The 72,089-nt window shown below is 37.5% G+C and overlaps 2 protein-coding genes across 2 annotated transcripts; both read right to left on the bottom strand.

Annotated features, from left to right (window-relative positions):
- Window positions 1-38,624: 38,624 nt before the first annotated feature.
- LOC125179502 lies at window positions 38,625-45,142 on the bottom strand. The gene is made up of 5 exons (XM_047885522.1): window positions 44,940-45,142; window positions 44,191-44,286; window positions 43,028-43,181; window positions 42,530-42,679; window positions 38,625-39,462 (listed from the first exon to the last, which is right to left on the bottom strand). The coding sequence occupies exons 1-5, from the start codon at window positions 45,016-45,018 to the stop codon at window positions 39,453-39,455; spliced, it is 489 nt and encodes a 162-aa protein (XP_047741478.1). The 5' UTR covers window positions 45,019-45,142; the 3' UTR covers window positions 38,625-39,452.
- Window positions 45,143-49,087: 3,945 nt separating this feature from the next.
- Window positions 49,088-61,391, bottom strand: LOC108665145 (astacin-like metalloendopeptidase). The gene is made up of 5 exons (XM_018151870.2): window positions 61,229-61,391; window positions 52,976-53,150; window positions 50,967-51,163; window positions 50,060-50,127; window positions 49,088-49,232 (listed from the first exon to the last, which is right to left on the bottom strand). Exons 1-5 carry the CDS (start codon window positions 61,295-61,297, stop codon window positions 49,088-49,090), a joined length of 654 nt encoding a protein of 217 aa, XP_018007359.2. The 5' UTR covers window positions 61,298-61,391.
- Window positions 61,392-72,089: the final 10,698 nt, after the last annotated feature.

The raw sequence follows: 72,089 nt of genomic DNA, 5'->3' as shown, positions 1-72,089 counted from the left end.
CTACCATCAGACAGTTGTCTCTACATCGAAGGGGCTTTAACGAAAGAGGATGGTAGTGATTATAATTTCAAAGATGATAAAATAACAATTATCAATAATGGTTTGATGTATTTATTCGATCGAGTACCTTATAGAATAGGAAATGAGGAAATTGAGGGGTATAGCTATCCTGGAATTGCTGCAACTCTAAAAGGATTGACTACTTATCAACGAAACCCCAAAGAGGATATAATGTTCTTCTGCAGTATTGACACTAAGAAAAATGAAAAATCGAATGATGGACTCAATGAACGCAGTGATTATTTAGGAGCTGCTGACGGTCAATTTAATGCTACAATTCCCCTAAAACATATTTGCGGATTCTGTGAAAATATGACAAAGTGATTTATCGAGTCAAGCATGACTAAACTCTGAGAAGAGGTGATGATGCAAATGCTCTGTTCAAGACTAGCGATAAAGATCCAAATCAGCAATATAAAGTTGGTGATGGGAAAATTACTATCAAAAGAATAATTTGGAAAATGCCGGCTTATAACTTCTCGGATGAGTATAAGATTAAATAATATCGTCAAATAAAAGATAAAATTCGAATATCAATTGCATACATGAATCGACAATTGAAACAAACAGATCGGGATAACATGGCACAGGATCAAGGATAAAGTTCACACATGACTCTAGTTGGTTACTTTTAGCACGCGAAGATCGGTACATTGCTTGAGCCTGCAGGCCTAGTCTGAAAATGTTCAACATTACCAAAAGAAGGAATAATGGCATTCCCATAACTAAATGCAGATCCCTTCATACAGGGATCAATTTGCAAACCATTCATGCACTGAATAATATCTATGCCTAGTATACCATCTAAGTCAACGGAATCAGAGGGTGCATCATAAGCAGTGTCTGCCAATTGAAAGCTTTGTTTAAGGTTTGCGATAGCAACAGACAAGGAATGGACATGGTATGACATGCGAAAATCTTTGTCAACTAGAATAGGAACTTGAATATCGGGCTTTCCATCAAGCAGGTTAATTGCTAAGCTAACTTCACCCAAATTACGAATTCCCTTCTCTAGGAAGGTATTTATGGTGTACCTGCACAATCTGAGATCTTGAGGAAAGTCAATTCTCTGCAACACATTACTAGAGACGTAGGACCTCTGAGATCCAGTATCAATCAAAAATCGAGCATGAGTTACGTGACTGCTTTTTCGAATAGGTAACGTAATAGTGGGAAGAATGTAGCCTGACTGCTGGTCAGTGGCAGAATTCAAACATACATTTGCAGAACTAAAATTTTGGCTGGATTGTGGACATAAGGCTGAAATATGAGTTTTCTCATGACAACGTTTGCATTCATAATTCAGGATGGCGTTACAAGTTTGCTTAGGATGTTTGGCACTGGAGCATTTCTGGCAGAGTTTTAGTTCTGCACAGCGAGCCTGACTAATCTGAAATGAAGGATAAGCACTACAATTCACCATGCTGTGGCTCAAGCTGAAACAAAATTTGCAAGCTTTACGCAGGTTATTGGCAGTGGCAGAATTGGAAAACACCTGCTTACTAGGCGGCGGCGGTGGTTTTGAAGAAACAGCACTGTCGCTTACAACTTTTGTACCTTCAACAGGAGCTTCCGATTTAGGCGCACGCAAACTCAAAGTAGCGATAACTTCGATATAATTGTCAAAGATTTCTGACAGCGAGGGATAATCGTTGCTCACGCGTCTAGCCAGTTCTTGCTTGAAAGGGATTGGTAGCTTTGAGAAAACCAGACTGCTTACAATGACGTTAGCAGATTTGTCCTCTAAAGCATTACAATCGTAAATCTTTAGATCAGAGAGAATGCTACGAACTTCACAGACAAAAAGCTTTGTTTCACCGTAAGTAGCATCAAATCTACACTTCAGAGCAAATAGCTTCTGGCACAAGTCATTAACTAAAGCATTGCGATTCAGAAACTCGCGGTCCAGAAGTGCTAAGGCTTCACGGTAATTGCTGTCACTGATCGATAAATGCTCAATGAGCTTGGCGACGTAGCCAGACAGGTAACCTCTCAAATAAGTTAGCTTTGATGAATCTGACAAATTAGATCTATGGCGAGGAAGATAGAATACACATCCCAAAAAATCTTCGTGTTTTTGTTAGACAAGTTTTCAATGTAATGAAGAGAAGCAGATTTCAAACACCGATGGAGCTGAATAATTGGTTAAAGAAGCATGTATTTGACAATCAACATTACAGAAGTATTGAACCTCCTGCTTATACTTGTGATAATTAATGACGAAATTTTCGGTTATTTGATGAGATCTAAAAATGCAATAAAATCACAGCAGAAAGCTCTCCTCGCAGATCAAATGCTCTTCGGATATTTCTTACACCTCCTGTGTGAGAAACATTTTAATCAATTTAATCAAACAATTTTAATCAATCAAAAAAGTCTACCTGGCAAACATTGTTAGCTGACCAATGTATGTCACGCGAAAAAACACACCTTAGGTACCAAAACCCTTTGGAGAAATTTTTTAAGTAAAATGGGAGTTGATAGATCATCGAATGTAAATCATGTGAAAAAACACACATTGAATACGAAATCTCTTTGGATAAATTTATTAAGTAAAATGGAAGCAAATATTGTCAGCATGAATCACTGCAAAGTTTGTAACACATTGGGTAAAAACCTAAAGAAACATATAGAAACGCAAAAGCATCGTAAAGCAATTAACAATTCAATCATATCAAATGCATACTTCAATGCAAAAACCAAGTGCGTAATATGTGATCGCCATTATCAAAACTTGAAAAGACATGAAGAAACAAATGCTCATAGACAACGTTTAAATAATAGCATAATAGCCAGTTCCTTCTTTTATTGTAATCTTTGTAATTTGGAAGTGGATGATATTGGAGTACATGAAAATTCAAATTTACATTTTAAAAATAAATTGGAATGCATGCGAGGGAAAATTAAGAAGGCTGTTAATGAAACATGCGCAGAACATATTTATCATGACATAAGAACGATCGATCCAATGTTGTTTCTAAAGAATATAACATCTGAAGTTATTCAAGTAATTAGACAGTCAAAATTCGATAACATTAAATTACAGTTGATTTTACAAGTTGAGTTTTATAAATTCATTTAGGCAGTGAGAAAATCTATAATACCGGTTGGTTCAATGCAAACATGTTTATAGAACTTTCAAGGATTCACATAAATTTAAATACAATTAAGAGACTATATGATGACCTGATACACAGAATCGAAGAATTTACGAATAACTCTTCTGGATGGATATTAAACAAGTTGCTAAACTTCACAATTAAAATTGTTGAATACAAACCTTTAAGAGTTTCTAGCTATATTGAATTGCCTGAATGCGCATCTGAAGTGCAATTTTAAAATTAGAAATCCTAATTTTATCCCAGTGTTTATGCATAACTTATCCAATTATGATTCACATCTGTTTATTAAGGGGACCGGCTACCTGAAATTTTCATTTATGGCGTTTTTCGATTTTTGTGCTCATCTGAAAGCTGGAATTCTGCTCTTTCCAATGGTACCACTGCCATCGCTGTACGCCAATATTTACGTTCATGACGTCTCTTTAAAGAGAAGCGGGTGGGAGAGTTCTTCAAGTAATTAGATATAAAGTAATTAGCTGCTGAAATCTTTGAATATAGTTTCTACTTGAGTTGTGCTGCAGTTACATGCTTAGTCTCATCTTAAAGCTGACATTCTGAGCTTTCCAACGATACTACTTCGATCCATGTACGGCAATATTGACGCAGATGGCCGGGCTTTGATGGGGGGCGGGGGATGGAGTTCTTTCACTAAATAGACCTAAGAAAATTAAAGCGGCAAGACTACAGATCTTGGTGTATCTGGCATCTGAGCTCAGTTACCCTCCTAACATTGTACGTAGAGGTTCGCTACAAGTTGCTGCTAGCATCCTTGAGTGGATTAAGCTACAGAAGCCTGTAGTTTGGTATCCATGCTACATTGAGTGCCTATTTCGAGGCGCACGGGACTTTGTCGCGCCGTCCTGAAAAGTTTGGAACGTTCAACTTATTGTCACGGAAAACCTATCTCCTCCTACAGTTTTCAAGCTACAGCAATGAGAGTTATATCATTCGATTCGTAAAGACCATATCTGTCGACCTAGCCATCGCCTTTTTTTAATTTGTGCATGGTTCAAATAAAAAAAAAGGTTTGTGAACATGCCCACGCTTTTAATTCAACTTGAATTCCTTCTAATGTGGATACTTTTTCATTCAAGGACACCAAATTATCCATTTGTTTTTTTTCAATTTTTCCCCGAATTGTTTTTGTTTCATCATCGAGAGTCACCAACTTTGAATTCACTTCTTCCAGTTCTAATGATTTGTCTTGGCAGGTTGTGGTAGTCCTGACCGACCATAGTTTATTAAATTCCTAGTAGCATCATTTGACCTTAATATACTTTACATATGCTACTTCTTTTAGAGATCCTTTTCAACAGCTACCCATCACAATAAATATCTTACAACAAAACAATTACGCTATTCACAAGTTCAACCCATTGAGCGGCACATCATACGTTGCTCACGCAAGTTGGTAATTACTGATCAGAGAGCTTTTCAGTAACAGTAGGACCTTACGTGCTTTGCTGTCATTAATTCAGAATCATACTGTCTAATATGGTCACACCTCGGCGAAGCGCTCTATGCATGCTTGAAGCTCACAGTTTTCAGAATAGAAGATTACGCATTATCTGTTGTATCACCATCAAAATCGGTCGTGTAGTGTCGTAGTGCTGCATATTTTCAGGTGTGGGGTCATGAATTCAGTTTATTTGTTTGTGCATATCGCTCCTCTCATAAAAAGTGATGGCGGGCATAATTTCTGTGGAAGAAAATATGCTGAGAAATGCATGGTCTGAACTGATTCAAGTTGTAGGAATGATCGATGAGGCGTTAAGAGAACCTCAATCATATCAAACACTGAAAAATAAGATCGAGGAAGATAGAATACACATCCCAAAAAATCTTAGTGTTTTTGTTAGACAAGTTTTCAATGTAATGAAGAGAAGCAGATTTCAAACACCGATGGAGCTGAATAATTGGTTAAAGAAACATGTATTTGACAATCAACATTATAGAAGTATTGAACCTCCTGCTTATACATGTGATAATTATGACGAAATTTTCGGTTATTTGATGAGATCTAAAAATGCAATAAAATCACAGCAGAAAGCTCTCCTCGCAGATCAAATGCTCTTCGGATATTTCTTACACCTCCTGGATATTTCTTACACCTCCTGTGTGAAACAGGATATAAGAACTATCGATCCAATGTTGTTTCTAAAGAATATAACATCTGAAGTTATTAAAATAATTAGACAGTCAAAATTCGATAACATGAAATTACAGTTGAATTTACAAGTTGAGTTTTATAAATTCATTTAGGCAGTGAGAAAATCTATAATATCGGTTGGTTCAATTCAAACAGGTTTATAGAACTTTCAAGGAATCCCATAAATTTAAATACAATTAAAAGACTATATGATGACCTGATACACAGAATCGAAGAATTTACGAATAACTCTTCTGGATGGATATTAAACAAGTTGCTAAACTTCACAATTAAAATTGTTGAATACAAACCTTTAAGAGTTGAGGTCTTTAAGTCCATTTATTAATAAGGCGAGTCATAAAACAAAATATGTCTGTCCATACTGCCTGCATGCAATTACACGTGAAGACCTACTTGAAAAACACAAAGATAATTGCTCTGTTCACACACCCATCAAATATGCTTTTAGTGATGAGAAGCTAAAATTCAAGGCCTTTCAAAAGACTATCAGGCATCCCTTTGTAATTTATGCTGATTTTGAATCAACTTTGGTAGGTATTGATTTATGTCAGCCAGATCCTAAGTCGAATTACACTCGGAATATTCAAAAGCATGAGCCAAATAGTTTCTATTGTTATACCGAATGCGAGGATGATAGGTACTCAAAGTTAGAGTTATATAATGGTGAAGATGCATCGGAAAAATTTGTAGAATATCTAGAAGCAGAAACAAAACGTGTATATGAATTATTAAATCAATATCCAAAAAAGATGTTCTTATCAACTGAAAAATATCAAGAACACAGAAATGCCACAGTTTGTTATGTCTGTTATGAATAGTTTACTAAAGAAAACTATAAGGTTAGAGACCACAACCACCTAACGGGAGACTATAGAGGTCCAGCACATCTGAAGTGCAATCTTAAAATTAGAAATCCTAATTTTATACCAGTGTTTATGCATAACTTATTCAATTATGATTCACATCTGTTTATTAAAGAACTAGGTAAAGTGTCTGGTAAAATAAATGCTATGCCAGAGACGTATCAAAAATACATAAGTTTCACACAGACCATCTGCTAATATATCTTCTTTGTCATCATCACCATTCAGAGCAATTTTATTAATTTCTTTCGTATACAATTCATGATTTTTTATATTCATCCATGGTTGTATTCCTTTCAATAACATTTCTTTTTATACTTTTAGCTCTTTTAGCTGCAGAACACTTTGTTCGATAACAATACAGCTTTGCTCGAAACCTACAAATTCTTCTATAGGGATGCTGCTAGTTTCATCTTTCATTTTACCGATTATTTTTTTGTTTTGATTTGAATGTAGGAAATAAAATAGTTACCAATCAAAATTGTAAAACTATATAAAGTGAAGTTTCGCTGATGATGCCGATAAAAATCACAATGCGAAGCAATGCCGACAGCAAACTTACAATTGTTCCAAGAAATTTATTTTAAAATGTTTTAATCATTGGCTTATATGTCTCACCGTAACAATGTAATAGTATTTCCATACCTAAAGTTCATATTTAATCCCGGTAACGGAAGATTTCAATTGCGTTTGTGGTGGCGTGTGATAATATAATAAATTTTTTAAATTTTGGAGGCGTAAAGCCCGCAGGAGTCTGGATCTAACACTAATTGCCACGGTTTGTCGTGTCACGCTACAACCTCGGAAGCAAGCGAAATCTGCCCTTAATTCTGTTAAGGATTTTTTAGTTTTCTTCTATTTTGCATACGCTGCGATTTTTTACCAGACATTAATATAGATTGTTTCCAATCGAATGTAGTTTTCAAACGCACAATAGTGAATTCGAATCCATTTCTAAAAATTATGAGAATGAAAGGAACAAATTTCTGGCCTCAAGCAGAGCAATTTCCGTGTACGACAACTCCGACCTCTCGAACTTGTATCTATGTTACCCATGTGGATGAGACTGTAAGTCATTCACTTGTGCGTGTGCCTGAGAGCATGTGCATGTTTATCGCTGGTGCATGTGCTGCTTCATCACTAGTGCACCTGCATCTATACGCCAGTTTCTTTCTCAAAATTTCTTCGTTCCAATAGTTTTTTGATCTCATTGTCTGTGAGTACGTTGCCCGCCATTGAAAGAACTGCATGAAATGAAGCGCATTAGCGCAACCGGAAGCTCGAGTACCCCCCTCCTCCGTTGCTCGCTAAACACTGATGTCAGAAGTCTGACAACTGACAAGGGAGTAACTCACTGCCGACGAGCGGATCGGCTCACTCAGTAGTAAAAGTTTATACGTATTTTGCTAAATGATCTACCTATATCATTATAGATCAAAATAGCTATAATATTATTTACCCAACACCAAGAATAGAGCTCAGTTGAGGAGTATCTGCTGTGAGGTTCGTGGTTTTTTTCTACGGAGATTATTAGAAACTAAGGGCGTTTTCTCACTAACCCTGCGCAATTAGGGTAAGGCCGTATTTAGTGTGTACTCTAAATAGTTTTCTACAAAGAAAAATAACAGTCTTAAAAAATGTTTGCACCGTAAACTAAACAAAATTGACTCGCAGTCACGCCTCGTTCAAGGTTCAACATTTTAGATTTATTCTTTGGCCACCGAGTTGCGACGGGTGAACGGTCTGTAATTTCAAATTTTTTATAGCTTCGCATTTTAATAAACATTCAAGATTTGCTTCCACTTATTCTCTTCACATCACATGCAGTCACCGACTTGTAGTCGAGAAACAAGTTCAGTTATGAAAAAGTTTTATTAACTATGCATTATGGATGGATAATTTGTTCACATGATGTTTCGAGGGCTTACCCTTCAGTATTTATCGCGTCCGTAAAATATGTGTGAAGCTGTCATGATCAAGAAGTGATTTAAGTAGGAAAATATTTCAAATTCCTTAATTGTGTTGCCCCGACGGGTCCCAGATACTGAAATGAAAATTAAACTACTTACTAAACAATTAATAGATCAGAAACTAGCTATGTACCAAACAATTCCAAATTATGTATCAATAATCAACAAATAACTAAATTGACAAACCTAAGATTTTGGTGCATCTCAGTGCTTAATGCATTCAGTAAGAGGCAAATTAGAAATACAGACGAAATCAGTTAAAGGAAGGTACTCTAGACGGAAAAATAGAAAAGGGCAGTTTGAGATTTTGACTTTGGAAATTTGAAGATAAAGTTATTAAATCGTGGGTCACAGCAAAGGAAGCTAGTTCCTCTGCCAATATCAGAGACCACGTAGCTAATTAGAAACTTGAGATTTTAATAATTGAATTGAATATTGATTTGTCTAGAGTACCATAGAAAAAAGTTTTACATAGAGCGTAAATAATTGATATGAAAAAAGCAACATTCACACCAACAAAAAGATAGTGAAACAGTAACCAGGAAGATATTCAGAATCTGAAGGTCCTATTGCTGTGCTGGCAGAAGTGAATATTGACCAGAATTGAATAATTAAGAACTTGCTGCGTTTGAGATAATTAAGGCACGTTCCGAGATCGGACATCTGAACGGTATGAATGCTTATAAAGGAGTCCTTAACCTAGCGGATACTGCTACCTACTTAAACTACGTAACTAAACTGAATACAACAAAACTGCGAATTCAACATGAACAGAAAACGACATATAGACAACAAATTTAGAAAAGACTACAAAAATTATTAATGGTGGGAAAAATTTCCCACACACTCCCGGGCGACAGAAATTACAAACAACTCCGCATCTTGGAAATACAATCTTCGGCGGCTCTCCTCCTAGGACGCATTGGACCCTGGAAGGAAGGTTTCTGCAGGTAGGGTATTCTGGTCTTTATCATCAGATAGTTCATCGGGTTGTTGATGAGCTGATATTTGGTGTGCGTTAATTTCCAATGGATATAATAAAGAAACGGCGTACTCTCCGTTTGAATGATCAGGTCTCAGAACCTTAACTGATCGCGTCCTCCCATCTTGACCCCTGAATAGTTGAACGACTCTCCCCATAGACCAGAGGGGTCGAGGCTTTACTTGCGAAGAAATCAAGACGAGATCGTCTTTCTTAATCCTGTCGCTCCAAGAAGGTTGTGAGCAGGCTCGGTCAGTCTCCCGCAGAGAGACCAGGTATTCTTCGTACCATAGATCCACAAAACGAGCCAGTGTGTTCTCACGGATTTCCAAGGTTTCCAAAACTGCTTTATGAGTCGGTTTAATTAGCTCCCCGCCTGCAAGGGAACCAAATTGGAGGTTTGAAGTTGAACACACTTTCAAGAATGAATTGGGAGAAATGATTTGATTAGATGCACCAGACGTGTCTCTGAAGGTTAACGGGCGAGAATTAACTGCCTCCTGCACGTCTGACAAAATAGTGAGAAATGAAAAATACTCAATTTTACTCCTAACCACTGCCTTAAATAAGCAATTTTTAACTACTCTAATCAAACGTTCCCATGCGCTGCCATACCAAGCGCTGTATAGGGGGATTTTCACATGTTTAATGTGATTACGGGCAAGCATTTCAGAGACATGATCGTCGGAAAAGGATTTATCGAGGATTCTGCAGCTTGTGCAAATGAAGGAGCATTGTCACTATATAAAGTGCGTGGAAAACCGTACCTGTTGGTGAATCTAACGAAAGCAGACAAGAAGGATGAAACTGACATATCTTTAACTAACTCTAAATGAATCGCTCTGATATTGAGGCAAGTGAATAAAATTAAATACATCTTGATGAAAACTTCTCCGTATTGGACGTAGAAGTGGTCAGTGAAATCTACACCCACGTTCTCGAATGGCCTGATTAAATTTACTTTGTCGGCGTAATAATCAGTGGGGGGAGGATGACGATAAGCTAATGAATAAAATTTAGTACATAGAATACATTGTTTATTGATACGCTTGATGAGTGGCCTGGCTTTAGGAAGCCAGAACCCTTGATTGCGAAGCGTATTTAATGTTGAAGCAGCATCCATATGCTTGCATTTATCATGACAAGATTTGACAATTAATTCCGTCATGTAGCTTGACTTTGAAAGAAGCACAGGATTAGTTACATCAAAGGTCCAATGCTTGCATTTGTTCAATCTGGTTCTAACTCTAATTAAACCATCTTTGTCGAGGAACAAATTTAGATCATTGACTAGAGGAGGAGCCTTCCCTTCAGCTTTCTGTTTCTGCAAGAAAGCATATTCGTCAGCGTAATGTAACTGTTGTTGACATTTTAACCAGTATATCTTCGCTATGGTAATACATTCAAATCTAGAATAGTTCGTACTTCTGGATGATTTACCAAACTGGAACAGGCGGGCTGTGACCCCAAGCAAGCTGTTAAGAGAAGAATAGTTAGTCAATTCGATAAGTGGATCTTCCACTTTAGTTACTGTGGATTGACAAGACACAAGCTCTCGGTTGACAGGCGACAGACAGTTCAGGTCGCTTTCAGGCCATTCTTCAGGAGAACTCTTCAAGAACTGAGGACCACTTTGCCAGAAGTCAAACTTCCTCTCGAGCTCTCGAACCGTAATGCCTCGCGTCAATAGGTCAGCTGGATTATTGTCCGTATGAACGTAAAGAAAAGAGCAAGTTAAGCTATGTTGTTCAAGTAGCGTTCTTTGGAACTCTACGATATCTTTGATTCTATTGGCGGCAAAAATATTCTTAGTTTTCACACCTTCATTAAGGATCCAGGAAAGTACAATTTGCGAGTCTATTGCAATCGTGAGTTTGTTAACTGATGAATTTTTGAGATTACAAAGCAAATTTAACAAACATTTAAGCGCAAGATAAACTGCTAGAAGTTCAAGAGTAGGTAATGATTTACCTTTCATTGGTGCAACTTTGGTTTTGCTGAAAAGAAGGTTTGAAGTTTTAGCAACACTTCCATTGTGCAAAGCATAAATGTTAAACCCATAGTTGATTTTAGACGCATCAGTGAAAATTACCAACTCTGCCGGACAATCAGAGTCTAGCGCCTTCCGGTCAAACATGAATTTATTTAAAAGTGTTAGTTCTTCGTTTAACTATGTCCAAGTTCTTTTTAGTCCATCTGGCAATTCGTCGTCCCACTTCACACCCGACTTCCAAATTTCCCTCATCAAATTCTTCCCTCTTACCGTAACAGGGTTCACCAGTCCCAAAGGTTCGAAGATCTTCGCTAGGCACGACAGCACAGAGCGTTTAGTGGCAGGTCCACCAAACTGTTCATCAGGAACAGCCACTGATAACTGATCCATCTTCGGATTACCATCCGAAGATAAAAGGTGTAGCCCAACACCTTTTTGGTAGGTTGCTCGTGAGTGACGCTTACGCCATCGGCATCAAAGCTCTCTTGCAACAGCGCGCAATTTGTCGACCATGATCTCAAGTCGAACCCACCTTCCATAAGTCTGTCATGGGCAGTTCGGTAAAGCTGCTTCATTGTTGCTTGAGTGATCACTCTTTGTTTTTCGTTTTGTTTATTTACGTTGATAATGCATGTTCGCGCTTTCTGTGATTAGGAAAGGGCGGACTCCAGTGCTAACTTTGGGCTTGGCCTATTTATGTGGCTCGACCACCTTAACTTTGAGCTTCGGCTTTTTACTGTAATAACTTTGAAATTTGTTCCTAACCTATTGGGAAAGCTTGGTGCTTTCCTAAGCTTAAATTACTTGTTTATTTTGGAGTCTGCCCTCTCTTTCTTCTACTTTCATTATTTCCCTTTACATGGCCTCACAAGCCTCTTAAAGTTACAGCTTAACCGCTTGGTGGCTAAAGATTTTAAGGTGGGTCCGAGGCTGTTATAGTGACATATTGCGTCTTATTTATGCTCATAAAACTTATGATTTGATTACCTATTATCTAACAGCTATTTATTCCTTTCCTTTGATAGAATAACTGCGTATCCGGTGGAAAACAACCTTCGTTCTATCTTTTTGAGGACTTTCAGCGAGACTGTTTGCTATAGAAAGAACCTTCAGTATGTCATGGTGTGTAAAACGTGTAAAGCTTTTCTTCTGTGAATGTATTTGATTGAAACTTATTGCCATATTGGAATACTACTACTGGAATGCAGAGTTGAAAAATTTATGAGACATTGCTTGCTTCTACAGTTATGTTGGGCTGGGTTTATTCATCGGCATAACGGCGATAAACTGTATTGGAACCGCTGCCAAGCGTCATTCTTCGTGACTTGGTTCAATCCTAGATTTTTGTGAATACGTCTGCTTTCTCAAGATTTGGACCAGTCATCTCTGAAATAAAAGTTCCATTTTGTTTACTGTTTTTTGTATCAAGCCTAACATAACTGGTCCATCTTCGGATGGTAGGTGTAGCCCAACACATTTTCGGTAGGTTGCTCGTGAGTGACGCTTACGCCATCGGCATCAAAGCTCTCTTTCAACGGCGCGCAATTTGTCGACCATGATCTAAAGTCGAACCCACCTTCCATAAGTCTGTCATGGGCAGTTCGGTAAAGCTGCTTCATTGTTGCTGTGTCGTTACCAGTCATGAAGAGGTTGTCTATATACAGACCATTCTCCAGAAAGAAATAGCATAAATCAGAAGGATACATTTAAACATGGTGACGTAATTGAGAATAAAAGGACTTGCAATAAATCCAAAGACTATTGTGGTGTATCTAAAAGCTTGGAGTTTGCCATTTTCCTCCCACAGAATACAAAATTTATTTCGATCTTCCTCACTCGACAACTTTATTTGCAGGAAAGCCTTTCTAATATCAGCTAGCATCAAATATCGTGGCGCAATCCAATCATCAGCTGGAACAAATTCCCCAATAGGTCAATGCCTGGAAATGAAGCTTCGTTTAGCGAGGGAGCATTACCAACCTTTGCACTGCAGTTTAGCACTAGTCGGACTTTAGTGGTACACTGAGGGTCTGGTTTAACTACCTCTCTATGAGGAATAAATTCCTGTGTTGATGTAGATGAAGTGTCGATGAGTACAGGCTCGATAATACTATCAGCAAGTTGTTGTTGCAGCACGTCACTGTACTGCTCAAGGAGGCCTTTCTTCGTCAAACGTTCCTTTACTCTATGCAGCACGGCAAGAGCAACCGAAAAGTTACTTTTCACCTGATTGATGCTATCAGTCCAAGGGAGCTTTACGTGGTACTTGCCATCACGAAGCTCGATGTTCGCAGCAAAATCTTCTACCTTCTTCCTGCCAGAATCGCTACAACAATCATTGTCAGAAATGCCAAGCGATTCCACCCGAAAAATCTCCAGATTCCCATCCAGTTGGCTCTCAGTCAAAACACTGGCAATAGGATCGGGATAACATGGCACAGGATCAAGAATAATGTTCACACATGACTCTAGTTGGTTACTTTTAGCACGCAAAGATCGGTATATTGCTTGAGCCTGCGGCCTAGTCTGAAAATGTTCAACATTACCAAAATGAATAATGGCATTCCCATAACTAAATGCAGATCCTTTCATAAGGGATCAATTTGCATTTGTACCTTCAACAGGAGCTTCCGATTTGGGCGCACGCAAATTCAAAGTAGCGATAACTTCGATATAATTGTCAAAGATTTCTGCCAGCGAGGGATAATTGTTGCTCACGCGTCTAGCCAGTTCTTGCTTGAAAGGGATTGGTAGCTTTGAGAAAACCAGGCTGCTTACAATGACGTTAGCAGATTTGTCCTCTAAAGCATTACAATCGTAAATCTTTAGATCAAAGAGAATGCTACGAACTTCACAGACAAAAAGCTTTGTTTCACCGTAAGTAGCATCATATCTACACTTCAGAGCAAATAGCTTCTGGCACAAGTCATTAACTAAAGCATTGCGATTCAGAAACTCGCGGTCCAGAAGTGCCAAGGCTTCACGGTAATTGCTGTCACTGATCGATAAATGCTCAATGAGCTCGGCGGCGTAGACAGACAGGTAACCTCTCAAATAAGTTAGCTTTGATGAATCTGACAAATTAGATCTAGGGCCAATTGCATTGTTAAATTAATTCAAAAAATTATGATACTTTAGAGAGTCCACTTTCTCACCAGTGAAAGGTTCAATCTTCAATTGTGGCAACTTTATGTCTCTACACACCGCATTAGTATTCTTTACACCGTGATCACTTCTCTTCGTTAACTGAATTAATCTCAAATCAATCTCACTGCCGCAAGTCACTTGCTCGTCAATCTCATGGTTCAAATCATCTTCTGACGTCTTACCTTCAATCAGGGCATTGGTGATACGCTCATCTCATGCTCTAACTTGTTCAAGGTTGCGTCTGATACCTTAGCAGAGGCTTCCAAGTTCATCCGAATCACCTTCTCTGGCCGCATCTTCGGCTTTCTTCAAGCCCAAAGTTATCTTCCTCTTGAAGACTCCTCGCTTCTAAGATAGTGACGTATCCATGACGTCGACGAAGCTGCACCTTAGAAGTTATGGTTAAACGACCAATACACGTCGGGATATTAAAAACATATTTCATGAGTTTTCTAGAGATATTATATCAAATCAGAATGAAATTAATCNNAAACCCAAAGGTGCCCCACCAAAACCCAAAGGTGCCCCACCAAAACCCAAAGGTGCCCCACCAAAACCCAAAGGTGCCCCACCAAAACCCATATGTGCCCCACCAAATCAATTACCCCCAAATAAAACCTCCTTCAATATTATTACGAACAATTACCCCCGAATTTGTATAAACAGCTCAACAGTGTACCGATCATTTACCCTGAATCTTACCCAACAATTTAAGCAATTACTCCCGAATCATGAATTAACGATCATTTACCCAGCTTGAGCACTCTTTAACCGAAAATTCAGGACTTAACCTAGAGCGACTGCCTGAAAAATATTTCTGTGGAATATATAATTGATTTAAATTTTTGAAATACTTTCCAGAACCGGGGTGCTTATCTTTATTAATCAACACCAAACTATAGGGTACTTTATACGTTTCATTACAAAGTTCTTGAAACTCTGCAAACGGCATATCACAAGCAATGTAATCACTATGAATATTCTTCATATCGATGAAAGGTAACTCGAATAGAATTAATAAATTTGAATTCGTTCTAATGATTTGTCTTGGTAGGTTGTGGTAGTCCTGACCGATCATAGTTTATTAAATTCCTAGTAGCATCATTTGACCTGAATAAACTTTACATATGCTACTTCTTTTAGAGATCCTTTTCAACAGCTACCCATCACAATAAATATCTTACAACCAAACAATTACGCTATTCACAAGTTCAACCCATTGAGCGGCACATCATACGTTGCTCACGCAAGTTGGTAATTACTGATCAGCGAGCGTTTCAGTAACAGTAGAACCTTACGTGCTTTGCTGTCATTAATTCAGAATCATACTGTCTAATATGGTCACACCTCGGCAAAGCGCTCTATGCATGCTTGAAGCTCACAATTTTCAGAATCGAAGATTACGCATTCTCTGTTGTATCACCATCAAAATCAGTCGTGCAGTGTCGTAGTGCTGCATATTTTCAGGTGTGGGTTCATGAATTCAGTTTATTTGTTTGTGCATATCGCTCCTCTCATAAAAAGTGATGGCGGGCATAATTTCTGTGGAAGAAAATATGCTGAGAAATGCACGGTCTGAACTGATTCAAGTTGTAGGAATGATCGATGAGGCGTTAAGAAAACCTCAATCATATCAAACACTGAAAAATATGATCGAGGAAGATAGAATACACATCCCAAAAAATCTTCGTGTTTTTGTTAGACAAGTTTTCAATGTAATGAAGAGAAGCATATTTCAAACACCGATGGAGCTGAATAATTGGTTAAAGAAGCATGTATTTGACAATCAACATTACAGAAGTATTGAACCTCCTGCTTATACTTGTGATAATTATGACGAAATTTTCGGTTATTTGATGAGATCTAAAAATGCACTAAAATCACAGCAGAAAGCTCTCCTCGTAGATCAAATGCTCTTCGGATATTTCTTACACCTCCTGTGTGAGAAACATATTAATCAATTTAATCAAACAATTTTAATCAATCAAAAAGGTCTACCTTGCAAACATTGTTAGCTGACCAATGTATGTCACGCGAAAAAACACAACTTAGGTACCAAAACCCTTTGGACAAATTTTTTATGTAAAATGGGAGTCGATAAATCATCGAATGTAAATCATGCGAAAAAACATACATTGAATACGAAATCTCTTTGGATAAATTTCTTAAGTAAAATGGAAGCAAATATTGTCAGCATGAATCACTGCAAAGTTTGTAACACATTGGTTAAAAACCTAAAGAAACATATAGAAATGCAAAAGCATCGTAAAGCAATTAACAATTCAATCATATCATACTTCAATGCAAAAACAAAGTGCGTAATATGTGATCGCCATTATCAAAACTTGAAAAGACATGAAGAAACAAATGCTCCTAGACAACGTTTAAATAATAGCATAATAGCCAGTTCTTTCTTTTACTGTAATCTTTGTAATTTGGAAGTGGATGATATTGGAGTACATGAAAATTCAAATTTACATTTTAAAAATAAATTTGAATGCATGCGAGGGGAAATTAAGAAGGCTGTTAATGAAACATGCGCAGAACATATTTATCATGATATAAGAACGATCGATCCAATGTTGTTTCTAAAGAATATAACATCTGAAGTTATTCAAGTAATTAGACAGTCAAAATTCGATAACATTAAATTACAGTTAAATTTACAAGTTGAGTTTTATAAATTCATTTAGGCAGTGAGAAAATCTATAATAACGGTTGGTTCAATGCAAACAGGTTTATAGAACTTTCAAGGAATCACATAAATTTAAATACAATTAAAAGACTACATGATGACCTGATACACAGAATCGAAGAATTTACGAATAACTCTTCTGGATGGATATTAAACAAACTGCTAAACTTCACAATTAAAATTGTTGAATACAAACCTTTAAGAGGTTCTAGCTATATTGAATTGCCTGAAAATTTGAGACATCCAAAATATAAGTTAATAAATACTAAACACCAAGATAACATGTGCTTTAAGCGGACGGTTGCGCACCACTTCTGCAGGGATGAAAAAAATGTTAACAGAATAACGAAAATATTAAAGAAGAAAGCTGAAGAGTTGGAATTCGCGGATATCAAATTCCCTATGAAAATTAAAGACATCGATAAATTTGTAAAGATTAATAATATTTCTCTAAATGTATATAGCTTGAATTACCATCTACCATCTACCAACATACATTACCATCAGCAATCAAGTTAAGTCATGCTTGATTTTCACTTCAGCGTGAAAAATATGTAATCCATAACAGTAATTTGAGGCTGTATGAGAAACTTGGATTGAAACTAGAGAAAATCCATAGAATATTAGAATTCGATGAAAGTCCATGGATGAAGCTGTACATAGATCTGAACACAAGAAAGCGGCAACAAGCGACATCTGATTTTGATAAAGATTTCTTCAAGGTAATGAATAATTCAGTATTCGGTAAAACGATGGAAAATATTAGAAACCGAGTCGAAGTTAATTTGGTTAAGACTAAACAAGAATTGAGAAGATTAGTTAATAAACCTAATTTCAAAGGATTAAAAAAAAATCTCGGAAAACCTGATAACTTCTCATATGCAGAAACAAAAGCTAAAGTTTGGTAAACCTATTTATGTAGGAATAAGCATACTAGATATAAGCAAGACATTGATGTATGACTTTCATTACAACTTCATCAGAGAAAAATATGGTGATAGAGCAAAACTATTGTTCAGTGATACTGATTCGCTTTGCTATCAAATTCGAACCGATAACTCATATGAAGATATGAGGGATAATCACACTTTATTTTATACATCGAATTATCATAAAGATCATTTCCTACTTTCAAATCAAAACAAAAAAGTAATCGGTAAAATGAAAGACGAGACTAGCAGCATTCCCATAGAAGAATTTGTAGGTCTTCGAGCAAAGCTGTATTGTTATCGAACAAAGTGTTCTGTAGCTAAGAAAGCTAAAGGTATAAAGAGAAATGTTATTGAAAGGAATACAACCATGGATGAATATAAAAGAGCATTGAATAATGATACTATATATAAAACAATGTATAATATCCAAAGTGACAATCATGAATTGTATACGAAAGAAATTGATAAAATTGCTCTGAATGGTGATGATGACAAAAGAGATATATTAGCAGATGGTCTGTGTGAAACTTATGAATTTTTGATCCGTCTCTGGCATAGTATTTATTTTACCAGACACTTTACCTAGTTCTTTAATAAACAGATGTGAATCATAATTGAATAAGTTATGCATAAACACTGGGATAAAATTAGGATTTCTAATTTTAAAATTGCACTTCAGATGCGCTGGACCTCTATAGTCTCCCGTTAGGTGTTTGTGGTCTCTAACCTTATAGTTTTCTTTAGTAAACTCTTCATGACAGACATACAAACTGTGGCATTTTTGTGTTCATGATATTTTTCAGTTGATAAGAACATCTTTTTTGGATATTGATTTAATAATTCATATACACGTTTTGTTTCTGCTTCTAGATATTCTACAGATTACCCTTATACCTATGATAAAATCAACCTTATAGACAACCTTATAAAGTACCCCGCCGCCTTGCTTGCATTTGATCTGCGAGGAGAGCTTTCTGTTGTGATTTCATTGCATTTTTAGATCTCATCAAATAACCGAGAATTTACTGTTTACTCAAGTTACTGTTATGGATTACATATTTTTCACGCTTACCAAGATGAGGTACTAACTTATGAACATCCCCTATTTTAATATTTTCAGGAGCTAGTGGTAAATCCTTATGATTGTCATGTAAGTCTTTTGGATAACTGAGGGCAACTTCGAGGATGTAGCCTTTATTATCTTTGAATTGTTCATTTTCTTTCAACCATCTAAAGTTTCCTGTTGGTAGGCTCTGAGACATAGCCCAACCATATAAATTATTTGCGTCCATGTATGATATATAATTACTCGGTTTTTGAGGATCATAACTACCGGGAATATATTTATTATTTGCTTTAGCATATATTTTACTTTTAGAAATCATTGAAACACCACCTCTGATGCCTTTCTTAATGAATAGTATCATATCAGAATCGTTCAGCAAGTCTAATTCTATCTCAGTAATCTTTAATAGAGCATCAAATGATAGACCTGGATGTTGCCGGCCTGCTTGCGGTTGGAGTACGTCCCATCATGGGACCAAATCGGCAATCACCATATCCCTGCCACCCGAAAGGGAGGCCCGAAGCCTGTTTTTTGGCCGGGTCGGCGCACGGACCCCCGTGTGTGTCTGGCGGTGTTGCTGCTGAGGTCGGGGGATGTTGAAGCTAACCCGGGACCGGTGTGGGTGTGTTAGATCTGTGGCCGCCGAATCACTAAGACACAGACGTCCTTCTGATGTAATTCACGATCACTACACTGGGTTCTCGAAAAAGGCACCACAATCAAAACAGCAGACTACAACAACAACAACTGGACCTGCAGTCTTCACACAGCACCCCCAATTACCATAAACCCACATATTCAACAAAACCCCAGCAACACAACCCAGCACTACCACCCCAAAGACCCACTCAACAACTACAGTCACTAGTTCCACCAAACCCTTCAAACCAAAACCAAAACAAACCACAACTCCAACCAAAAAACAGAGGAAACAGCCGAAACACCCTTAAAGTTCTCCAAATAAAGATAAACACACTATCAAACAAAAAAGATGAACTAGCCCTACTTGCCAAACAACAACAAATAGATATTATCACTTTACAAGAAACAAAACTCAAGCCCACAACAAAAACACCAACAATTGCAGGTTTCACATGAATAAGACAAGACAGAACGCACAAATATGGTGGCGGTCTACTAACTTACATCAAAAATAACATCACCTTTTCTACCATTCAAATACCACCTAACATAAACCAAGCTGCTACAGAACTCCAAATTTCTCAAGTCCACTTATCCAATAACAAGTCAATTTACATAGCCAACCAATACATCCCTCCCAGAGACACCAATGACTCACTACACAACCAAATAGATCAACTCATCACCGAATGCTTAATCCACATCACCAATAAACCAAACACAATCATCACAGGAGACATTAACGCCCACCACAACTCCTGGCACTCACCTTACAACGACCACAGAGGCATACTAATAGAAGACATCATACAGAACTCAAACCACATTATCCTCAACCAAAACTCACCTACTCGTCTACCCACCACAAACAATCAACAACCTACCTCTCCTGACATCTCCACAGCCTCTGACACTATAGCAAACAACATTACCTGGACTACTCTGACAGAACTTTCATCTGACCACCTGCCTATACTACTAGACTATAGAACAAAAACAAACTTCCGACTACAACACCAAACAAAAACATACACTAACTACCACAAAGCTGACTGGGCCTCCTTCTCAACTGAAATAGAATCGGCACTAGAAAACGTAGCAGACCCAACTGACATACACGTCGCAAATAAAACCCTCACAAATATCATAATCCAAGCGGACAAACACAACATTCCCAAAGGCAAAATAAAAACAAATCAACCACCTCTTCCAGACGACATTAGAGCTCTCATAACTCAAAGAAATCAAATCAGAACTGCAAATCACACAGACCCGCAGCTACAGCAGTTAAACAGAGAAATTGATAGAGCCATACAAGACCATAAAACAAACATCTGGAGAGAACACTTGGAGCAACATTGGGACAACAAACACAATAGCCATATACTCTGGAAAACAATACATCAACTATCAAACAAAACCATTCCCACTCAACCAAACAAATCCATTAGTTTCCCAAACAAAACAGCACACACTTCCAAAGACAAAGCAAAATCTTTCAACAACCAATTTATAAACATAACAAAACACCAAACCTCCCCTCACTACAGAAAAATAGACAGAAGAATCAAAAACTTGCGAAAAGATCAGATGACCATCACAATAGATATGACCATATCTGCAATTAAAAATAGTAAGACCAACAAATCCACGGGCCCTGATAACATTAACATTCAGCACCTAAAACACCTTGGACCCAATGCAATATCATACCTCACCAAAATATACAACATAGCAATAAACAAAAACATCATCCCACACCCATGGAAACTAGCCAAAATCATACCCATACCCAAACCCAACAAAGACACATCCATAGGCTCTTCCTACAGACCAATATCACTCCTCAGTCCAATATCCAAAACATTAGAAAAAATCATACTCAACATCATTCAACCTCTCATTCCACAAATAGCTCACCAACACGGTTTCAAGGGAAATCACTCCACAGTTACAGCCCTACACTCACTTACCCAACATATTACCTGCGGATTCAATCAGAAACAACCACCTTCACGAACCATTACAATAGCACTAGACATGTCCAAAGCTTTCGACACAGTAAACCTACACAAGTTAATAGACAAACTCTCAAATATTCAAATCGCACCAACATTAACGAAATACATATCCAATTACATAAAAGGAAGAAATGGCTACACACTTTTCAATAATACCACTTCCATACAGCAGAATTTCAAAACAGGCGTCCCACAAGGGGGCGTCCTTTCACCCACTCTATTCGACATATACACCTCAGACACATGACTGATGTACACATCAGACTGATGTACACATGATCACCTCCTATGCAGACGACATTACCATCTTCTCATCACACCACAATTACAAAATTGCAGAGCACCGCATACAACCATTCCCACAACAGATACACGACTGGACTATTAGAAACATCCTCCAAAACCTTTGGGCTTTGGTGGGGCACATTTAGGTTTTGGTGGGGCACCTTTGGGTTTTGGTAGGGCACCTGTGGGTTTTGGTGGGGCACCTTTGGGTTTTGGTGGGGCACCTTTGGGTTTTGGTGGGTCATCTTTTGATTTCTGTTGGGCACCTGTGGGTTATGGTGGGGCACCTTTGGGTTTTGGTGGGGCACCTTTGGGTTTTGGTGGGGCACTATAAGAGATATTTGCAAGTCTCCGATTATTCAGATCAAGATATTGAAAGCCAATACCTGGAGGACCTCTTAGATGTGATATGGGTGTACTATTAATTCCCGTACCAAATATATTAACACCAGTCATTTTAATAAAGTAAAACTTATAAAGCCTACAGACCATCCCGAACTCGTGAGGCTACAAGATTATTTATACGATCAGTTAATATTTTGTTCAGTTCAATGTTTTATCAGTATCATTTTGTAGCATCAATTTAAGCTGATTAATTTCATTCTGATTTGATATAATATCTCTAGAAAACTCATGAAATATGTTTTTAATATCCTTCATATCATTAATAATAATAATATCTTCCATTTTTCTCTGCGAAACTGTCCCCGCTCGTAACTCCATGACTTGTTCTGTTATATTGTTAAATTTTACATCATTAATTGAAGTTAAATTGGACTCCAAGCTTTTGAATTTCTGATCAATACCATCAATTTTTAACTCGAGGTTTTGAATCCGCAATTCTGAAGTTTTAAGCTTTTTATCTTTTAAATCTTCAAATGCTAACTGTACTTTATGGATCTCCTCATCAGCTGTAATAATCAGTTTCAAATTTTCTTCAATATGCAATTCCGAATTCTTGACTTTATCATCAAGCGCTACCTGCAAACTATTTATTTTCTCCACAAATTGTTTCATTAGTTTATCCGCAATACCAATTTCTATATTTTTTACTTTATCATCGAGCGCTAACTGCAAATTGATAATTTTCTTATCAATTTGTTTGATTTGCTTCTCTTCAACATACAATTCCAAATTCTTGACTTTACCTGCAAAAGCTGACTGCAAACTGTCAATTTTCTCATCAAATTGTTCAATCAGTTTTTCTTCAGAAGAATCAATCTTAGACTCTAAAATTTCAAATTTATCTGCATTTCGAAGAGTTTCGATTGAAGTTTTCAAAGACTCAAAGGGAAATGCTTCAATTGGTTTTTCCTCACCATCTTTGCAAGTTGATGAAAGATTCAAGTTATTTGCATAGATATTAATACTTGCCATTTTATAAAGAATATTAAATTATTGAAATGTTAATACCCGTTCTTATAAAGATCTAAGGCAGTGGTTCCTAAAGTGGGCGATATCGCCCCCCTAGGGGCGATGGAAAGATTTTGGGGGGCGGTAAAGAAGAAGAGGGCGTTTGGGGGGCGATAGGGGGGCGGCAATCCGAAGTCGAAGTCAGAAGTTCGAACGTTTGTTTGACGATTTGTACACAACACGTGCAGCACATGACTCCCAGCGATGGTTTTTTCACCCAGATCTGTTTTTAGCGCATTTACTCATTTATGGAAAAATGCACTATTGTGCTCGCCATGTCCGTCAGTCTTTCTGTCCGCCTGTCCGCCTGTCTGTCAGTCCGTGACTTCACGTTTCCTTCGACGAGAAAATGTGCTCTCTGTCACTCACTGTAGTGAGTACTGAGCTATATTTTTTTAACCTCTCCTGGGTTTACGTCTCCGACAAATTAACGGCTTGACTCGCGGCCGGTCTCACGGCCAATTTCCAAATTCAATGATCAAGGAATACCTCTCAAACTAATGAACTTAACGCGATGAAACTTGGTACATGTATTCATTAGGACTTAACGGTAATGTAAAGCTCGTGAAAATTTTTTCTAATTTTGCCTTCAATTGTTTTTGCCATACTTATATGGCAATACGGGCCGAATTCACAGTGACCAAGGAATTTCTTTCAAATTACTGAACAGATTCGGACGAAATTTTGAATTTACAGTCCTAACTACCGAACGATGATGTTTAGCTCGTGAAAATTTTTTCGATTGTGCCTTCGTTCGCGAGTTTCATTCGTGATTTAAACAGCAATACGTGCTTAAATTCGCAGTAATCAATAAATTTTTTGCAAACTACTGAACAGATTTGAACGAAATTTAATATTTTAATACCCAACCTCAGCATCGGTGATGTTTAGCTCGTTACAATTTTTTCGTTTTGCCTTCGTTTGTGAGTTATACGGCTATACGTAAACGGCTCTTAGTTAAACCAGCCGGTAGAACAGCCGATCGATTCTCCGATATCTATATAACTTGCGAACGAAAACGAATAAGAAAGTGTGAAACCAAGAATGACGGTAAAATGAAAAAAAATCTCGCAAACGACGGTAAAATAAAAAATTTTTCAATCTAAAATACATCGTTTGGTAATTAGGAATGTACGTATATTCAAAATTTCGTTCAAATCTGTTCGGTAGTTTGGAAGAAATTCTTTGATCACTGCGAATTTCGGCCTGTATCGCAATGTAACTCACGAATGAAGGTGATATTTAAAAAATTTTCGCAAGCTAAACGTCACCGTAAGTTCTGATGAATACATGATCCAAGTTTTATTGAGCTGCGTTCATTAGTTTGGGTAATATTCCTTGATAACTGAATTTGGAGATTGGTCGTGAGACCGGCCACGAGTCCGGCCGTAAATTTGCCCGAGAAGTCCTAGGTTTCTAGTGCTGAAACAGTTAAAACAGCTGAAAAACACATTGGTTCACTAAAAGGGGTCCTATTTGTGAAATACACATTTGTGTTTAACAATTATCTTTAAAATTGCAGCGAACTAAATTTTTTAGTAAGAGGCGCATGATTTTGTATGTGTCTGTGGGGGCGCTAGAAATTCACTAGGGAGCCAAAGGGGGCGCTAGCCTGAAAAAGTTTGGGAACCACTGATCTAAGGGATCCCCATCAGATCCCCATCAGGGGATCCCCATCAGATCCCCATCAGGGGATCCCCATCAGATCCCCATCAGGGGATCCCATCAGGGGATCCGATGGGGATCTGATGGGGATCAGATCAAATCCCCATCAGGGGATCCCCAGATCCCCATCAGATCCCCATCAGGGGATCCCATCAGGGGATCCGATGGGGATCTGATGGGGATCAGATCAAATCCCCATCAGGGGATCCCCATCATATCCCCATCAGGGGATCCCCATCAGATCCCCATCAGGGGATCCCCATCAGATCCCCATCAGATCCNAACTTGGACATAGTTAAAGGAAGAACTAACACTTTTAAATAAATTCATGTTTGACCGGAAGGCGCTAGACTCTGATTGTCCGGCAGAGTTGGTAATTTTCACTGATGCGTCTAAAATCAACTATGGTTTTAACATTTATGCTTTGCACAATGGAAGTGTTGCTAAAACTTCAAACCTTCTTTTCAGCAAAACCAAAGTTGCACAAATGAAAGGCAAATCATTACCTACTCTTGAACTTCTAGCAGTTTATCTTGCGCTTAAATGTTTGTTAAATTTGCTTAGTAATCTCAAAAATTCCTCAGTTAACAAACTCACGATTGCAATAGACTCGCAAATTGTACTTTCCTGGATCCTTAATGAAAATGTGAAAACTAAGAATATTTTTTGCCGCCAATAGAATCAAAGATATCGTAGAGTTCCAAAGAACGCTACTTGAACAACATAGCTTAACTTGCTATTTTCGTTACGTTCATACGGACAGAGAAATGCAACCGAGGTGGTGTTTCAATGATTTCTAAAAGATATGCTAAAGCAAATAATAAATATATTCCCGAAAGATATGATCCTCAAAAACCGAGTAATTATATATCATACATGGATGCAAATAATTTATATGGTTTGGCTATGTCGCAGAGCCTACCAATCCTGATAAAGTTCTTTTTAACTATAGTTCATACGGCCTGGAACCTCGAACCAAGTTCTTGCTCGCCTTTGGACTTGATTTTTGTCTGCCTGTTTTTAAATTGGATTTCTATAAGTTCTGTTTAGCTTTTGAAAGACTTGCTCTTAGCATAAAAAATGTTTCCATTACCAACCGTCAGGAATTTCTTGGTAACTTACAAAGTTTAGCTTACCGGCATTTTTATGGTTTTAAATCTTACAAAATTTTCTCGTCTGTTTTTCAGCCGCTTGATTTCCTTTTATTGAAAGACTTTGCCTAAAATAAGGATGTTATCATTTGTAAGCCAGATAAGGGTAAGGGTGTAGTACTAGTAGATCGCAATCGTTATAACAGTAGCCTTACTAATCTGATCACCGACCCTTCTAAATTCAAAGAAATTACTGAGCCAATCGCTAAAATAGTTTTGAAGATAGAGGGCAAAATTAATAATTTTCTACGAAAACTTAAAGATTCCGCTGTACTATCATCTGAAACATATTTTCAACTTCATGTTTCTGGCTCTGGCCCGGGTATCTTGTATGGTCTGCCCAAAATTCATAAACCAAATTTCAATGTGAAATTTCAATTCCGCCCAATTGTTGCTGCTTATAATACCCCTAGTTTCAAATTTGCAAAATTTTTGGTTCCGCTTTTGAACTGTCTTACGACAAACCAATATACTGTGGATAACACTTATATGTTCGTAGATCGCCTGAAGAGTTTTACCAATGTTCACGAATTGACTATGGCCTCATTCAGAGCTGACTCATTTATTCATCCTCATCAACCAAAACCCAAAGGTGCCCCACCAAAACCCAAAGGTGCCCCATCCACCCACCAAATTAAAAAGTTTATGTCCAAGCAATATACTGCGGTCGTTCCCAAGTGTGACAATAGGAAAGTTGTTTACTGTTCTTTTCCCTACCTTGGACCCGCATCTGAGACTATGTCAAAGGAATTAAAAGTTTTATTTGCCAAATATCTTCCGGATGTAAATCTTCATGTGTTGCTGGTTAACAATTTTAGAATCGGCTCGTTTTTTCAGGTATAAGGATACCCTACCTGTTCTTATGCGATCGTCACTAGTTTACAGATATAGTTGTGCGCAGTGCGCATCAGCGTACGTCGGTATGTCGGCACGCAATTTCTATACTAGGCTGGGGGAAAATCGACATTTACTTACTAGGAAAACCGACATTTACCGGCTTAAGCACCAGCTTTTTTAGCTTTTGCTCCTTTCGTTTCAAGTTAAATGGGGTCCAAACATTGATAAACCGCGGCTTTCGCATTTGTTCTACTTTCCTAGCCATGCACTCTGAATTTGAATTGTTGCGCAATATCTTTTCACAAAATGGCTTTCCATCACACCTGGTGCTCACCCAAATTAAAAAGTTTATGTCCAAGCAATATACTGCAGTCGTTCCCAAGTGTGACAATAGGAAAGTTGTTTACTGTTCTTTTCCCTACTTTGGACCCGCTTCTGAGACTATGTCAAAGGAATTAAAAGTTTTATTTGTCAAATATCATCCGGATGTAAATCTTCATGTGTTGCTGGTTAACAATTTTAGAATCGGCTCGTTTTTCAGGTATAAGGTTACCCTACCTGTTCTTATGCGATCGTCACTAGTTTACAGATATAGTTGTGCGCAGTGCGCATCAGCGTACGTCGGTATGACGGCACGCAATTTCTATACTAGGCTAGCTGAGCATAAGAGCAGGAGTTATAGAACAGGGAACCTACTTGCACATCCACCTCATTCTGCTGTACGTGTTCATGCCGAGCAGTGCAACACCTCTGTATCTGATAGTGATTTCAAAATTCTAGCTTCCGCATCCGGTGTTAGTGATCTACGAATTTTAGAATCCCTGTATATATTCAAACAGAAGCCTAGTCTGAATGCCGCTTTTAGCTCCTTTCCTCTTGAAATAGTAAATATATAGGCCGTTTACGTTTGCTAACATTATTTTCATGTCTTATCTATTTATTTTTAGTGCATTTTACTTTACTAATTGATTTATTAGTGTTTCTAGGACTGAACTTTTTCTGAACAGAATTTTGTGTTTTGAACTGACGATGGAGCTGGACTCCGAAACGTTTTCTCTTATAAAGATATGGTGAATTTTTGTGGTATTTTCTTTGCTTTTAAATTCCTAGTTAACTGGCGATTCAAGCAAACGAGTGATTTTAATACTTATATCCAAACAAAATACGGTAAAGATGAATACCGCTGCTTTAGAAAATACTGTGACCTACTCCGGAAAGCTGAGAAGACTTCATTGGACATAAGTTTTTTAGTGAAGTGCAAAGTTTATGGTGTAATTCCTAAGTTTCTGAGGTTTAGACTTTACAAACGCTGCCTTCATACATCTTCATTTTACAAGTCATGGCATAGCAAGCTCCTAAATTTTGGTGGCAAGCTCCTAAATTTTGTCGCAATATTTTGGCTGCACAATACTTTGAACGACAGTAAAATTTTCTGTATTGATCTCTCATTCTGCAATTTTCATCTGGAAATAGAGATGAATTTGATACTGATATGCGAAATACGCTGAAACCAACCGTGTTACACATTCATTTTGAAATCTCCTCCTTCACTCGAAAAAATAGTGAGTTTAAATTTAAATGCAACTAAATACTCTCACTAGGCACCTGAATGCTCTTGACAGGCGCCTAATTGCAACTTTAAGAAACTAAATCAACTCACCAGTCGGCAAAAGTACTTTTTCTATTCAAATTAATTGCTCTCACCTTATCGTCGAAGCAACGGCCGCTGCATGGCTCCAATTCTCCATTCATGAACTTCTGTATGTAATCATTAACATCTGTGGATATAGGAATTAATCAATAACTTTATAGATATTAATACTCAAATATTGCTTTCCAAAATCTTGAACATGTCAGTGCAACTTCTCTCAACACTCAAATTAGAAAAGATTTCGGAATTAGAAAAAGAATGTAGCATTCATGAAGAGAACATTATACGTCAATGTCTGCGTAAAACTCGAAAATGCTAGAGGAATCTTACCAACCAAATACAAGAGGATAAGGTCCTGCACGCCATACCTGAACACTTCAAGACTTCCCAGTTAAAATTTAAGGCCGTGGCGCCGTTGTTTATCGGCGTGGAGGGAGATTATGAGCGCGCAACGGCAGATTGGCCGCTTCTCCCAAATCTCGGCGATATTGCGCTCGTCGGCGGGAGGCGATGGACGGGCCGCTCTGCGACCATCGGCGATATTTTGCGCGAGACTTTAAGGTTGTTTACAAACGAGGGGCCGCCTGCTACTTACGACCATGTTTCGGCTGCTATATATATATAATCGATTCCTCAATCGAACACGTGCGTGCGTAAGTGGGTGTTCGAACCTAAACTTAAACTTTGACATCCACTCCTGTTGAACAAAAGACCGTTGATTATATCGTATACCGATGTTTACACAGAGACATTGCATTTTTAGACATCTCAGAACACTGTCACTTTCATGTTAAATGGAGTATTTCTATCTGACAAAAAGAATGTGAGCTCAGTTCATAATCAATTTAAATGATTTGAATGCTTGCAGTTTGACTAAAAGCCCGTTCTGAGTTGATGTATGTACGTACATGCGTACGTTTGTCAAGGCATATGATGGAACGAAATGAGAATATTGATTGTACCAATTTTTTAAGCTTACGTGTTGTAAGATAATAATTACATTAATTATGGGACAAAAATATCTGGATTTATTTGGCATCTTCAAAAACCTCAGGATGTTTGAAGGCATGGAAATATGATTAAGGGGTGCACGGGCAGAAAAATACTTGATAAGTACGTGGCAGTAGAAAAGTAATGCTTGTAGCTCCAAGAAATAAATTTCTAATTCATGTCATTTAACACACATAACTAATACGTAAGCTGTTAATTGGCAGAAAAAGCAACAGATGAACTTTCGGTTATGCATTCAGGGCCTATAAGAATTTTATTAAATGTTCAGGTCGCTATGAGTTGAGATAAAACTGCTTGATATTTTGATGACAGTCCACTGCTTGATGAGAGATGGTAACATCCTCCACACGAAGAACAACTGACTGTCCTCTTCCTGTTGTTAACGGTCGAGCAACTCAGGCACCCGCGTCCCCTCCCCTCCATCCCTCGGTCGTTTCCATGAGGTTAGGCGAAGACCAAAACAGAACGGCTGCTGCGCGGCTACAATCAAAATTACGCGAATACTACGTGCAACTAGTCAAGTAAGTGGCACGCCGCAAAAGAATAACAAGTACACCAGCAGTAAAAAGACGTGCCACTAATAAAATTGCTGCGTCAGCAGGAACGAGAAGAGAGAATGGGGGCAACGAACGTACAAGGCTACAAAGCAAACAACAAGCTATTAAAGAGCACTTAGGCACCACACCACCTAATCGCGCGGATGCTCAGTTCACATTCCTAAAATATAAAATATAAAAATATATCCTAAAATATCAAGACGTTTCTATAGAAATAAGAAGACGTTTGTATAGAAACCTATTGTTTACATAGCCATAAGAATCATAAAAAGATACATAAACCAGTACAAACAAAGTATAATTCTAATCACAGCCTCACCTAGACCTAGATTTACACATTACACAATCAGATTAAAGGAGCGGGTACACGTTGAATAAATTGCACGTATCTATACAAAGATGAGAAAGAACTAAGCGCAGAGCTTGGGTATAACAATGGCAGGGTACAAAGCTAATACATTAAGAGAAACTGTGTGCGGCCTTTAAATGACATTACTAGGTACTATTTGTGTTCCTGCGCTCTTGATCCTTGAGAGTAGATGCAATCAATATCCAGGATGCCCCAGGATGGGGTTATCCCTGGGGTCTTGTAGTTTGCGCCCAAAAGAAGAAAAAATCGGGGCACATGCGATGTCGTGACAGCGTCTCCCGTTGTAGTCCAGGCTAGGTCCGAAAAAGAACAGGCACTTACCACGCTTGGGCAGCGGGAGTCTTATTCAGATGACAGGTGTGAGGAAATTGAGGCAATGTAGCAGCCCTGAGGCGATAAGGTCAACCACTTCCTTCACGTAATAGGTTTTCCTCTTCTATGGGTATGGGAGCACTTGGCAGACCACCTCTTCACTGACACATAAATCCACATAGTTATGTGAGGAATAGTTGGCGCATTCACTGTCTCTTCGCTGGAGCATAAACCTCAAGTTTATGGTAGGAAGAGTTTAGCCAATCAAAAGGAAACAGTGGAGTATTGGTCAGTCAGCGCAGCAGTGACGTAAGAATGACGTCGACGAGTGTGGCAGCTTCAGCTAACACGGGCCAGGTCTTTCCACCCTTGCCAGCTATTATCAGCGGGCCTAGAACACACGCCGCGCTCCTAAACACTAGCAGGAAAAACGAATATTACCACTGTCACTCTAACAGAACACTGACTGAACACTTGTCTCATATCTTAGGGCCGTAGCCCCTTTCTAGAATGTGGAGGACTCTTGTTCTGCTGTTGGTCGTTGCATCTTTGGCTGCCAGTTCGCTGCCGTTGGCTGTGACAAGCTCGCTCTCACGACAGAGAAACAACTACTACCATATTACAGTAGGCAATACCTCCGTTGAAATGCCGAACGTTGTTGCGCCGGAGTTACATGCCCGTAGCGCCCATGATGGAGGCGCTGCCGCACGCGGTCAGTCCATGGAACGCACCGCGGCCGCGAGCTGCTTAAGAGCGAACCGTCGCTCTTAAAAAGTGGACACTTCGCCCATGTTACGGGGATGTTGCGCGGGCGCCCCCGTCCGATCGTCCCTACCTCGATCTACTTAAATGCGCCGGCGACGCGCCTTTAAATTTTAACTGGGTTCTTGTTCTTTCGTGGCTTTCTGTCGTTCAAAATACGATATATTTTCAATGATATAATAAAGCAATGAGAATATCTGGTTGACAGTAGCTCATAATTAAAGAGAGCATTTCATCAGCAAGATTGGATTGCTGTTTCCACATATACCTAAGCTCTGCCAATGGAGATCCACTTCCTAATTCGTCGTGACTCCATGGTTGCATTTGCTTCTGCTTCCTAGTACGTGGGAAAGATTTTTCATTAACTGAGACAGATTATATATTACTCGTGAACAACTTCACTGTTGGTGGTAACTGTTAAAAATCGTTGGTAAAAGGTGATTATTTTGAATGCAAGGACTTGGCTGGCAAGTCAGCGGACTGAGGTGTACTATAAATGCATTAGTTTGGTTGAAGGCGTACACAGAAAAAGAATATCTTAACAATTTTTTAATCCATACATGTTGAAATCTTGTTGTAGTAAACTGCTTCATTTGCACCGCCGCACCGATGTTTTTTGTTTCAAATGTCCAATATCTAATGAAGATTTTCATGACAAACAATGACTGTCGAAAGATACATAATTGAAAATAACAAATTTCAACAATAAAAATTTTCCATTTTTCTGTCAGCAAAAAATTATCGGCTCTCCACCTTAATGATCGCGAAATTTTTTCTCACGAAGTGCCATAAAAACTTCCACATTTTTCGTTTATATTGATAAAATAACGCTGTGTTAGTTAATTAGTAACACAGTTTGGCCACTTAATACCTTGGCGGAGACAGCGGCTCCCGCCAGCATCAGCATCACCAGCATCACCGGTATATTCAGCTTCATGGCCCTGTATAGAAAAACACAAAATTAGCATGGCATATCCGTATTATAAACCATCAGCATCCATCATTGGTGTAATTCATATTGTAGTGCCTAATCCATATTGTAGTTCTACTATTTATAGTCAGCATGAGTGACATAATTTTTTAGGCTTTCAACTTTATGAACAATTTCTCAAAGAATATTTAAAAAGTTTTAAATGCTCCAAGTTCGCTCCTTCGATGCATCAGATTTGAGTACTCCATATAATCTCAAAGCAGTAGAAAAATGCAATGAAGAGCTCTAGCACCGGCTGCCTTGATCTGTGACAACATTCTTACCCAAAATGCACATAAAAAGAAATCGCACATGTTTTAAGTTGCTGAGGCGTTGATGAGATGAGGCATTAATGAGATGAGATGAGGCGTTGATGAGATGAGGCGTTGATTTTTCGTGTCAAGTCGTTGAGGTTGCTGCGGCACTGAGCCTGTCTCTTATACACATCTAGATGTGTATAAGAGACAGAAACAACGTTGTTCATTCAGTAGGATACATGGATTTAATAGGAGAAATTGGCTTGACTTGCATTACCTCGAATCAGGGATACCTTTTGATGTATTGATTGAATTTTTTTATTTGCGATTATTGCCCTCATTTCTAACCACGCCATGTCATAAAAGTTACTAGCTGTAAACGTCTTTGCATGAAATTGAGCCTCTGGTAGACTGCTCTGATCTTAAAACTGAGCGAGTAGTGCAATATAGACTACATATATATATAACGTACAGAGATTGAAATGCCCCCTCCCTTCCCCCCATAAGGGGGGGAAGGTGGGGGAATTTTTTAAAGCATTTTTCATATTCGGCTGTGTCTGTCCCGAACGTATCAGGTACCAAATACGCGCGCCCCACGATCGCCCCAAGCGCGACGAGTAATTTCACAAGATTCCATTTCGGCGCTTATTTCGCTACGGCAACCGGAATCTAAAGCGGACATAGAGCTTCTAATTTACCCTGCCATAAGAACTTGCGGCGTCCGTGTGCCAGCGGTTGACAGGTCTTCGAATTTCGATAGGGAATGCACATGCCGCTAATGATGCTCTCGATTTCAATGACCATATGACGATAAAGCTCGCACATGATACATCGATCTTATTGTTTAATTGATATTCTTGGTACTCGTAGCAAGAAAGTTGTTAATGCATTGCGCTTACATGCAAATCAATGTTTTAAAACCGGATGAATATATGACAGCAATTGAAAAAAACAAAATAACTCAATGAATAGTTTGAAAGTTCTTCACAAACCTATGATGAAATTTCTGAATAGTCATTGAGTTATAGAGCATTTTAAAATTCTGTGGATTATATCAATCGGTCACATCAGACCAAATTCTATAACTTAAATATTTTATATTCAGCCTACTTATGACTCACTATGAAATTCTGACTGCTCTATACTGTTAGTCGATTGTCAAGTTTAATGTTAAAAAGAAGCACGGTCACCAGCACAATCAATTATTTATGTTAACCGTATATTAAGCAGCAAAATTAACCCCTTGTTTAGCTAAGATTTTTTCTTAAATTTGTTAGTTTTTTACACTGCAATGCTTTTCAAAAGTCCATTTAATATATAAGCAATTACCATTGGTTATTACTATGGCGGAAGATTCGCGAGATCAGTTTACCGGAATGTTACCTAAAGAACTATTATAAAAAATAATGCTCAGTCGGGTTCTTAAGATACACTTAGCTTATATAATGTTAATTACACAGCTCCAGAAAGTCTGTATAAAAAGCAATTTTATATTTATGAGTGGGCTACAGGTAACACAGAGCGAGTATATAATCTAAATTATTTCAATTTGTTTGTCTCTGCAAAATACCATTCGATTAGAATAAATTAATGGAATTTCAGTGATATAGTTAACAATGAGGGTTCGAGTCATATTCATGACTCTGTTTTTTAACCATATCTCAAAAATTAGCATTTTTTTCTTTTCGACTATGTCACTCCAATCAGACACAAAGGATGTATTTTTGAAATTCTAACATTAAACATTACGATAATTTATTTCGTTAAATCATTTCCTAAATGATGTTGCAATGCTGTTACTTGTTTATCCATTTCAGTTCATGTTTTCCACGCGCAACTGACAAATAAAGTATATCACTTACAATTAAAAAAAGCCACCGTAATAAACCCGATATTATCAAGGCTTGTTTATCATACCGGCTGGCAAACTTTTAGTGTTTCAATCAACATTGCACCTGAGACTGATTTTACATCATCAAGTTCGTGTAACTCTACAATCACATAACATCTACAAATCATTCAAATAGCATTGATTCATTGGAAGCATTTTACGTTCCAACATCACTAAATTCACATTACAAGATTCTAATCGGATCACATCATTACAATTTCCGAATCGCATTGCATCCTAATTATCATATTCATCAAGATCATCATAAGCATAAATAGCATTGCAAGTAATTTCTGCCGCAAAAAGTATCATATACATAAATGACTTTCGAAAAATTGCTTCTTCACAATCCCAGTAATGTTGTAATTGTAATTGGGTAGCAAAAAAATATAAAAAAGGAAAAATCTATATTAAGTAGAAAACATTATTTATATTCACATTATTAATATCGTCTACATCATATTCCTCAGAATCATCGTTCACTGAAAGTCGCTTCTGGCGCAGAAATTGAAGTCAGAATTGCAATATAAAATTCGTCAGGATTTCTGACAATAAATCACTTTGCAAAGATTTGCATATCGTCGCAGGTGCATCTTGACGTCAGTTAATGATATTAATTAGCATAAAATTTTAATAGCCGCAAACAGATGAGGTGTTAGAACTTTTCAAGTAGAGGCGGGCCTGGATTGGCTTGAATATCGGAGCAAATTCAAGTTAAAATGAACGCGCACAATGGAGTTATCAGACGTCATTCAGGAGGCATCTGCGTCGTGATGCAAATCTTAGTCAAATCAGTAATTAACTGATAGCGAGTCAGGCAGCGTAGTGGTGAGTCACGCCGGTGCAGTAAAATCAATGCTATGGGTTTACGGGGTAATCTAATGGAATTAATAATATCGAATTTATTGGTGTCATACACGTGTCGCTGTCGAGCATTTTCGTTCCTTCCCTTCGTCCTCTCCTCCTGCCTTGAACCCGTCGGGCTTGTACCAGGAAGCTAGGGGCACCTATCCCTCTTCTCGGCCTGGACAACGTTTATCCTCAATACACCATCCTCATCAGTTATCATCCATCATCATTTTTCAGCCCACCTCAACCGCTGGTTGGAGCTTGATCGCTCAAATCCTAACGGCTTTCAAAATTTAACTCATCGATCAAGTAAGTCGACCCCAGACTCCTAACAGACAGATCCGCAGTATTTCAAACCACCTTCACTCACAACATATATGTAGATATTTTTTTCTTTCGAGCACGTATTTCGAGCACGTATTTTTTGTGTTCAAACAGAAGTTATTTACTAAAAATTCATGAACATCCTATAATTAATATAATGCAGCTTTTATAAAAACATTTCAGTAATTTTTCTAGCGGTATAAAACAGCAGATCTGTGCATGCTTTTCTGAATTATATTTGCGAAATTTTATCATTTAGTTACATGTTTAAATCCCGCAATTACTTGGTGAACGCGGCAGCGCCCATCATCATCATCACTACATGGCGCTGCGAAGTGTTACAAACGATCACAATTAGAATGCCTACTCTGTGGTTGTGCTCAGTACATGTACGCATCATTTACGGCATAATTAAAAAAAATCACGACCTCATGGTTGGTTCTGCTTTTAATATTGATATTTGTCAGTTCACTATCAATACATGTTTCAAAATAGACTTTTAATATATCCAGCGATTTTTACTTGTTCTTTTTTTACATGAAAATATCCAGTATGCGTTTAAATAAAAACATTAGCTGGATCCAACTAAAATACGGAAACTAGAATTATCGATAAAACTTGGATTTATCGTTGAACTTCATAATTTCACTGTAATTTTTCTCCAAGGAGAAAGTGAACGCTCATACACTACGTATGCAGAGCCATGATGAATAACAGAAATATTCTCGATTTAATGAGACACATGCTAGGTTCCAAATATTTTAGTTTTATTTAATTAAAAAAAAACATAAAATCATCCTATATATGTCAATTTTGATGAAAAATTCTAGATAACCCAGCATTCAGGTATTGCAGTTGTAATCTCTTTTGTGTTAGATAGTCGACAGGTGATGCGACACGGAGCCCTGTGATTAACACCGTCCGATTGTATGCCCCGCGGCGGCACCACGGACACAACACGCGGTCACATGCAGCAGTGAATTTATGGTAGGTGACCTTAGCATCCTTAGAATCTTCAGTATGTGTTACAGACGTAGCATTCCCAGGCCACGCCATAGCGTCGCCTCTGTATTCCGTAAGTTCAGGCCCTACCTTTATTGGGGCTGATGAGCCACCTCTGTAGGTGCTGAAGAGCAACCACATTAGGGGCTGAAGAGATGGTCTCCAACTCCCCTATACAACCATCCCAATCCACCTTTTTATTCAACATTTTTCTGTTTTTATTTAATAATTTATTCAACCAGTCACCCAACAAGAAGAACAATGTATGTACAGTTGAAGGAAAAAGGAGAAGAAACCAGCGCAAAACCGAGGCGCGGGGGTCTACTCAACCTCAAATAATGGTATGTACCAGGTAACCAGTCTGTCTGTTTTTACTCAGTCTGAAAATCAAACATAAAATTAATATGACAAACCTAAGGAATACGCTAGATCCAACCATAAATATCAATAATTATTGCAACACCTTTAACGTGATTAAGTTAATGAATCATTTTGGGCAGAATGCAGTCTAGTTATAATAACTACACTGAAATTTATACCTTGCGGCATCATTGAAAGGGACTTCCCTCAACACTGTCAAGGGCCAATTTGGCATTACCGCTCATCTGCCTCCTGCATGACTCATCACTAGTCATCTTGTTTCACAATCATTCAATAAATCACTCAACCAAGATTTACATCACGCCGCAGGCTTTATCTGACCTGTTGTTTGGACGCGAGACGTCAATATGAAGACGTGAATATGGGGGAAGGGGGCGGTCATTTCGCTATTCCAACACAGTAATGCAATGATTTCATGCATGTATATGATAGTCCTAAATAAATTATCATTAAAATCGCAGCGGTATAAAAGTCCCAAGCATCTGCCATATTTGCTGCAATTCAAGAAACACCTTCGAAGTGATGCAAATATTTTCGAATTAATCGATTCATGGACATTAAAATAATTCAAATTCGAGCAAGGTGATTACCAACAAAACTTTTCAAAAAACTAACGCATTGAACTTGCATATTCGTATGATGAATATGACGATTAAAATTTTCTTGCTTAATACGATAAATATTGCTCAAATGCTTGTGGTGTTGATGAATTTTGATGGATGTGATGCTCCTTTGGTTTATGATGCACCTTATAATCATGGATTATGATGAAATTACACGCGGGTCTAACAATGATAATGATGCCTAATAATAAGCCATTATGTACTGCCTTAAGCATGAACATTGTCAATGCACCGAGCTTACAATCAAGAAATGTTTCAAACCCCTCAGTAATTAAGAAATATATGGAAAAATTATTGGATAATTTAATTACGAAACGGTAATATCCTCACAGCATTATATTCTAGTTCGTTTCTTATATTCAATGTAATAAATATTTCCATGAATTCGCCATGTGCTAACATTTCTGCGCTGACTGCTCTGCAGTCAGTCAATCATCGAGTGCAGTTGTAGAGGAACCATGGCTACCAGTGCAGTTATTATAACCCTCATGACTTGGTTTACGGGCAAACGATCGAGCGCCCTTAACGAATTTCACATAGCATAGTTCTGTTCCAAAATTTATCGTCCTTCGACGAGTGGCCGTTTGACCGAGGGCTGGTTCGACGCACGGCCCAGATATGATTGTCCAGAAGTGTTGAAGGCTATGTTCTGGACGGCAGGAATCATGATGGTCCATTACATCCAGGGCAGTGGTGGTCTACGGCAGGCGACCCGGAAAACTCATGTGGTAATAATGAATAAATGGCAGGTAAATGGCACAACACACGAGAATAAATAGACCTGGGGCATTACAATAAAAATTACGATTTTGTAACACCATCAGCCAATCACTAACGACCAATCATCAACCAATAACTGACGAGAAATCGACCGATATGTTTAATTAGGCTACCATGTGTACTTAGGCATCTTCATGAACTTGAGCCATCTCGTGTACTAAGGTGGTTACTCTAATTTGAACGAGTTTTGGTAGAACGGCCATAGAAAACCAACTAAATCGAACAAAAACGACCTAACCTGTGTCGACTGGACCTCCAAAACTGGCCATAATATTTGTCAGCCAATGGCACCAGCGTTCGCAAGTAACAACCCATGCGGATGTTGCCTAATAAATTCAGTCAATGAACAGTTGAACACTCTAATCTTAATTATGAACTGCGGGTTAACTAACCTAGATTCATGTCACTCCAATTTTGACGTTTCATCTCTCTCTTGCCAAGTAAGAAATGCTTGATATTCTTCAAGAACATTTGGCCTATAAGCATTTGCATGTTATCGAAATGGACCTCAACCTGTGAGTGGCTCATATTAATTGAAATAAATTCGGTGGCTGGCTAGCGCTATGCAGAGGCCACCTAAACACCCGTCCCTGATCTAATTAGTTAGCTTGAATAATTTATTTATTTGGTTGAGGAAGGTGTAAGGACGGGACGCCGGACTGAGTTTTCGCAGCTGGGACAGGAGAGAACGCGATCACTCATCCCGTGCTGCAAGGGAGAAAAATTTCATCAAAAGAAAATTAATATTTATAAATAAAGGTAAGTTAGTAACGGTAAGAACGAATTTATTTACTTAAAGCGCTGCTCATAATCCGACCATCAGGCACAATGTGCTCATTTACTTGACTATGCATTGGAATTCGCGTTGTAAATTCTTGATTGCATTGAAATACTCATACATGAACATCAATTAATCCATATATGCCGAGCTCAATAAATACAGTTCAGAAATTTCTAAATTTCTTGGTTATAAATTATCATCGTAGTAAAAGTTCATACGTAACATTTGCATAGCTCCGACTTTTCAATTACTAAAATTGAGAAACACGCCTAGCGTTTTTACATTATAACTGGTTCAATACATTACATAACTTTCATATAATACATTCAAGGTATTTAAAGTAAAGCATTGCCAATCCTTATGTTCGTTGCTTGTTTTCAGTACGTCAAGAAACTGTTCCTATATATGACCAAATCTGGCAGAGATAGAATTATAAACTATTAAGATACATGTTTTCTTACAGGTCGTATGTCGACAAGGCACGAGGTATGTCAAGTCGAAACTTATATCGAGGTATAAAAATGTCCAGTCATCATTTTTACGAGTTCACACACGAGGCTTTAACGACTTCGAATGGAAATCTCTTCATGACTGCAACATCTGCGAAAAATATATGAGGCAGCTTCTATCTGAAAAATGAGGTCCCGTTTCCATTTCAAGCTATTTTTTTGGATTATACATAGTCGTTATTATACTGTTTACCTTTGTATATATGGTTCATACGAATGACTGCGGCCAGTGCTATTTCAAATAATCTATTTCCTGCGCCCCACTCAATCACCAAGCCTTTATTGCCAGATTCCGGAAGGGTCGCAGAGTTTGTGTAGTCGCTCATTACCCAGTCAAAACTTTAAGCCCCGACCGGGGATGTTATTGGCTTAATTAAGCCGGACGCAACAGTGAAACTATAACTGACCATCTATCCCTAAAACTGCGCTGCGCCAAGGCTAATATAGAGACAAATTCTAACAGCTCGGCAGGGACGGAATGCTGCGCTGATGTAGCGCTGGCATAGGGACCTCGCGGCAGCGTTCTGAGCAGAGTAGCCATGCAGGCCGTGCATTACAAAGGGGGTTTTGAGAGAGGGAAACAGGGGAATTAGAATGAACTCCAACCTCTATCTAGTTTATTCGAATAATACGATATTTTGGGTTCATTTCTCGCGACAGTTATGATATTTAGACCACGTCATTATTTTAATACCTACTTTGAGTAATGTAAGAATTTTATTTATCTTTCCAGTTATGACACGCAAAACAGGATCGTTTACGCTCATTCACGCTTTACTTAAGCGAGAAATCAATCAGTTTTTAATGAGAAAATTTGCTAACGTGGATGCACGGAAAACTTAAAAAAACATGGATGTAATGGCAAAAATAACATGCAAATTCAACAGATTTTCACTGAAAATGTGTAGGAGACCTGCTTCATTATCAATTCATAAAATTGACGAAATTTTTCTGCGTTTTGGAGCTAGGCTCCGAAACGTCTTCATTGAAGATATGTTGAATTTAATTGACATATAACGCGCTTTCAAATTCGTGGTGAACTTGCGATTTAAGCAGGCTAATGATTTAAATACGTTGGTAATTTTCCTATCAATCATTTGGATGACATGAATCTAATGCAAAAATAAAATAAATTACGATGAAAATTTAGCTCTGTTATTCTCTTACATCCAACTGACGGTATCATACGAGTGGCAACTGAGTTCATTTATCTGAAATTAGTGCATGTGAATATTGTCTCCTATCCAATAATCGCTCTGACTTTTCCAGAGCCCCAGAGCAGCGTTGGGCTGATTTGAGCGGGCGGTGTTCATTGAGTGCTGCGTGTCGGCAGGACAGAGCACACCTGGGCAGCTACTGAGAGAATAATTATCGCTTTTACGCGGCTGGCGATATCGTCTCTGATGCGGTTATTTCTGCTCTATCGCGTCTCTACGGCGGCCCTATAGCCGGCGTCAGCCAGCTGTATTCCCTGCTCTAAATTTTAACTTGGGATTATTTTCCAATGCCTACAAATGAAATTTTCAAAGTGTGAGGCGCTTCAGCCTCGCCAGGCAAACCATTCCAACTGTTGACTACTCTCAGACTGAAATAGTGTTTCCATACGTTATGATAAGACGCTGGTCCCTTCAGATTGAAAACGTGTACTATTGCAATAATATTTATTCATCGAGGATGAATGCTATCTGAGATAACCTTTTGTAGCTCATGGATTAAGTTAATAAATTACAGCATATGAGGTCGATTTTTAATCTTCGGTATATCAGGCTTGGCAGTCTCGACGCACAAAAAAAGTTGAAGCGTGTGTCTCTCCATACAACAATAGGAGTATTATCCTTCTTGTTAGAAGCTAGGGGTGCTCCTCTTTCAACTCTATATGGTTGTAACCCCTGCAACTCGATAAGAGTGCACCCCTTCTGAGTTGAAAGTCGTATGGGCCCATTGCTCAAAGGGCCATACTCGAAAAATGAGCAAATAGCGCAGATAATTAAAGTGTTTTTTTTTTAACTTTGGTATAGCATGTACAACAGTGGAAAACCTTCTGAAAAGGTTTTCCACTGTCCGGGTGGCTTGGTTTGCGGAAACCATTTCCGGAATTCGGGTTGCTTGGTTTGCGGTCATTTTCTATTTATTTCGAATCCACGACATTTTGAATTACTTGTCAAGACTACTTCACAGACTTTATTTGATAACGACTAGAGATCTGGAAAAAGTCGACGAGATTAATCGAGTTGATTCATCTCAGCGACTTGATTCTGAAGTTGTAGGTATTAAAACTTTTGCATTCTGATCCTGACTCTATTTACCAGGCCATCAGTTACTGCTATCATGAACGACGATGATCCATACTTCTCTCGCTTGCAAAAAGAAATACAATGCCAACACTCTAGTAAACACTGACCCAGGAAGAAATTCACACTGCACCAACCATCAGATACACAGTTCATCCTTGCCCGAGAACCTTGTACACCAATAGCCCTCTCACCAGCCGGCGATGCGTTCTGTGGTGAAGAGGGCCTTCCACTCTTCATACTTCAGGTTTGGTGAGTCTATGGTGCCTTCGAACGAGAGGATTAAGAGGCCCTTTTCGCCTTTAAACACTTGGCCAGGCAGGATTTCTTTGTGGCAAAAAATCCTGGAAAAAAACAAGAAATAATTTACTAATAATTTGAAGCGTTATATCATCAATAAACACAGTTGATTTATTGCATACATAAATATGCACAAAATTTTACATCCTGCATAAAATCTTTACAGCAGTCGGTTTGAATATGAATTTTTCGTGTAAATATTATTTCTCCCTTAGTTAGTTATCGCATCTGCAGATTGAATGTTACTACCTTTTGTGATGAATCGATTGAATTATTCAAGAATGCAGAGCGAGAATGGAAGGAATGTTAGGAGGCAGCAAATCTCTGCCCCCACAACATTGACATTATTGGCCTCACACAAATGCAAAAAAAAAAAATTTAAAGAAACATACATTGGGCTCCCGTCTTCGATTTTTGATTTTATTGCCAGCTTGCTTGCAGGTTGGCAAGATCCATCCTCGCCGCGCTTCAGAAGATCGAAGTCCTGGAAGGTCAGCACGGCTCGCTCACACTTACCGGCTTTCAGCACGATGTCCATTACTACCCCTGCGCATTTGATCACATGGAATTACGATGTCTAGTGGAGGCGCGTTCGTATTAGAAGTTTTTGAAATAGTAGCAGTGAGCTCAGCGTTCAATAGACCAAATTTGGTCCTTCCTTTTTTCTAGACACCGCTGAATTCCTACAGCTTGCCGGAATGCTGGAACTCTCAACAATATCTACTGGGCTACTTTGCCACCACATTATGGGAAATATCTAAGAAACAAGGCAAAATTCTGTGACTAACTGAGAAACTATGATTAAATAGGTAAAATTATTACCAGCCATCAACTTGTATTTGTTGCGTCACCGCACTTTAGAACGGAAAAGTTCACTGATGGGAAAGACTATTTTAATAATCATTTATGAATATGTATTTGTTTTGTTTCCAATCGATAATGGGGAGACACTCAAGGCACCAAATTCGGGGACATCCCAGGCTTCAGCCGTATAGTCGTTACCCTTGGCGCAAAGTGATCCGGGCTCTGCTAGACCACCCGATCGAAATGAGTTTCTGGTCAGAATATTTTTTTTCGACTTAATAGTCGTCTGCGAGTATGAGAAGGGTTGGCCGAACCGAGTCATACGGTCACTCATACCGAGCTTGCAAACTGCCCAGAGGCAGGATATGCTTGAGCCGAAGAGATATAGAGCGGCTGATTTTCGCACCGTGGCAGCAGATAGATAGAGAGTCCGTGGGCCTATCTATCTATAGGGAGCCTATTGAGTCCGTGGCAGCACCTAATCTGTGTCTCCCATCCTCAAAATTTTGTTAGGCTTTTGTTTTCATTGATACGCATTATTGTTCACACATAGCTTCTTCCAAAGAGTAAAACAGAGAGAATATTACTCGAATCTGAGTGGGCTGTGTCAATTTTGCCAGCAGATTATCTCAGTTTTGATCTCAATTTTTGATAAACACACACCTTCCATGGATTGATATTATGAAAAACAAGTGAGCAATCATTGGTCTTAGGTTAGGTTTTGTAACAATGTTACTTCATTTTTCCTTACCACAGCCTGAAGTTCCTGAACATTCAGGGTTCTTGACCACAGTATTGTTCTTCGTAATAGTGCTTGAATTTGTCCAAAATAATTTCAGCATCGCATCTGGAACATATAAAATCGTTGGCGAAAACAATAAATTTTGTTTATGGTTTGACATATGAATGAAGGGAGTTGAATGCATCCCATGAAAGATTTGTTTGCTGTTTAACTCTTCATACACAAACCAGTAGCAAAAACGACTACTGTGTAAAAAATTTCTCATGAAATATAATAAATATCTACTCATCGTGATCATGATCTCATGATTTTTATATTTAGTTGACACGCATTAGTGCATGTTATATGATTGTGATAGTCATGAATACCCGTTCGTAGGTGCTAACAATATGCTAATGGAATCATCCAAATATACTAGTCTTCATTGGGATATCATATCGTAAATTTCAATTTTCATCAATTAACAAAGTTCATATATTTTCGTTTCTTGAAATTTATACTCAAATTATAACGATAGAAACGAAGATTTAATTTGTAACAATAGTAACGTAGTGAAAAATTTCATTTTCGACTCGTTTGACAGTACATTTCAATGTCAAACTTCCACTAAATCACATTCATAATCTAGAAATGTTAATCCTTAAATCTTATCCGATATATGCATGTCAATTAGTTTAATGCGCGCGTTTGAAGCATCAAAAGACTCCACGGAAAATTTCCCAAATGAGAAAATTAATCATGTCCACTTGGCTCTGTACCTTGATAAGACATCTCCAAAACTTCGCAGTTCTTGCCGCTGGTGCCAGGCGGGCAGAGGCAGGCGCAGGCGGGGCCCATGTAGCCGTGGTTCAAGCAAGGGTCTTTGTCGAGCTTGCATGTCTTCAGGTTGGTCTCTGCGGTAATAGGAGATATTCTAAATGGAGGTAAGTGAGTATGTAAAAGAGGTATTTGAGGTATATTCTCTTTAACACAGTATATAATAACTTTCACGTTGGAAAAAATATGACGAGACACGTTGTGATAAGTTTATTTCCGTAGACAGAAAAATTATATTCAGAATTTCATTCAGGAATGTGATTTGCATTTCTTTTAAGAACTCTGGTCCTTTTTAATGCGTGAATTAAAGACAAATTGGAACATTTAAAATGACGTAGTATTCGAATATTGATTCTAGCCAATTCGTAAGCCTAAAAATCTCTATTTCTCCAAATCCCGCCCAAAGGAAAACAACATTTTATATATAGAGCTATAGCTCGAGTTGTGAAGGCAGTTGTCGTCGCTGATGATGTCGGACGAGTTTCATATCATATATCATATCATGAATAAGACGATGCAACCTCTGTACATATGACGTGACCACATACAGCGGCGTAGCCGACTGCTGCCGGTCTCGCCTTCTTCTTTACCTGTGTTGGTGAAGTCGGCTTAGCCGGTCACGGTTCGGCTCGCTTCCTTATATTTAGAAGCCTTGGTTTAAGTGAATCTATTTGACTATATGTTGCTCTGAAATTTAAACTTTAGTTATTTAATTTGCATCCAACTAGATATTTGATGGGAGCAGCACGATGCAATTTGTTCATGTGTCTGGTCGTGACGATTCATGAGGTCTTTCATTTACAGCCAAACAGCAACCTGTTCACGTATTTCTGTTCAAATATTTTCAATTATCCTTACTCAAGCTTTATGTTCACATCTGAGCAACGTATTTGGCGGTATTGTACATTGGTCGAGGTCCTGTCGTCCGACGTCTGTCGTCCTGTCATCCGACGTCTGTCGTCCCGCCACGCAACGACTGGAGTCCACTACAAGCGTGAGACCTGCTCTGGGACTGGCGTGCGCCTACGGTCGAGGCGTGCTGCTGTCCTACTAATCATAAAAGAACATTACATCTGCAAAAAAACTTTCGATAACCATATAACTATAACTGTACAAACTATAACGATAACTGTATAAACTATAAGGATTACTGTATAAACTGAAGCTAAATTTAACACCGTAACTAACTTAATCCTCTGCCTATGACTTATCACCATAACTATAACTATTGGTGTTTCCACAGCCTTGGACCCGTATGCTGGTCCTTCCAGGCTGCCGAAACCTAAACCTATTGTAGGTTGAAGCCCTAAATCAATGTGCCTGTCATTTGAATAAATATAGAGTTCAAACCCCATATTCCATATTTTTTTCCGTCGTCGGTTGTGTTACATCGTATCATATCATAATGATGTCGGCGTTGAATAATAGGTCTGATGCTGCCTGTCGCCGATTCTTATACTTTTCGTGACTTGTTCATAGGAGATATCTAAAAACAGGTCCTTTGACCAGATTTTTTCAAAACTAACGATAGTTTGAAATAGCTACTATACTTCCATCAGGTTCGATATGGTGCTAGGCATTTTCATGTCTGCCATCGGGGAGGCTGTTCCACGTGTCGGCGACTCGGAGCGGGAAGAAATGTTGTTGTAGAGCAGTTTTTTAGTTTATGGTCGTGGTTCCTGGAGTTGGTGCTGGTTTCAAATTATAGTCATCCTTCCGGGACCTTAAATAAACCTTTGGTACAGTTGTATACTTCAATTAGGTAACCACGCAGACCTTTATAACAGATGCTTGAAAGCCTCATATTCTTCAATCTTCCTTTATGTGACTTGCCATCCAAGCCTGGAATTATCCTTGTAACACATCTATGATTACTCTACTAGATTTTTGTCCTTTACAAGTTTCGGTGATCTCGCGGCATTTCCAAACTCTAGGTTCGGGCGCACGACAGCGACAAACAACAGCTTCTTCGCTGCCTACTAATCTAGAATTCTAGATAATCAGGAATTGGGATGCGTTCGTTTCAATTTTCTCCTTCTGTTCGAAAGTGTTCATCTGCACTTGTAGAGTTTCCTTGCTGTTCAATAACTTGAAGATCGCTGTTCTGCCTACGTGCTCTGATTTTACAGCATGATTTTCTGAGAAATCTTCTTGTTCGTTCAATGAGCGGTAAGTGAGGCTAAGTAATATCCTCGTTTAGTGAGCGGTAAGTTGGTATGAAGGACATGTTCGTTCAATGAGCGGTAAAAGAGACTAAGTAATATACTCGTTTAGTGAGCGGTAAGTTGGTATGAAGGACATATTCGTTCAATGGGCGGTACGTAATGCTAAGTGAAAATTTCTGCTTCGTTGCAACCTAGGCTTTAGGTCCTAAATGGTTTCTTAATACCATTCAGATAATAGGTTGCATTTATGTAAATAATTTGGTTTAGATAAAAATCATCGAAATTTAAGCGTGACATAAAATTTAATCCAGTCACAAATAATAATTCTCCGTCATTTGATCCTAATGTTTGACGTATGATAACGTAAGTGCGGCGATGTCCATATTTTATACTTGCAACAGCTTGACTCATCATTGTATGAAGAATGAAGGCATCGTAGGAAACGGGATGACAAATCGTTCATAAATCATTTAAACATCAGGAAGAACCTTGAACATTCATGGACAGACAACCTTGTAAATTCAAATAGATTTTCCACCTATATGTAACAGCCCAATTTTTTTAGAAGAAAATTAATAGATTAAAATCTTGATCACGGCCTGTCTTTCACAAATATTTATGTTATAGTTTATGCAGAAAAATACACGTCGAATGCTGACTTGTATGAGACATAATATAGTCATTTTCATTTTATCAACTACGTCTTGTAAACAATGTGCAAATAAAATTTTGACCGGGATCGACTATAAAATAGAAAGGAACTGTAGAGGAATTTTAACGTATTAACTCATGAGATAGATTTTATTCCTATCAGTTTGAATTTAACGACTTACCTGCAAATGTTTAGACTAAAAAAACGTGGCAATAATTTATACAGTTTGTTGTCAATAAATTAGATGTCCATAAAACAGCGTCATCAAAAGTTATTTAAAAATTAAATTTTTAAATTATTTTAACACAAAATGCATAATTCGATACATTGTTAGGGGATGCATGCCAGAGGCCAGCATTGCCCAAGACCAGCATATCTTTCATCCTCCTTTCCGTGCGTAAGCCTGCTAAAGGGGCAGAGTAGACTAAGAGATTATATGTTAAAAGCCAAAGGTACAAATCCCCTTCATGGAAATTAACCATGAGCTAATGAGAAGTAAGCCAACAATACAATCGCTCTACGCCGTATTTAAAACCGCCCAACAGCTCTATCCCATGCCGTCTAACCTCCTCACGATATTCGGTAAGCAACTCCCTACGCCATACCGCTGTTGATACACAGCCAGCACTCCAGCCCGTCCGTTAGGCGCAGCTGTTTTCCCCCAGCATAACTCTACCTCCACGCATACCCCGTCTCCCCGCCTTTTTTCACTGACTGTCGGACGGCTTTTCTTAGTTTCTGCTCACTTGACTGCATTACGCTATGAAAAGAGGATCTATACGAATTGTAACCTAACCTAATTCGGATAAGAATCAAAGGTCTGCGAGAAAAGCATCGAGTTAGCCATGCGATAATGGTGGAGAGTCGGGGTAAGTGTGGGGGGAAGAAGATGCTTTGGGATAGTAAGGCAGGGAAACAGTGACGCGGAGTTAACGTCTTGCGGAGTAAGTAAGGTGATGACGAATTACCGTTAGGTACAGTTCACATTTGCGGCAATGCAGCGTGGTCAGTGGACACTTAGGATAACAGCATGTTTAAGAAGTGATGGTATGGGTTATAAAGCATTGGAGAACAACGTATTGACCGTTAACTATGTGGAGTAGCAGCTTGTGTGCTGATGCAGTGTTGTTTAAAATTTGTGTGGTGAGATAGGTCAATTGACTACAGCTGCTTTGGTGCCAGGATGACAATATCTATAGCATTTAGATGGTTGATGTTGACTCCAGGGCTGATTTGAGCGTTAATTTGCTGGTATACGGCTGCGCACCCATTGTTAGCATGCACTCACCGCTTCAGATCCAATCATGATCGAGTTGTAGTCGAATGGCACATCAAAAATTTCGGTGCGCTCTATGACATAATAGTTTTTGTCCTCCTTAGGATCGACGTTCTCTTGGTAGATGCGCACGTACTTGTCTCTGTGCAATGGTCGTAATAGTATTGGTTAATGTTCATAATACTGATCATTACTATCATAACCGTGGTAATTTGCGTCCTAACGCTTACCTTCATATATCATGGACACTACGGTTATGATAGCAGTGGTCAGTATAATGGATACAAACATGCACTTGTGAACACGCATAATACTACGGTTATAATAACAATATTCAGTATCATCTATACAAGCATTAAAATGTGAAACGAAATATTCTTCTCTAGTCTAGTTGGGTGCCCAAATAAGCTGGTTGTTCGGCCTTTCTAAAGAGTGTTGGGCAAAAGAGCGATTCCTTTTTTTGAGCCTCATTTGTTGCCGTTCTGCGTATCAGCCGCCACAGTATTGAATCGATGCTCATGAGACATGGCATAGAATAACTATTGATGTCATTATATATTGCTTGAATAAATATTGTACCGCACATAATTCAACTAATCAACTGTTAGGAGGGCTCATATCTAGCCAATGAGTGGGTAAAGTATCACTCTCTTGAAATAATATATATTAATACAATCGGGTAGAATTTAATAATTTTTCTCGAATTCCCATATTAAAGTGCGGCGGGAAGGTGACTTAATTGTTAGGATAATCATAATCTTTTCATTCAAATTTTAGTGAATACGGAGTGCCTTAGAGAGTAAGATGAACTCAATAGCCATCCAGTAAATAAACTATTTATCTTAAATTTAATCAGTAGAGAAATTATGGATTGCGTAAATAAAACTATTTTTCGATATATTTTGAGGAAAAAAATCAATTGCACCACGTTTAAGACACGCGCGAAACATGCCTACAGGCGCACCCCACCTGTCGTTTCGATTTTGTTCGTGCGTGAATCCCAGAGCGTGAGCAAGCTCGTGGAGGAAGCCTTTAGCCTGCAAAAAAACTGAATTAACGTAATTGTAGGTACTTATGCTAAAAATTATCAATATCATATGATATTGATAGGGCAATGTCACGAGAATCCGGCTTGTAGTTCTGGAAAGGAATGTTTAACGTAGTCTCTTCATTCCAAACTAATTAATTGCTAATTGTGTATAATAATCAGGTAATTGATCGCCCCAGATCTTCACTAACGAAGGCAAGGCTTACGATTTGTTTCAACGTTCAAAATTAATACTTGCAAAATTAAAACCAGTAGTTATGAAAGCTTGCCGATATGGCTAATTTGAACGTAAATCTTACGTCCTAGTTAACCCGGAGCAACTATGTATATTCACTCAGAATTTATTTTTATTAAGGGAATGATGATTATTAGGAAGTAATTTTCCCTCCGAATGAATTAATAACTGAATACTGTCAATATAAAAATTATGACTTATGTCCATCGATTTCTTTGGAATTTCGCTAATTTATTAGGTCGGCCTTCTAGATATCCTCAGTTAAATATTTTCCTGGCTTAAGAAGCTCTGTATGTATACCTACTTTACTAACATTATTTAAGTCCCATGTTCTATAAATGAAACCGCTAACAATACTAGGCATTCTAGGTCATGATTAAGTAAACATATAACAGTTCATATTAGAATAAAATATTTATTTGGAAGTGATGTGTGGGCGCTTCTTGTTAAAACACGAGTACTAGCAGGAAAGTATATTAATATTCTTTTTAAAATAAACGGAAAATCAATACTAAGCTCCCGGGTTGAATTTATTTGAATTAGATGTACAGTTTTAATTCTTTTAAATTATAAATCTTAATAAATATTCATACACCACAAGCATCTTCGACGTGTATAACTGTTGGACCGTCAGATACGGCGCCCACGGTGGAGGTGCATTGCTTTTTGAACTTCATGTCAAGGAAGTTGTTTTCCAAAACTTCATTCGGCGCCATCTCGCGGAACCTGATGCAGGTGTCCTTCTCCCATTTCCTCAGGGCGAGCTCCATTATATCCCTGTTCACCCCGACTGTTGGAGGACATAATAGGATAATCATCTCCTTGTTCATCTCGGCTTGTGAAGGACAAAATTGTTCAGTGTTTGGTTAAAAGAAATTTTCAAAATTTGGTTCACATTCCCTTCTTTATTAGTCTGCTTAAATCGCAAGTTTGCCAAAGATTGGAAAGCAAAGAATGACAAAAACATTTCGAAGGCCAGCTTCTCATCCTTTTAAAAATTATGCGATTACAGGTACAATAAACAAACATAGCAGAGCCTATTGAATTTGTTCCACCTTCCATGATATGCATTGTGATTTTTAATTCATTTGTAATGTATTCCATATAATTGGGTTCCAAACCAAGGTAATATTTACTGAATTAAAAAAACTTTTGTCTTAACGATATTTTGAAACATTTAATGAGGTTGATTGTAGGACAATAATTTATTGTCCTTTGCCATACTTTGTGAGCTCATCGGAAACTATGTCCACAAATTTGGAGATCTTATTCATCAATTTTTTCAGAATGATAACTTGCATGTGTTACAGATTAATAATTTCAAAATTTGTTCTTTCTTCCGGTATAAAGATGCCATTACAGCCTAAATAAGATATTTCCTAGTTTATGAGTACAGATGTGCGCGCTGAGCATCGGCGAGCGTTGAATAACATTGCGCAACCTTTAATTTTGGATTGCCGAACAGTGTGACGTAACTAGGTTGGAGAGAAATTTTAAAACTCTTGGTTCCACCTCAAGTGGCCGGGACTTAAGACCTATTTCCTGCCTTAATAATGCCTACGGAATCCACTTGAAATCTTTTTACCTCTTGGAATTGATTAGGAATATGTTTTATGTTCTTGTTCCGTTTTTTTTGAACTCAGGATTTAATCTTTTCCACAGAAACTTACAATTTCTTCATTTATCATGCATGTATTCTCTAAAATATATCATTGATGACATTGATGACGAACCTGGTATCGGAAACGTTTGTGATGAGAAATGGTGAATTTACGATTCATTTTCATTGCCTTAAGTTCATGTTAGATTTGGTTTATCATCACCTTGTTCACCCCGATTTAAAAAAAAACAAAGTTACTTAGTAATCATCTTGTTAGTTTTCATCATTGTTAGTATCATCTCTTGTTACTTAGTAATCATCACGAAATAAGTTATTTGAAACTGTTTTCTTTGTCACCAAACTTAGTCTAGGATGAGCTGGCATTGTGTTTAAATCAAATTTAGGTTTTATTCAATCTTTGGAAATAACCATGAGCGGCAGGTATGGTGTTGGCTCAACTAACCGGTCGAGAAGATACCAAAAAATATCAGAGAGACCTGTTATTATTTTACTCGCTATTGCCAAATTTAAAATCAAGAAATATTCTCAAATATTATTGATAAGCTATTTTCGAATAGGTTAAAAGTTCTATAAGTATTTATCGCATGCTATCGCCTAAAATGGGAATGAAAAATGCGATTTATAAACAGTAAATTTTTGCAATCTAGTTGTCATCGCGTTTTTCACCTATTCCTTTGAGATTAACTTTTGAATGGATGGTCGAATGGCTTATTAAGGAGAAAATCCGCTTATGGATATTAGTAGAATTTTCAAATCTTGCTACGAGCAATTTATGATTACAGAACGCTTACGAATAATTAAAGTACTCGAAACTCATGAAAAAGTGTAGTTTTCGTATGTATATATATATCGTTTAAATTGAGGATTGATGCACAATGGCCAATTGTAAATTCTCATGGGTATTAAGCATTCGCTCTTGGTATCGGGAGAAAACTCGTTATTCCTATCTGTTCTCAATTTGGATGATTGAAATTCCCTTACCTCCATATCGGTAGGGAACTACAACCGTTCCATTTTCTCCAATTGGCCACATGTTTGCAGAGAGGAGCATGTTCCTCTGCATGTTATGTCGACGAAATTCTTGTGGGGAATATTCCACTCCATCCACCACCACGTTCAGGAGACTTCCCCGAGGTGCCCCGTTATTGGCGGGCATCTGCGGGGGAAAATTCGGGCAATGATCATCCAGCAACTTGATTACATGCTTGATGAAGGAGACCATTATACATAAATATACATATATATAATATATAGCTTCGCTATTAACCCGACGTTATTGGTAGTATTGCCGGACGATGGTACATGACCGGACGAAAGTGCGTCCGGTAATTAATAAACAAGCTAATTTCCAGTCATGCCAATTATACGTCCACAAAACGGCACATGAAAAAAACGCTAACATCTAAAGATTAGGGTAAGATTATTGATTAAGTTTCATTGCTAGTGACCTTTCTTTTTAGGCTAAGTCAATCCAAATAAAATTTTTATTTAAATATATATATTTTTTAATTTGAAAGAAATTGCGTGCCAAAACAAAGTTTGGATTTGTCAAATTTTAAATATATATAGCTATAGATTGGAAATACCATGATTACGATTAAATGATATATTCCATTTGCTACTGAATGCATAAAAAACTGTGCTACCTGGATCCAACCTCAGTAGAATTATCAGTGTTATAGAAAAGTTTTTCTCCCACACCTAACCTTAAACGAACAAAGTCGACCAAAGAAAGTGATGTCTCAGAATGGCGTTCATCTTTTCTCCGTCATCAAGTCCCACAATTTAGTGTAAACTAATTACGGCATATTAAGTGGGCGCGAAAATGTCTCACTGTTACCTGAAGTCAGGGAATTTATCTAATTTCGTCTCGATACTGACAGAACTATGTACGTATTTATACATGAACATGATTGATTTTACATACATCGTGGTAATATTGGGGTGAGACAAATTGATGATGGAAAGTGCGATAGGGAAAACTTAACAACAAATTAGTGATTCATTAATGAGAATACACAAAATCATTTGCGTCCTAACGTTATTGAACAAAATTTACTTTTTCTGTTAGAAAAATAAGTATAAATCGATACAATTATGAGTCGACTAACTACTCTACACAAAAAATAATTCCTCATAACCGCTCCTATTTCAATAAAAACTCAAAAATCTGCCTTTTTGCGTTGCTCGACGCACAGATGCTGCCATTGTTAGTCCAACAACATTTATTTAACGCACTCGTTCCAATGATTTTCAAAGCGGAATGACACAAATCTTGTACTTACAAAATTGAATGTATTACTTTCAGTAGGTGATTTTTTAATTTTGCAAGATGGCATGAATGAATCGAATTTTTATTGTTCAGAGGTTCAGAGGTTCAGAGGTTCATTTTTTAGGAAACAATCAATCCATATAATGAACTTAAATATACAAATTTTAACTTTCACACTTACAAACAGCATATGTTGAAAATTAACGCTTCTTTACTATAGAAGTTTTTACAGGACCCTCCACCAAATGTTCAACCTGTGTGGCCTTACATACAGTATACATAAAATAGTATCGCAGGCGAAAAGTTCTGTGCCGACCAAGCGGGTAGAAACATTACAATTTTTTTAACATATTGGTGTCGAGGATTTTGTATCGATTATTACAGTATGACTTTGAAAGAAGAACTCACCGCAAGAACACATGAGCAAATATGCAAAAATAGGTTTAGGAAAATAATGTTTACTGAACAAATCATTTTTGTTCCATTCCCTTGGCGGATTTATCAATAACTCAAAAGCTGTTCAATTTTAAACAGAGTCAATAAATGCTCAGCGGTTGCTTCTCACATTCAGTGAGGCCCGATCTGCGAGATGCAGCTTCTTTCATAGGGAAAAACACACTATCCTGCACGCACACGGACACACACACACACACACACACACACACACACTGCCACATAAAGACTCACACTTCCACACAAAGAAAGGTCCTTTGTTCGGCGATTGGTCTTTTGCCATCTATCCCTCTCGCGGACAAGTGACCATGTATGGTTACTTATTTGAGAGAAATCAAAGCGGTCTTCTAGGTCCTTACTAAGGAGTTTTTTTTGGAGCAGACCTGAAGCGACCATATTTGGTTCTTCTAGAACTGACCCTTTTTTATAACTAGCATAACTTCCACCTGTGCCGGAGAGTTAAAATATGAGCATTTTGGCGGAAGTTATGGCTCGGAAATTTGCAATGAGTTTCATCCCAGGTTTTTAATATGGAAATAGCCATTTTTAGAAAGTTAATTAAAACAAATTGATGATATATCATTTAATTATAGTTAAATCACTATACTTTACATTTTAATATTTAAAGTTAAATTTTATTCATTTTTCAGTCATCATATTGAATAGATTCTTCAACTGCGAAACACAATATAAATTGTCAAAAATTTGCAACTACGTACGGGAGAACATATCCTATAATTGTCCAACATTCTTGTACTGGTTTCTGAAATTTAATTTCATTCTATTTCTGTGATTGGCCATGAAAGGTTTAAGGTGATATACGATCTTTCAGCGCGAAATGTCATGTAAGTTTAGTAGTATTCACCATGTTTGACCGATGAGTCCATTTAATTACAAAATTTCTGCTACTTCCTTCAGTAATGTAGTCGTTACGGATTAAACATAATTATAAATAGAGTAAATATAAATCATTAAACGCTTTGAAACCTAACATAATGTCATTTACATGGTCACAAAGTGTAGGACAAATTAGTCAGTAAATTTAGTTCAGTAATGATTGGTTGTTTTACAAGCGATTGAATCAGTAAAGGGAATTAATCACTGTTTAAAATCCACTGGTGGTAGGTACGATTTGATTTAAAAATTTAATATTTGATTCCAGTGCATGGAAATTCTTTAGAATTCTACCATTTATAGTGTAAACACGTTTCGTCTAGTTTAGTTAATTCTACACTATTAAATGCAAGAACAATGAGAAAGGCAATGTTGATGAGGCGGACCTTACAATTTTTTTATTATTTCTCACTTTTCGTTCAATCAGGGTCGAGAAAGTTTTTTTTTCGTTCAGAGTAGCAAATTTGAGATGATCCAAACACTGTTACCTATAATATATAACATGGTTACCTATATATATAACGCGGTTACCTATAACATATGACATGGTTACCTATTTATAATATATAATATGGTTACATAAAAAAACGTGGTTACCTGTAATATATAACGCGGTTATCTATAACATATAATAACATGGTTACCTATAATATGTAACATGATTACCTATAATATATTACGAGGTTACCTATAACATATAACATGGTTACCTATAATACATTACATGGTTACCTATAATATATAACATGGTTACCTACAATATATAACGCGGTTACCTATAACATATAATATGGTTACCTATTTATAATATATAACATGGTTACCTATAATATATAACGCGGTTACCTATAACATATAACATGGTTACCTACAATATATAACGCGGTTACCTATAATATATAACATGGTTACCTATAATATATAACGCGGTTACCTATAACATATAACATGTTAACTATTTATAATATATAACTTGGTTACCTATAATAAATAACACGGTTACCTATAATATACAGTATAACATGGTTACCTATAATATATAACATGGTTACCTATAATATATAACACGGTTACCTATAATATATAACATGGTTGTCTATAATATTTAAAACGGTTACCTATAATATATAAAATAATTACCTATAATATATGAGGTTTGAGTTAAAGAAGATCAGGATCGCTATGCACCATTCACGAGATGCAACATTCTGGTATACATACCTTAATTTATTCAACTTTTTTAGGTTTGCCATTAAGAAAAATGAAAATTATTTCAGACGTCGAATATTTTTTGCAACCGTACGATTTTGTTGATAAATTTAACATCAGACTTTCGATCAATGAGTTTGCTCATGCAAAAATGTAATAATTTCTGCCCAATATGTATTGTAATTCAAGTTTAAGTTTGACTGAGCGATTATAAGCATATAGCAAACTCTGTTGATCATTAGTACAATGATTTAGGCATTCAGGATATTTCAATTTAATTGATATAGTATTAATGTCACATATTTGCTTAAATCGCAAGTTGACTAAAAATTTAAAAGCGAAGAATAGTCCACAAAAATTCATATCTTTATAGAAAACGTTTCGGAGTCCAGCTCCATCGTCAGTTCATAGAATCTAGAACATACATAGAAAGTCACAAGTTATTACAATTGAAAGCACAGAACACAATTAGAACCTAAATTTACAAGTAATAGGGCATAAAAACCTATCTATTCACAATTTCAAGGGGATAGGAGCTCACAGCTGAATTTAAACTGGGCCTAAGCTTAAAAACTGCTGAATTATAAAAACTATGAATTATATTCTGTGTGACTACATATACATTTTTATATTTTGCGCGCCTCTATATACATTTTTGAACAGATGGTAGAGCTGGTAATCAAAACCTTTTTAATGAAGTGATGTGAAATTACTTGGCTATATAACATGGTTACCTATAATATATAACGCGGTTACCTATATTATATAACATGGTTACCTATAATATATAACGCGGTTACCTATAACATATAACATGGTTAACTATAATATATAACGCGGTTACCTATAACATATAACATGGTTAACTATAATAAATAACACGGTTACCTATAATATACAGTATAACATGGTTACCTATAATATATAACATGGTTACCTATAATATTTAAAACGGTTACCTATAATATATAAAATAATTACCTATAATATATGAGGTTTGAGTTGAAGAAGATCAGGATCGCTATGCACCATTCACGAGATGCAACATTCTGGTATACATACCTTAACTTATTTACCTTTTTTAGGTTTGCCATTAAGTAATAGAAAAATAGTTGATCATTAGTACAATGATTTAGGCATTCAGGATATTTCAATTTAATTGATATGAATTATATTCTGTGTGACTACATATACATTTTTATATTTTGCGCGCCTCTATATACATTTTTGAACAGATGGTAGAGCTGGTAATCAAAACCTTTTTAATGAAGTGATGTGAAATTACTTGGCGTTTATAGGGGTTCTGAATTTTTATTCGGTTAATTCAATTCAATACATCATTAAATGTGTACTAGATACTCTGGCATCCACCCATGATACTAGAAGGTTTCTAGAAGCTAGAGTCTAGGCCTCCTCGACACTTGACAATGTACGCCTACAATGGATATATGTTTGCGAAGCCTAAATACAAGGACAAAGAGCTCAGATCTGATGAACACTTGCGACATGACTCACACAAAGAAAAGTATGAGACATGTTGCTTCTTCATAAGTCATGTTTAATATAAAAATTTTAATAAATATGATCACAAAACAGAGAAAAACTGTATCAGAAAAATAAAAAATTAATGTTAAGGATGCAGAGCAATATCGCTGCATGGAGACAGTGAAGTTTCACGTCGTTAGCCTCAGTTTCCGCAGGTGGCCCGGTATCAGGAATAATTGCCTAGTGTTTAACAGAAATAAATATAAAATCTAGAAAAGAAATGGCAGCACCAGGTCTTTTCGAATGGTTTCTTGTGTGTACTACATCGCAAATGTTTAACATTGTTCTACGCATCTCTTTGAAATTTCGTGTATAACTTCGTCACACAGATGCCCTGTTTTTTCCAGCACGAAGATCTCGAATAAAAGCTACACAGCTGCGTAGAACAATGTTAAACATTTGCGATGTAGTACACACAAGAAACCATTCGAAAAGACCTGGTGCGGCCATTTCTTTTCTAGATTTTATATTTATTTCTGTTAAACACTAGGCAATTATTCCTGATACCGGGCCACCTGCGGAAACTGAGGCTAACGACGTGAAACTTCACTGTCTCCATGCAGCGATATTGCTCAGCATCCTTAACATTAATTTTTTATTTTTCTGATACAGTTTTTCTCTGTTTTGTGATCATATTTATTAAAATTTTAATGATAAACATGACTTAAAAAATTAAAAATATCGAAAGTATATTAGTCAGATTTACCAGCTTTGCAAGAATCTGAAGAGGTGATATGTCAGCTGGCTTCTAAAACCATGTAAATTTTTTTTACGCAAATATAAAATCATTTCCACCGGCCGGTTTCATTTCAGATTTATGTCACAAATTAATTATCATTCAAATCCCTTACATCAAATATCCGTTCTTAAAGTTAAAATGAGATTTATTCATCTCACTGTACAACGATTACCTGAAAAAATTGCAGGTATTACGATTTTTTGCGAAAAATATAATCAAAATACTTATTCATAAATGAAGCATCAATAAATTAATTACACTGCGCGCCATCTTCCTAGAATTACACACGGGATTATTTCTAATGGTTTTCTTATTTATTGCCCATCAAAGCATTTAGATTTGTTATAAAGTCTGGCCATTGAGGACAACTAATTAATAACGTTATTTATGTTGTTTAAATTATTTTAATAATAAATTAATTGAATGCAAAATGAAATTAATTGATTTTAATATTAAACAATATAATAAATTCAATAAATTTATTAAATAATAAATCAAGTAACCAATAGACTATAATTTTATGTATTTTATAATGAAAATAAATAATTTATGTAATTAATTATTTACTTAATTTCATGATTTACTTTTGAAAATGATTAGTTTTAGTAATTATTAGATCGATTATTACAGATCGAGGAAGAGTGCGTCTCGGACAAATTTACGGCCGGACTCGCGGCCGGACAGCGGCCGGTCTCCCAAATCCAGTGAGTAAAGAATATCTCATAAATTAATGAAGGTAGCTCGATAAAACTTGGTAAACGTATTCATTAGCACGTAACGGTGATGTTTAGCTCTTGAAAATTTTTGGAATTTCACCTTCATTCGTGAGTTATATGGCGATAAGTGCCGAAATTCGCAGTGAGCAAGAAATTTCTTCTAAATTACTGTACAGATTTGAACGAAACTTTGAATATACAAAACTAACTTTCCAACGGTGATGTTTAGCTCGTAGCAATTTTTTAGATTTTGCTTTCGTTTGCGAGTTATACGGATATACGGAGAAATGACCGGCATTTCCCAGGCCGATTGTTAAACTCGCATTGACCAAGAGTCGTATACGTAAAGCCATTTAACACGCAAACGAATGCAAAATCGAAAAAAAAATTCACGAGCTAAACATCACCGTTAGGAGGTAAGGTATTCACATTCGAAGTTCCGTTCAAATTTGTTCAGTATTTTAGGAAAAATTTCTTGCTCACTGCGAATTTAAGCACGTATTGCTGTTCAAATCCCGAATGTAGGAAAATGAAATAAAAGATCGCAAACGAAGGCAAAATCTAAACAATTTTCACGAGCTAAACATCACCGTTACGTCCTAATGAATACGTGTACCAAGTTTTATTGAGCTACGTTCACTACTTTGGGAGATATTGCTTGCTCAGTGAATTTGGAGATTTGCTGCGAGACCGGCCGCAAGTCCGGCTGTAAATTTGTCCGAGACTTAGGAAGGGTCTATGCAGCGTTGTTGTTGCGGTATGGGAGCTGTTTTTTATGCTCATGTTAAGCTTTATTGTATAAATCGTTATATGTTTTTTTCGAATTTCATTATGTCCTCGAAGCAGAAATGACGTTGTTGATTGCTAACTCATTCCTTTGATAACTCATTCTGCTCAAATCGGATGGAGTCACATATTAATAATACTCCACTCTTCATTAGGATACCGTGGTATTGTTTTCTCTTTAATTCTTTCCACCCAATTTTTTCTATTCGGTTTTAGAAGCTAGACTCTTTTTAATTCTGGTTTAGAGATCATCGTTCATTGGAAGATCGTGAATAAAATTTCTTAATCCTCATAATCATTTACACATTAGCAGTAGAGCTTGAGATTCATCTCAACTCCTATTGATATATATATTTGTACAGATTAGAGGTATATTATTCTTTTCAGCTTGTAGGTAAATCCACAACTATCATAATGTATAAAACATGGGACTCATAGTTTTAATCCGTTGGCCAACTAATCACTAAGTTAATGGTCAAGTAATCATAACATTAATCTACAAAATATCGGAAAATTGAGTTTGCCATCATCCGAAAAATCGAGTTCGCACATACATCGGTCAAACATTTACATACACTGTATATCCAAATAATAATATAACACAACAAAGAAATACTCACAGCGACAACACAAGAAGCGATAACCATAAAGGCCAGGTTCAGGACAACAATATTAACTGAACACCCCATTTCTGTTCTCTTTACCCTACCGATTTTGTCTAGTATTCAATATTTTAGCAATTCTGAACGCAAGAAATCAAATCACAGCGCGTGCTTCGCCTGCTCAGTGAAGCACTAGTGAAGTGCTGCGCGCGGAGCAGCTTCTTTTATGGGGAAATTTTGTGCTGCACAGAAAATGTGTTCAAGTTTGTACAAGTTGGGGCACATGTACACTGCAAACATTACAGGCGCACTCCGAGACATGAGTGGGTCATATTGTCCAAATATCAACGCATTTTCTTACCCATACCACGGGCAGAGAGAAAAAGTATCACTGGCACGCCACTACTGAGCAAAGCTGGGTCCGGATAACCCACTCAAGTGCTAAAATCGCTTCGCTTTTTGAACGAAGTTTCACGTACTTCTCTGAGTGAGATATGAGCTCTTTGTTCCGTGATGTTTGTAGCGTGCAAATAACGCGGCGTGGGCGGGTGGCAGATCTGCTAAATGCAACCGTGACATTCATGTACAATATTCATCCGTGACATTCATGTACATCCGCGACATTCATATACATTCATCCATGGCATTCATGCACAGTACATTTTTCATAAGTGACATTCATGTACATTCATCCATGATGTTGGCTTTACAATGAAACATATGGAAGACTTTTGTGGGAGATCATCTAATCATCTGACTTATCCGTAATATGGTACACCGCGTAATCGCTCTACCAGCTCGCTGATTTTTACTATAATTGTCACTGCAAGCTGGGATCGAACCAACAACTCACTGCTCCAATCATGGTACTCTGCACTGTAACCACTTGCCCACCCTTCCGAGTGGTTAGGGAATACAATATTCAAAAATTGTTATTTTTTCCTCAGAATAATCGCTATGTTTGTTCGTGACTGTTATATCAATCTACGAATACAAGCCACGTATTTGAGTACCAGTCTATAGAAATTAAATGTATTTTATAATGATATCGCAGGCTAACTTAAGAAAGAGATTTTCGTATAATGATGCATACATATATATATAAGTTAGCTTGGTTTGTATTTTCAAAGGATTTGGGACACCTTAGTACCAATTCCAATTTGGTACACCGGCGAAATTCTGAGCCTGGTCCCAATTTTGAGTCTGGGACTAAATTCTAAGTCTGGGCCCCAATTCTAAGTCTGGGCCCCAATCCTGAGTCTGGGCCCCAATACGGAGTCTGGGTCCCAATTCTGAGTGTGGGCCTCAACAACACCTACGATGAAAGCCAACAGCAGATCTATTTTTGTGTTCCATCAATACTTTGGTGAGTTCAGCTGTGCCGAGTTAAACATTCGCTGCAAATAAAAACGAAATCATATGAAGAAAAAGAGTTCTTCCAACTCTTTGTTAAATTCCTCCTATACATCGGTCACACATAAGCCATGTATTTTCCGATACTAATTTAAAGAAAAAGGAGCGACACAGCTGCATAGGGTAACATGGGGCAACGGGACCACTTCTTGTCATGGCGGGTTTCCCGCTTTTCCCATGGCGGGTTCCCGCTAAGTATGGTAGATTTTGGGCTGTGTTCTCTACCGCCGGTCGACATTTTCACTGGGCCGAGGTGCATGTCTCTACGTTTTGTTGAGAATTTGCGTTGATAAGTTACTCGCAAATAACTGTTTTTGCCCAGTTAAAAATTTATTTGCTGCTAAATAAAACTGTTTTCGATTACTGTATATGAAGCTTTTGAAATTATTGTGAATTATATTTTGGAAGTATTATTTATAGGAATAATTTTAAGTTCAAGTTTAGACAATACAAGCCACGTATAGCTTTTATAATAAAATGTTGACGCGAAATAAATTGAAATGAAACCTAGTTGGGCAACGGGCCTACGCGTGTCACGGGGCAAAGCGCCCATGCGCCCAACACCAAAGAGCCAAAAATTGATGAGTTTTTTAAGGTGTTGGCTGAAATTACGACTAAGTACGAATTCCCTGCACATAATATCTGGATTATGGACGAAACTGGAACGCAATTTTTTCTGATCAAGTAAATATATTTTTTTCTAGTCAATGATACATTTTTTCATGTCATGGATTAATTTTTAATGGCAAGGATATATTTTTCAAGTCATGGATATATATTTTTATGTCATGGAAATATTTTTTTACGTCATTGATAGATTTTTTAAGCCAACAATTTATGTTTTTTTCAAGTTAAGGATATGATTTTTTTTAAGTTTTTATATACGAATGAATGAAATATTTTTTGTTACACTTTTCTTTTTTGAACTGTAAGTGCTGTTTTATCATTTTTAAACAAAAAATATGCAATTGAGGTAAAGGGGCTCGCCCCAAGCCCATGGTCTCATTGCCCTATGGGTGGGGCAATGGGCCCATTGTGACACTTTTTACAAAATAGTGTTTAATAAAAAATAAATAACTCTATAGGCGTGTAATTCACATCATACATTCCTCATTAGTTTTACTTTTAAACAAAACAAAGGACTACCCCGCATCACTTAAAACTTCATCCAAAATTTAATTTAAAAAAGGGGGGCTGCTGCCCCATGTTACCCTAACTATTATCAGATTGATTACGAGTCTGCACACAAGTCAATGGTGATGATATACGCTCGGTAAAGTGCAATGTAGTGGCATGAGTTTGTGAAGGATTGCAAGGCAAGAAACCAAACGCGTTGTTTTCTTATCAATTGTCGTATTGATTTTCCCTTTNCTAACTATTATCAGATTGATTACGAGTCTGCACACAAGTCAATGGTGATGATATACGCTCGGTAAAGTGCAATGTAGTGGCATGAGTTTGTGAAGGATTGCAAGGCAAGAAACCAAACGCGTTGTTTTCTTATCAATTGTCGTATTGATTTTCCCTTTATAAATTACTTTGTTTTTAATCACATGTTTTCGGAAAAATTTCCATAGTTATCTTAATCCTAGAATTTTAAAATCACAAATAAAAATGATTCCAATAGCATTAATATTTTAATTTAAAAATAGTCAGAATACAACGATTAATAATTTTATACAATTGCTGACAGAAAATTGTTAATATAAGGGGTGCTGTAAAACGCGCGGTTAACTCTCGTCACGCCATGTAGATCGAGGACGGCAGCTCCGCGTCCAAGTGACGCGCCAGGACAACTTCACGTCAACGCGGTTGTGTTTGGAATTGGTTACATTAGACTTCGTCTGCCTACGGACACGTTGTATTAACATAAGACACTCGCGTCTGTACACATGTTCAACTGGTCCTTTATTAAGTGGAGGCTACATGTTACCATCTGTAAAATGTTGTCACAATGCTGTTAAAAATATCGGTCAATTCTTTAGATGACATTGGTAAGGTCGAAAGGCATATTTCAGGAAGGAGTTTTAGTTTTAATGAAGACGTTTCGAATTCAATAAATGTTCATTTTCAAGCTACAAAAATCATTGAATTCTCTGTGAAATCTCGAGACGACTTTTTGGAGATCCTCCGCGCTGCACGCCCATCTGGCCTTCTTGCGTCACTTGATGTCACCAGCCTCTTCACCAACGTCCCAACTGAAGAAACATTAAAAATCATTGCGAAGCACGTATAATCTCATTAAACTTGACTGCTCCACCGATACCCAAGAAATTTTCCTCGATATCCTTCGACTCAGCACTTATGATTCACCTTTCCGGGCTCCCGACAACAAAATTTACCGAAAAATCAACGGCGTAGACATGGGCAGTCAGCTTGGTCCTACTTTACTTAATACTATATGTGCAAAATTTAAAATCGAGTACTTTCAGATGAACAGATCAGGCCCGAATTGTACTGCAGGTATGTCTATGATATCTTCGTTGTCGTTCGAGACGAGGAACAGCTGAGGAATCTACAAATGACCTTTAAAAATAATTCTAACTTGAAGCTTATGTACGAACTTGGACATAATAATTATTGTACTTTGTCTTTTCAGTTGTATTCGTACAGGCTGAAATGAATATAATTCGTTCGTCACAAAAGTATTCATGGAAAACAACAGATGTCGGACGGGTCCTAAACGCCCCTCTCAAATGCCCCGAGCGCTGCAAAAGAAGCACAATACGTGCTCTCATCCAGTGTATACGGTGCTGGAAGAATGCACCATGCAGCGTCGTCATGCGATGCCCCGACGCCAAAAGACTCGCGATAGCTGAGGCCCTCATCATTAAGGATAGGACTCCAGCCATCAACCTTCAAACAATTGGATTTTACAGCCTCCTGAGACCGTTTTCGGACTAATTTTTGGTGCATTAATTCTTGATCATCTTCATGTTTACATGATTTTGTACTTATGTCGATCCAAATTTTATCACCCAATGCGACTTATAACTTGATAATGAATGATTGATGCATTCGAAACTTTGTTAACCAAATAAAAATGTCCATCGTTACCCTGATTTTTGATTTATCAATGCAAATGAAAAATATTGTCCGATTTATTGAAAAAATTAATAAGAAAATAGTTCATATAACAAATTCTCTGGTCTTCAATGAAACCTGTTTTTATCGTATATTAGTATGTTATATCATGAATATAATTCTTGTAAATATAGGACAAGACGTACTCTATTATCCTTTGAGCTAGGCCTTTAGTCTGTCTGTTATGAACGTTCCTTGGATGAACTCGTTTCTCTGCCCTGTCTCTGCATGGTGCCTTCAGTGGTCCGCGCGGCTTAGTACTTGTAGATTAATCCAGAATTTTACGCCCTGTATATGCGAGTTCCAAACAATCGGTCTACGGAAAAATAGCGAAACACTTGAGTCATATCTAGGTAATGCTCCATATTTTCTTTTCCGACCAATGTCAGCTGCGTACTTTCATCATTATTGCAAATTATGCAACTGAAATTTGAGTAACATCAGTTCATTCAACTGACGATCAAAATTATGTGTAATCAAAGCTCAAATCTGTGTAAACTTTTAACCTGGTCGTTGCTGCGCTTATTTTGATAAGGACGGACTGCGGTCGGCGCCAGTCTGACTGGTACAGCGCACCACAAAGCTCACTCAGAAAATAATGGGTAATATTGTCCAAATAGTGACACGTTCTTGTCGACAGCTCAAGCAGAGAGCGCACGTGTAGCACTGATACGCACTTTTGTCGGGCCTAACTTAATCAGAATGACCTACAAAAGGACGAAAAAAATTCATCACTACTTGGACAAAGTTTCAAAGTCATTTCTGAGAGCGTAACATCGCTCATCTGTATTGAATACTTCTAGCTTAATTAATGTAGAATTTGAGATATAGAAGCAAAACTTGAATAAAGACGTAAGATATCTACGTTCGATGACACAAAGAATGTTCCCACAGCTCAGAAAGTTCTTTGATTAAGCGTTCAACTTGAGGGAGGCGAGCCTGCCGCGGCCTCGGTTAACTTATCACTTTTTTCTAATTCTGCTCAACTTTTAGTAGTACTTCATTACTATTGACGGAACAAAATATAAGTTGAATCCAAAAATACCCTAATGAACGGCATGTTTTCCCACATCTAGCATGCATTGGTGTTCTTTAATATATATATGAAACATTCGACTCTAATAATCGTGAGCGAAATCATCACTTGACCAATTCGCCTTGACAGGTGAAGGAGGTTTGCACGTTTGTAGGATAATGCAAGTCGGACATCAATTACCATCGGTTGAATGAAATTATGAAATTTGCTTCATCATTTAATTAATAAATATTCTACAGAAAATCGCCGAATTTAGTTTTATTGCAATTTAGCGCTTGAATTAATGTGATAAGTGGATCCATTTTGGCTACGACGCTTGAAATCCCGTTACCTCAATACCAAGGCCAGTATTTCTGCCTAATTTTGAGATATAAGGAGCGGGGATGCATAAATTAATGATTGTATAGCATTGACATATTATGGAGACCATGTGTACTCGACTGTCTATAAAACTTTATAAATCGTTCATGGTTGTTCACCTTACAAATTATTCACATAGATGAGAAAAATAGATTTAAATCCTAACAACAAATTCTTTTGCCTTTATCACCATCTTAATTGCATCTCTTTATGTATGAAAACTGCTAAATAAATAATCTATGGGACATTTTTCAACAATTCCAAGACACTTTTTGTTTAATCATACGTGTTTAAAAATCGATCACTAATTTAAATAATAATAACAGTATAAGTTGCCAGCCTCCCGTTATGACTTACGCACAAGTATACATCACGAACGCAATCATCAGGATTACAATGAGCCTAGTGATCAAAAACTGTAACATATTAAACTGATAAAAGTATTTACTATAATACCATTGGGAAATAATAATCATTTAACCTGATGAATTTATCAACCATTAACTTAACAAGATGAATTTTATTATGCTATTGATATTTATTCATAGAGGAATATTTCATCATCAATGTATAAATTCGTCCATTTTATGCATTCTCTTTCATTAAGTAAGAAATAATATATGTATGCAAATCATTTTTCGGCTCGCTTTACATTCCGGTAAAACATTAAATAAACTCAACATTCATTGCTAACGAATTTAAGCGGCAAAACTAATGGAAAATCAAACGACAACAACAGTGGCAATCTTCCCACCCAGCACAATGGAGTTTAGCAATTGGTCGTCAAGATCAATATACAATATTCGATGCATAATACAATGACATGGGATTTGAAATTGTAAGGGATACAATTAGACCTTGGATCGAGTTCGGCAATTTTCATGAATTATGCCAATTAAATAAGTTATAAAATCCCACTGAGGAAGAACTGCACCCTAGATTCAGCAGTATCTCACTTCAAGTGGCATTCGTAGCTCCAAACAGTCGTCAAAAGCGCTGCTCGCATCATCTAATGTGAGTTTAAAGTGAACTGCTTCATTAGCCGAAATCTGAGAATAGGATTTTGATGCGGTAATCCCACGTGTACATTTATTTCTGTAGTGGTGAATTTGCTGGGTACACTCGCGTATTCCAATCATCGTTAAAGTCATCATCACGATAATATCAATATTGGGACGATTGATGAGTTTCACTTGGTTGCATGGTATCATAGGTTTTCGCGGACCCATTAGCTGTTTGCCCTGCGGGTTTCGGTGACGTGCAGCCAAATTTCGCGGCTGTTGAAACAAGGCAAAGTTAAGGTGGTGCATGCACGAAAAAAACATTGTATAAAGGAAAGAAGGCAGCATTCTTACGCTAAAGAATCATTTTGTATTTGCACAATGCACATGATGAAACTCGATAACCATTCTTGCTGATTGCACGTGAATGTTGAAACATAATTTGGACGCATAATTTGGACCAATAGCATGTATTCGAGGTCACAGTAAGACGTTAGAGACTCACCGAGTTCCTTTGCCTTCCCTCTCAGATTTGTGAGGTCAAGAGACGTCGCTAAGTAAAGGTTGAGGCTCCTCGCGTCACCGCACCAAGGGTAGCAACTCCCTCAGAGGTGCCCACGCAACCGTTGAAGTCTATCATTTTCACCCTGTCCATATGTAAGCACCGTAATACAACCTTCACCCTGTCCATATGTAAGCACTGTAATACAACCATCACCCTGTCCATATGTAAGCACTGTAATACATCCATCACCCTGTCCATATGTAAGCACCGTAATACAACCATCACCCTGGCCATATGTAAGCACAGCAATACATCCATCACCCTGTCCATATGTAAGCACCGTAATACAACCATCACCCTGTCCATATGTAAGCACAGCAATACAACCATCACCATGTCCATATGTAAGCACAGTAATACAACCTTCACCCTGTCCATATGTAAGCACTGTAATACAACCTTCACACTGTCCATATTTAAGCACCGTAATATCAAAACAATGAGTTTTGGTTTGGTTATTGAGATACTTCAATTACTTAATATTAATTATTTGAAGTATCAATAATTGAAGATGCAGTAGACAATAATTGAATAATTTTATAAAATAATTATCAATTATATTGTAATAATTAATATTTTCAATTAATACTTGAAAATATTTGTACTGAATTATTTTAGATCAATAAACAAACCTGCAGACGTGGGGACGCCTCATCCTGCTGATCAGGCATGACATTATAAAGCAAGCGGTTATTGTGACTATGCCGGTTTCCCAAAGTTTGTTCAGCGAACAATACATAGTATTGATGCGCAAATGGGAGATGAGCGCTAATAAAATCTCTCAACTCGTTGTCCTTCAAGTAAAAATGTTTTGAATTATTCAAGCTGTCTTTGTTGCCATTATATACAAGTGTGTTGACTGACGCCGAGTGTGTGGCAAAGTGAAGTTCGTAGCTAATACCATAGTTAGAGCTATTTTTCTCATTTTTTGTTCAGGAATCGCTGACATATTGCGAATATAACAGTCGATTATGTTGCAGTAAAGTAGCAAGCAACAGAAAATATTTTCGAACAATAGCAGTAGAGGCGACGATGCTGATGGTGCGATCCTGTCACTGCTGGGAGCGTTGCCCGCATTGACAATCGTGCTAGCGACGTTCCTTTATCTTATGCGCCGTGGAGGTTTTATGAATGTTGCTCTCCAGGAATTGGGGGATGACTGTTATATTCGTTTATTCATAGAAACATTAGTTTGCTGACATCGGAAGTTACCCAGGAGTTTTGAAAAACAACAACTAAATTCATTATGTCTGCACTGAAAATGTTTTGAATGCCATTTACATCATTAGTTCACGAATAAAAATTCGATTCATAATAGAAAGAAACACCAAAACATTTATACACTTGCATTTTTTCAGATTTTGAACAGATGATGGAGCTAGTATCCGAAACGTTTCAAATGAAAATATGGCGAATTATATCTTCATAATAAAGACAACCTAGCATATTTTATCATTAAACAGCATGCCAGGTACAGTTAACCACTTAAGTTTATTCATGTTAAATTATTGTGCGGCAAGTTGCTCATCCATGAGTGCGGGACTCGCGCGGTCACTCGCATTATGCGGCGCTGTTGAGCGAGCAACTCAATGGCCGTCACTGCGGCGTCATCGGCCGGCATCGTTTCTTTATTTTTTTCATCGATCTCACCATTAACTAACTGAATTAAATATTATAACTCGTGAGATGAAAACCTCTGCTAGATGACATCACCACTTCTGAAGTTGAAGAAACCCGTGCACAATGCAAGTAAAATATCCAGTGTAATAACCTGTAATAATGCCATGAAGAAATGATGCGATGAAAATACATTAATGATGTAATTTTATATATTATCATGAGAAAATAAATACATTGAAAATACAATATCCCATAAAAGGCAAATCCTATTTGGAAACGCTTTTTGAGAGGTTATAAGGAAAAAGTAATAATGTTGAAGTTACTCTATTTAAATTTTTTTTCATGTAAAATAGAAAAAAAAATTTTGATGGTATACTGCACAATTATTAATCTGTTCAATTATTTTATAATCTCTCCCCGCCAATAGGCGGCGTGGATAAGAAGCGGGAATAGATGAGATGAACTAGTGATAGGTCCACCCTCTATGTGCACGACTTATATCGAATAATTCACATTGATTCGAATCAAACATCTGGAGGTGGCAATGGCCGCTTCATATGGAGACATCAAGCAGTCAATACCTGCTCAATAATAACAGGATTATTTTAAATTCAGGGGTGAGTTGGCATTAAATACATCGACAAACTCACAACCTATTATTATGAACTCGTTTTAATGATACTGAACTGAGCTACGTAATAATGTAATGAACGGCGGGGGAGGAGGTGAGAATAGTTCAGTCCGGGATACCATTGCCTGTGTAGGCTCTCCATCATCCAAGGTATTCAGTAGTTATGCATATGTTGCACCTTACATTTCAGAACTTAGTGATATAAAATATAATGTAGGTTTAACCTGAAGTTTTGATACCCTGCGCTATGAAGTGTCTAGGTTTATAGTGTCGTTTGCGGGGGCCTTATCTGCAAGAACGCCTGCTTGCGTGTTTCGGGACCCCACTACATCCGGCCACAAAACTTGAATTGATTTACATGACAATGTTTATGCATGCATGGCAGTGCTTCGAAATTCTTTGAATTTTTTCTTCTACAAACCATTTGCCCATATAGAATTAATTCTTGAACCACATGCAACAGTTTTATTGAACGGAGGTAGCTTTAGTGTTAGTGGCCAATTCGTCTCATAAGGTGAGTAAGTTTATGATTTATACATTTCAGTATTTCAATTGACATTCAATACGCGGAAAAAAACTTGCCTACACGAAGAAAATTGAACTTTTTGGTGGACTCGTACATTTTTCTCGTGTTTCCCTACAAACTCGCTCCTAACAAACGCATCGTCGCACACGTGGCAACGAGCCTCGGGGATGCCAACGAGTGATTTTAGTAACATATTTCGAGCACCATATTTGTTTCTAGGGTTACGAAAACCATTACTGGAAAATTGCAAGCAAAGCGGTCAATGACACATAGAAGAATAATTAGTTTTTTGTACGTTTAGGTCAATAATAGCTCGTTTTTGCCGAGTAGTTTAAGGTGATGAAGATTGGAGCAACGAGTTGGGGGTTCGAAACTTGCATGTGCTCGTGAAAGTTCAGGGCGAAATCGATAAGGTGGCCGGGTTGTTAAGAATCGTATAAAAGTCAATATGGTCTAATATAAGCTGACACCGCAGAATTAAATTATGTTCTACCTAATCCTGCAAGACTAATTCGAGGCATAAAGTTATACTCATGGCGCGGTCCACTGTTAGGCTTGATACAAAAAACAGTAAACAAAATGGAACTTTTATTTCAGAGATGACTAGTCCAAATCTTAAGAAAGCAGACGTATTCACAAAAAT

This window comes from Hyalella azteca, unplaced genomic scaffold, assembly GCF_000764305.2.
Source record: "Hyalella azteca isolate HAZT.00-mixed unplaced genomic scaffold, Hazt_2.0.2 contig2295, whole genome shotgun sequence".
Lineage (NCBI taxonomy): Eukaryota > Metazoa > Arthropoda > Malacostraca > Amphipoda > Hyalellidae > Hyalella > Hyalella azteca.
Note: the sequence above shows the minus strand (reverse complement) of the source record. Positions and strands in the feature narration are given on the sequence as shown.

Coding starts and splice junctions, on each gene's coding strand:
- LOC125179502 (XM_047885522.1), bottom strand. CDS start 45,018: ATGGGCCCCGCCTGCGCCTGCCTCTGCCCGCCTGGCACCAGCGGCAAG. Junction 44,287..44,939: donor TTTGGAGATGTCTTATCAAG/GTACAGAGCCAA, acceptor TATATGTTCCAG/ATGCGATGCTGAAATTATTT. Junction 43,182..44,190: donor TTCAGGAACTTCAGGCTGTG/GTAAGGAAAAAT, acceptor TCAAATGCGCAG/GGGTAGTAATGGACATCGTG.
- LOC108665145 (XM_018151870.2), bottom strand. CDS start 61,297: ATGGGGTGTTCAGTTAATATTGTTGTCCTGAACCTGGCCTTTATGGTT. Junction 51,164..52,975: donor AGTTCCCTACCGATATGGAG/GTAAGGGAATTT, acceptor GTCCTCCAACAG/TCGGGGTGAACAGGGATATA. Junction 50,128..50,966: donor ACGTCGAAGATGCTTGTGGT/GTATGAATATTT, acceptor GTTTTTTTGCAG/GCTAAAGGCTTCCTCCACGA.